Source organism: Rutidosis leptorrhynchoides, chromosome 3 (assembly GCF_046630445.1).
Source record: "Rutidosis leptorrhynchoides isolate AG116_Rl617_1_P2 chromosome 3, CSIRO_AGI_Rlap_v1, whole genome shotgun sequence".
Classification (NCBI taxonomy): Eukaryota; Viridiplantae; Streptophyta; class Magnoliopsida; order Asterales; family Asteraceae; genus Rutidosis; species Rutidosis leptorrhynchoides.
The window spans coordinates 335,640,392-335,712,480 of record NC_092335.1 but is presented as its reverse complement, the minus strand read 5'-3'; positions in this window follow the sequence as shown (position 1 = coordinate 335,712,480).

Here is a 72,089-nt window from a genome sequence, read left to right as displayed (position 1 = left end):
CCGGACGAAGTCCATATCGATTATAAACGAATCACAACAGTTGATTTCATCGCGAGGTACTTGACCTCTATATGATACATTTTACAAACATTGCATTCATTTTTGAAAAGACAATCTTTCATTACATCGAAAGTTGACGGCATGCATACCATTTCATAATATATCTAACTATAATTGAATTAATAATAATCTTGATGAACTCGACGACTCGAATGCAACGTCTTTTGAAATATGTCATGAATGACTCCAAGTAATGTCTCTAAAATGAGCAAATGCACAGCGGAAGATTTCTTTCATACCTGAGAATAAACATGCTTTCAAGTGTCAACTAAAAGGTTGGTGAGTTCATTAGTTTAACATAAATAATCAGTTCCATCATTTTAATAGACCACAAGATTTCATATTTCCATTTCTCATAAACATACGTCCCATGCATAGAGACAAAAATATCATTCATATGGATTGAACACCTGGTAACCGACATTCACAATATACATATAAGAATATCCCCCATCATTCCGAGATCCTCCTTCGGACATGATATAAGTTTCGAAGTACTAAAGCATCCGGTACTTTGGATGGGGCTTGTTGGGCCCGATAGATCTATCTTTCGAGTTCGCGTCAATTAGGGTGTCTGTTCCCCAATTCTTAGATTACCAGACTAAAAAGGGTCATATTCGATTTAATAATCCAGTCATAGAATGTAGTTTTGATTACTTGTGTCTATTTCGTAAAACAGTTATAAAAGCAGCGCATGTATTCTCAGTCCCAAAAATATATATTGCAAAAGCATTTAAAAAGGGAGCAAATGAAACTCACGCATATAAATATTGTAAAACAGTTATTAAAACAGTGCACGTATTCTCAGACCAAAAATGTAATGAGTAAAAGGGAGCAAATGAAACTCACACATATAAATATTGTAAAACATTTAATAAAACATTGCATGTATTCTCAGCCCAAAAATGTAATGAGTAAAAGGGAGCAAATGAAACTCATCCTACAATATTTTGTAGTAAAAATATTCATACGGCGATACGGAACAATGCAGGGTTGGCTTCGGATTCACGAACCTATATTATTCATATATATTAACTCATATCACATTTAATCGACTAAGTTTATTTATATTATATAATGTATTAAGATTAATCTTTATATATATATATATAGGATTATATTAAGATATGTTTTTATATAACTATTACTTTATTTGGTAAAATAATATTTATGATAGAAAGTTGTAATATTTTTATAAAAATAAGGATACTAATAACAATAATAAATAATAGTAGTGTTAGTAAAAATGATGATAATAATATATAAAAATCTTGATAATGATGATAATAATAATAATAATAATAATAATAATAATAATAATAATAATAATAATAATAATAATAATAATAATAATAATAATAATAATAATAATAATAATACTCGGCCCAACTTGGAATCATATAATACTCGGCCCAATTATAGTAATTCCACTTAATTCCTAAACGGCCCAACAGAAAACATATTATCTCGGCCCAAGTAACACATCATGGCCCAACAGGAATTTCTGGTTCTTTTTCTAAAAAGAATAGCTAAGCAGGGATTGAACCTGTGACGTCTCGCTAACCACAAACACCCTGAACCATGGACCTATCTGTGTCTTTTCTGTTATAACTCACGAAAATAATTATAAAACCCATACTGTTCCTTTCTTTTTTTTTTTTTTATTAACAACATCATAATCAAGATCCTAGTATAATCATAATCTTAATTGTAAATCTTAATCATAATCATCACAATATCGTTTCTCTTCCCATTATCATCCTAATCATCATCTATCTCATTATAAACCATTAATATTCATCATCTTCAACATCGATCTTCACTACTATATATCATAATCGTATTAAATCATCATTTCAATTACGTCGTTGTTATCATCACCACTCTTTATTTTAATCATCCTAATAAAATAATTAATAAAGTTACCCACTTCATGACCCATATGGTCTGCCATATAGTCCCACTTTTTTTTCCTAATTACATGATGTAATATAATATATATCCAAGTTTGACAAAACTCAATTAAATAAGTGGTACTGTTTCAATCTACTTTTGTTTTGTAAGTCCCACGACTAAACAAAAAAAAACGCACCCTTTTTTCTTGTTTCTTGGTGTCGAACAACTGAACAGCAACAAGTAGCTACAGCAGCAAAGTAGTAGCATCGTGATGTCTATTTTAACAGAAAACTATAACCGAGTAGCAGGTTGTAAACAGTGGTAATTAAGGTGGTGGTAACCGTGAACCAAATAGAAGATAAGCTGAACCATCGTGCAGGTGCAGTGGGTGTTTGGTTGAAGATGACAACGGTGATCCTAAGTCATAACATCACAATAAACGTGGGAATAGGGTGGTGGATCATGGTGTTTGATGGCTGTACAGGCGATAGGAGACGATGGTTTGTGATGGTGATTCAATGGAGGTGATTCAAGGTGGAAGGTGATGATTGATGATCTCAAGGTGGTGGATGAAGTCGGTTGAGAATAGTTGTTCACGATGGGAGTGACGATTCATTGGTGGTGATTTTATGTCGACAAAGAAAATAATAGAATTATAAACGGTTTCATGTGGGGATGATCTTGAAAACATAACAGTAGCAAATCGTAGTTGTAATATTAATGTTGGGGTCGATGGGTGGTAATGGCTAAGATGAGTTCAAGAAAGAAAGAATAAAATATATATATATATATATATATATATATATATATATATATATATATATATATATATATATATATATATATATATATATATATATATATATAAGAGAAGGAGATATAAAGAAACCGTATGATTTTTAGGGTGGTGATGATAGTTTCTGGAATGAGGATATTAGAAAGAAGGAAGTAGGGTGATGGTGGTGATAGGGGTGGCGATGTAGGTGAAGGAAAAGAGGATCGATGGTAAAGGTTGAAGGTGTCATGGGTTTTGTGCTTCATCCGTAAGATATATATATATATGTATATATATATGTATATATATATATATATATATATATATATATATATATATATATATATATATATATCTATATCTAGAATCTAAGTATCATAATTTCTAATAATTAATAGTAATATTGTAATAATAATTGTTGAAAGTGAATGAAATGAAAAAGTGAGTTGAAAGAAACACTATTATCCAAATTATTCGAGCATTATTTTCAAAAAGGCTACAGTAATATGATTGATTAAAATTTAATTATTCATCTCACATTTGCCCATGTACTGATGGTTAAATTTCGGGTGTTATTTCGTACTTCGCTGTTGATCAGTGGCAGATAAAAAGGTCTTAGAAAAATCCCAAACTTTTAGATTAACTATATTTATTTATTATGGTATAAAATTCGATCATAAATTATTAAATAAAATTTTACATTAATTATTTACTCCCAACCCCAAGTGAAATATAAAAAGTTTTAAAATTTAATAACTAGATCTTAAATACATTTTTAGTAAGCCTAAAGTTTATAGAACTCATTTTTGAATCACCATTTATTTTAAAATCATATAAGTTCAAATTTCACTTCTCTAATTAATAATCGAAACGTCCAACAGGTATTACAATTATTAAATAATTACATTTAATATACAATATATATATTCACTTTAATAATAAATTTTATTATATCTTATATTATTTTATTTTACAAAAATTAATTCCAATAACTAAGTAATATAATATTTCAAATTATATTTCGAATTAATACACATATCTATACTTTTAAATATATATGCATCTATTTACAAATAGTTGTTCGTTAATCGTCGAGAACAGTAGAAGGTCAATTGAATATATGATAATAGTTCAAAAATTTTGAGTCTCAAGATTACAGACTTTGCTCATCGTGTCGGAAACATATAAAGATTAAGTTTAAATTTGGTCGGAAATTCCCGGGTCATCACAGTACCTACCCGTTAAAGAAATTTCGTCCCGAAATTTGAGTGAGGTGGTCATGGTTGGCAATAAAAATGTTTTCATGACGAATATGAATTGATAAATAGAGTTTCATCATCATTGAGTACTATAGTCAAAACGATTCGATTATGCGAAGCGTACGAGTGAAGTTATTACAAAAGAGTGAATTAAAGAAAATAAGATTTTGACTTAACCGGTGACGTAGTCACGATTGAATTCCGAAATTCAAGGGATTTAAAGAAAATCTTGGAAATCTTTAAGATCTGATTCTTCGGGATTTATGGAAATAAAGATCTCTTTAATTAAATACGGTGATCTGCCCCGATTACTACGTTTGATATTTCCTTTATAAATTTACCTTTTCCGTTCCATTTGCTTTCACCACTTCTATTTACAATTCCCAAATTCAAAAGATTTATGAAAATGCTTAACCCTGTTTTGATCCTTGTTCTTATTCTAACTATCGCAATGATCGTTCTTCTTTTCTAACTCCCACATGAAGAATCTGTTTATTTCTATTATGCTTTAGGGATTATTGTATTCATAATCCTCCCGTGTCTTTATATTGCTATACGTACTGATATCCACAGTTTGTAATTTCGGTGTTGTTGTTGGGCTTTATATTTTCCCTTATATATCTGAGCTTCATGTTCTTGTTTTCTCTTCCCGACTTTAAATCAAGCGAATAATGGTCCAAAATTCGTATGTATGGAATTTCGAATGAATTTAATGTTCTAAACAAGAAAGAACGTAATAGCACGATTTGATTTGTCAAATTACCAGAATCACTGAGAATAGAACTATCAAGAATATATTTTCTTGATATGTTCAGAAATTAAGCAGAATGAAAGAGTTATGTAACATGACACATGATGATGTTATATTATGTGAATCATCACGTTCCATTAGAAACTCAGCATGACTTACTATAATATAATCACGTTGATCAAGTGTCATTATATTGTACTAACTCATGCATCAGTTCCCAACACTACTTCAAAAACATTCATATTTTAAGCTCGAAAGTTTGCAGAATATAGAAACTAACAGTTTCTATATGATGTAACATTGATAGCACGAATAGATTATTGATTTCAGATAAGAATAGTTATGAAAATATCTTCAGAAATATGGAAGATATTTATAATAAAAGATACGATGATATCTTGGAATTTCTAATATCGATGGATGATGAAGAAGATTTATTCGTAAAAGTTTAGATTCGGAAGCAAGGTATTCGCTAAAGATCTCATCAGAAACGGAATCATTTGGATTCTTTGAAGTCAAACTTATTCTTTGTGATTTGTTCACTGCTTCCTTCATAGTTTCGCATAATCTGCTTTTCGGTACTAAATTTTCCATTGAATGTTTCCAACATAATGATACACAGGAAGTACGAAGAGGTGTATAATTTCGGACGGGAATACTTATGAAAATATCCTCAGAAATATCGAAGATATTGATGATGATATTTTGGAATTTCTAAGTTCGATGGTTGATGGAGAAAGATTTTTCGCAAGATTTTAACATGACTTCGGAGCAAGATATTCTCAAAAGATTTCAACGGATCCACATTTACCTGAATCCTTTGAATATAGGGTTTGGTCCTTGTATTTATCCTTGGTCTCCTTCATGGGTAGCTCAATCTGTTTTTCAATACCCAATTTTCTATCGAGTGTTCCTATCACTCCTTTCTTTATCATCAAACTTTTGGTCGTTTAGACTATCTACCATTTTTTCTATTTCCTCTGCATTTAATGCTATGATATCTGAATCATCGGTTATTAATCTGAGGTGGTTTCAGGAAAATTGTGTTTTTTAGATGATTAAATGCTGATGGTAATATGGTGGAATATGAAAGGTTCCCTGGTAACAATAAAAGAGCACGCGTATATATCAACGTTATAATAAGGTTGTTTGGTATGAAAAGTCGAAGTTGTCTTGCTGGAGCTGTGACAAAACTGGCTATCTCGAACAGCAGATGCAAAGTTATTTTTGGTAATAATAACGCTAAAGGAATTAGCACAGCTACGTGTTAAACGTTTACTCAGGTTCCGAGTGTTTTCAGGTGCATAACTATATGCATCAATCTTTTCTCTCGTAAATGAATTGCGGTTGGTTCATCCTCTCGATTGGGGTGTTTTCAAGAATCATGAAAGGTTTGAACGCAGAATGTAATCGTGAAGATACAATTGATGTTTAAGACGAAATCAAGTGGCAACTTGAAGAATTGTTTAGTTTCATATGTTATAATCAATATTTTAATTCATTTTAATTGTTCAATGTTATTAGTCCACAGTCGATAGTCCACAGTTGACAGTCCAATAATTCATATATAGTTTAATATATAATATTCGAATTAATTAATATGTGTCGTGACCCGTATACGTCTCAGACTCGATCACAACTCAAAGTATATATATTATTTGAGAATCAACCTCAACCCTGTATAGAGAACTCGATCATTACTGCATATAGAGTGTCTATGGTGATTCCAAATAATATATATAGATGTGTCGATATGATATGTCAAAACTTTGTATACGTGTCCCGATATTTAAAGTGCGTAAAAATAAATAACAGAAAATTAAATAACAATAAATAAAGTGCGTAAAATAACTAACAGAAATTAAATGACGATAAATAAAAGTGCGAGAATGTAAATTGCGATAATTAAATTGCGATAGGTAAAATGTAATAAGGAATTAACAGTTAGCTAGGAACAGTTAGCTAGGATTTTGTTAGCGCGGATTCTTAACCAAATTTCTCATAGTTAATTTGTTTGTTCCTAACAAATTTTATTTTTGTCTAGTGTTTTCTTTATTATGCCACTTGTTTGATTCTGATAAGTCAAAATCCAAATATGAAATTGAATGAAAATGGTTATTCTGTGGTGAACGGATTCGTATATCTGTGGGTGTAAATAGGATAGTAAATGACTGTTGAATCAGATTCAAAGAATGTACAGTGTAACTTATTAATGTGAAATCTAAATATTCCTCGGGTATTACCTACCCGTTAAAATATTTTCACCATTAACAGTTTGTACGAAAGAATTTTTAATTACAATCTTTATGAAAATATATGTACATATATATTTTCTTCGGATATAATCATGGATTTAATGAGTTAATGAGATATTAAACTCATTTAATTTTTCGTTAGAACAGGAATATATATAATCTCTAAAACATTAGTGATTACATAATCGCCATGCCGAACGAAGATAATTGATGTAGAACGATACGTAGCACGATGATTATACTTGAGGTACAGAATGAGATGTTGAGGCATAGATTGTTGATGGTACTGGTACTGTTATTGATGGTACTGTTGGTGCCGATGATGTTGCTGAAGTTGGTACATTTTACACCATATTCTCCGAATTGATTATTCAAGCGCGAAGTTCGTTGACTTATTACTCCAGGATGATTGTCGGTCGGAACGAGCGGGTGAATAAGGTTCAGAATTGTGGATATAATATAATCTTGCCGAGTTACCCTGGAAATGAGATTGAAAATGGTGTCTCGAACAGGTTTACCGGTAAACGCTTCAGGTTCATTGTCAAGAGGTGAATTCGGTTGGTGGAAGGGATTGCCTTCTGCGCGTCTCCATTGATTAAGTCAACTACGAACCCATCAGATGAATTGATAATGGCTGATTGGTTGATTCATGCCGATGACGCTGTTTTCGGAGCTTAGGTGAACATCTATGTCTGAATAGCTGTCGGAATAACTATCGGAATAGCTATCGGAATCTGAGGGACTCGAACTGGTTGAGGGATTCATCTCGTACGTTCAGATGAAGAATTTTCGATAAGAAATAGATTATAGGATGTAGTTTAGTACCCTGCAATACATAATTTACATATGTATATATAATACTAAAATCTCATAAGTTACGGAGGAATCTACGGAATATGTTAGGTAAAGGTTACAGTAATAGATATGCTAAGATATGAATTAGCAGATACGCTAATATATGAATTTTGTCTATACACTATTCATGCAATCGAGGCAGTAAGATATGTCTAGATTAAGAATGATACGCAAGTGATTCCCTAAGAATGATAAGCAGGAAATTTTCGACACGAGATGATAAGCAAAACTTTTGACATGCAGACACGGTCAAAGTCCAGACTCACTAATGAATCCTAACGACTTATCAGTTAGACACACTAATGCAGACCTGGTTCGCTAAGACCACCGCTCTGATGCCAACTGTGATGCCCCGTCCTAATCCATCCGGACGAAGTCCATATCGATTATAAACGAATCACAACAGTTGATTTCATCACGAGGTACTTGACCTCAATATGATACATTTTACAAACATTGCATTCATTTTTGAAAAGACAATCTTTCATTACATCGAAAGTTGATGGCATGCATACCATTTCATAATATATCTAACTATAATTGAATTAATAATAATCTTGATGAACTCGGCGACTCGAATGCAACGTCTTTTGAAATATGTCATAAATGACTCCAAGTAATGTCTCTAAAATGAGCAAATGCACAGCGGAAGATTTCTTTCATACCTGAGAATAAACATGCTTTCAAGTGTCAACCAAAAGGTTGGTGAGTTCATTAGTTTAACATAAATAATCAGTTCCATCATTTTAATAGACCACAAGATTTCATATTTCCATTTCTCATAAACATACGTCCCATGCATAGAGACAAAAATATCATTCATATGGATTGAACACCTGGTGACCACATTCACAATATACATATAAGAATATCCCCATCATTCCGGGATCCTCCTTCGGACATGATATAAGTTTCGAAGTACTAAAGCATCCGGTACTTTGGATGGGGCTTGTTGGGCCCGATAGATCTATCTTTAGAGTTCGCGTCAATTAGGGTGTCTGTTCCCTAATTCTTAGATTACCAGACTAAAAAGGGGCATATTCGATTTAATAATCCAGCCATAGAATGTAGTTTTGATTACTTGTGTCTATTTCGTAAAACAGTTATAAAAGCAGCGCATGTATTCTCAGTCCCAAAAATATATATTGCAAAAGCATTTAAAAAGGGAGCAAATGAAACTCACACATATAAATATTGTAAAGCAGTTATTAAAACAGTGCACGTATTCTCAGCCCAAAAATGTAATGAGTAAAAGGGAGCAAATGAAACTCACACATATAAATATTGTAAAACAGTTAATAAAACATTGCATGTATTCTCAGCCCAAAAATGTAATGAGTAAAAGGGAGCAAATGAAACTCACCCTACAATGCAGGGTTGGCCTCGGATTCACGAACCTATATTATTCATATATATTAACACATATCACATTTAATCGACTAAGTTTATTTATATTATATAATGTATTAAGATTAATCTTTATATATATATAGGATTATATTAAGATATGTTTTTATATAACTATTACTTTATTTGGTAAAATAATATTTATGATAGAAAGTTGTAATATTTTTATAAAAATAAGGATACTAATAACAATAATAAATAATAGTAGTGTTAGTAAAAATGATGATAATAATATATAAAAATCTTGATAATGATAATAATAATAATAATAATAATAATAATAATAATAATAATATTAATAATAATAATAATAATAATAATAATAATAATATTAATAATAATAATATTAATAATAAAAATAATAATTTTACTAATAATGTTAATCTTAATAAGATGACAAATTTTTAATTAATAATAATGATGATAATAATAATAATAATAATAACAAAAATAATAAATGTGCTACCTTAATGAAACAAGCTCCAAAAAGGAAAAACATAACTGCCCATGCCCGGACTCGAACTCGCGACCTCATGCTAAAGCACAAACACCCTTAACCACTCAAACTATCCAATTTTTCTAATTTAACCAGGAAGTATTTATATATATTTCGTATCCTATTTTTTTTCTTCATAATATTATCATCATCAGTTATGAACGGCCCAACTTGGAATCATATAATACTCGGCCCAATTATAGTAATTCCACTTAATTCCTAAACGGCCCAACATAAAACATATTATCTCGGCCCAAGTAACACATCATGGCCCAACAGGAATTTCTGAGTCTTTTTCTAAAAAGAATAGCTAAGCAGGGATTGAACCTATGACGTCTCGCTAACCACAAACACCCTGAACCATGGATCTATCTGTGTCTTTTCTGTTATAACTCGCGAAAATAATTATAAAACCCATAATGTTCCTTTCTTCTTTTTTTTTTTTTTTTTTATTAACAACATCATAATCAAGATCCTAGTATAATCATAATCTTAATTGTAAATCTTGATCATAATCATCACAGTATCGTTTCTCTTCCCATTATCATCCTAATCATCATCTATCTCATTATAAACCATTAATATTCATCATCTTCAACATCAATCTTCACTACTATATATCATAATCGTATTAAATCATCATTTCAATTACGTCGTTGTTATCATCACCACTCTTTATTTTAATCATCCTAATAAAATAATTAATAAAGTTACCCACTTCATGACCCATATGGTCTGCCATATAGTCCCACTTTTTTTCCTAATTACATGATGTAATATAATATATATGCAAGTTTGACAAAACTCAATTAAATAAGTGGTACTGTTTCAATCTACTTTTGTTTTGTAAGTCCCACGACTAAACAAAAAAAAACGCACCCTTTTTTCTTGTTTCTTGGTGTCGAACAACTGAACAGCAACAAGTAGCTACAGTAGCAAAGTAGTAGCATCGTGATGTCTATTTTAACAGAAAACTATAACCGAGTAGCAGGTTGTAAACAGTGGTGATTAAGGTGGTGGTAACCGTGAACCAAATAGAAGATAAGCTGAACCATCGTGCAGGTGCAGTGGGTGTTTGGTTGAAGATGACAACGGTGATCCTAAGTCATAACATCACAATAAACGTGGGAATAGGGTGGTGTATCATGGTGTTTGACGGCTGTACAGGCGATAGGAGATGATGGTTTGTGATGGTGATTCAACGGAGGTGATTCAAGGTGGAAGGTGATGATTGATGATCTCAAGGTGGTGGATGAAGTCGGTTGAGAATAGTTGTTCACGATGGGAGTGACGATTCATTGGTGGTGGTTTTATGTCGACAAAGAAAATAATAGAATTATAAACGGTTTCATGTGGGGATGATCTTGAAAACATAACAGTAGCAAATCGTAGTTGTAATATTAATGTTGGGGTCGATGGGTGATAATGGCTAAGATGAGTTCAAGAAAGAAAGAATAAAAAAATATATATATATATATATATAGAAGAGAAGGAGATATAAAGAAACCGTATGATTTTTAGGGTGGTGATGATAGTTTCTAGAATGAGGATATTAGAAAGAAGGAAGTAGGGTGATGGTGGTGATAGGGGTGGCGATGTAGGTGAAGGAAAAGAGGATCGATGGTGAAGGTTGAAGGTCTCATGGGTTTTGTGCTTCATCCGTAAGATATATATATATATATATATATATATATATATATATATATATATATATATATATATATATATATATATATATATATATATATATATATATATATCTAGAATCTAAGTATCATAATTTCTAATAATTAATAGTAATATTGTAATAATAATTGTTGAAAGTGAATGAAATGAAAAAGTGAGTTGAAAGAAACACTATTATCCAAATTATTCGAGCATTATTTTCAAAAAGGCTACAGTAATATGATTGATTAAAATTCAATTATTCATCTCACATTTGCCCATGTACTGATGGTTAAATTTCGGGTGTTATTTCGTACTTCGCTGTTGATCAGTGGCAGATAAAAAGGTCTTAGAAAAATCCCAAACTTTTAGATTAACTATATTTATTTATTATGGTATAAAATTCGATCATAAATTATTAAATAAAATTTTACATTAATTATTTACTCCCAACCCCAAGTGAAATATAAAAAGTTTTAAAATTTAATAACTAGATCTTAAATACATTTTTAGTAAGCCTAAAGTTTATAGAACTCATTTTCGAATCACCATTTATTTTAAAATCATATAAGTTCAAATTTCACTTCTCTAATTAATAATCGAAACGTCCAACAGGTATTACAATTATTAAATAATTACATTTAATATACAATATATATATTCACTTTAATAATAAATTTTATTATATCTTATATTATTTTATTTTACAAAAATTAATTCCAATAACTAAGTAATATAATATTTCAAATTATATTTCGAATTAATACACATATCTATACTTTTAAATATTTATGCATCTATTTACAAATAGCTGTTCGTGAATCGTCGAGAACAGTCGAAGGTCAATTGAATATATGATAATAGTTCAAAAATTTTGAGTCTCAAGATTACAGACTTTGCTCATCGTGTCAGAAACATATAAAGATTAAGTTTAAATTTGGTCGGAAATTCCCGGGTCATCACACCAACCGCGTTTTTAGCTTTGGCCTATATATATATATATATATATATATATATATATATATATATATATATATATATATATATATATATATATATATATATATATATATATATATATATATATATATATATATATATATATATATATATATTATATCGAATTCAAACCGGTTAACAATCACGAAATACATGAATAATAATAATAATTTTTTATTATTATTAGTCAAGAATATATACAAACAAATCGATACGTACCTCGGCCTGTGTGATGACCCGGGAATTTCCGACCAAATTTAAACTTGAATCTTATATGGTTTCGACACGATAAGCAAAGTCTGTAATGTTAAGTTTCAAAAATTTTGAACTGTTTCATATATTCATTTAACTTCGACCATTCCCGACGATTCACGAACAATTAATTGTAAATAAATGTGTATATATGTATTAATATTAAATTGTTATAGTAATATTATTATTTTATTAATGTAATTATTAACACCATTATTAGTATTAATTATTATTATTATTATTATTATTATTATTATTGTTATTGTTATTAATGTTTATTTTTATTATGATTAATATTAACAATATTGTTATTAATATATTTAATAACTATTAATATAAAAATAAAATAAAATATAAAGTAAACAATTACGCGTACAAGTTGTTATCCATCAAAATCAAATTACTTTCTTTTTCCTGAATTTCCGTGATTTAATGTCAAACAATTAGTGTACTGTGTTTGTTATTTTCTTTCACCGACACTTACTACCTATCTTTTCTATATATTATATACACAAGTATATGTTACATGACAAAAACCCCCCACAATCCATTTTCATGTCAAAACCATATGGCCAACACCCACTTCTTCTTATCTCTCCATTACCATCATCATCACTAAACCTATTTCTTCATCCTCCCTGCAATCTACGATGACCATCACATTCATACTTCTCATTAATCATCAAAACCAACATCATCATCATCTTTGCAACCCGAATTGTTTAAGCTAGTTATTAATTTAGTTTGAACCAAGCGTACACCACCACTTTCACCCATTCACCACCTTCGTTTGATTCATCACTGATCACTCTCGATCACCTCTATCCACAACACGCGGTTACCATCGAACCCAGATTAAATATTGCCACTGCTACACTAATATTTCTGTTTTTGCTTAGCCTCTTCGTGACTCAACAAACAACCACCACGGCCATCCTTCACCACCTTAAACCGCTAACCACCTTCTCCGGTTACAATCTCAATGAAAACCCACTTCACCCTCAAACACTGGCCGCTGCAGCCTACTGTTTTCTGTTTGGTATTCGAACACCACAACCACCATCATCCACAACCACCACCGTAAAATACCATGAACAACCACCACTTCTAATCTCTCTCTTCTCTCTCTCTCTCTCTAGTATATATTTTTATATTACCTGCTGCTATGTCTCGAAAGGCCTGCTAACATGGTGTCTTTTTTGCTTCGTTTCATGTTATAAAGGGAATGATATCATTAATAAGATAATAACACTTAATGATAATGATAAAGTTAGATGATGAGCTGTAAAGATGGAGTGTTTCTGTCTTCCATTATAATTTCTAAAAAGAGATAAATATGAACGTAATCTCCCGCTATTGGCCTGCATTGTTTCGGTTGAGACTTATCAAAATAGTCCATGAAGATTGTTCTTTGGGCTTGTTCGAATTATTTGATGGACCATTGGGATTCGTTTACTTTTGGGCCGTTTTAATCTTTTTGGGCTGTTATGATATTGATTCAGTTGGGCCGAAAAAATACATAGGGTGAGGTTGAAGGCTGCCATGCTCCTGTCTAAATCACGATTAGAATAACACAAGTATGATAATAATCATGATGATGTTATGATATGATTAAGATTATGAAGATTTAGATTATAATAGAATTAACTTGATGATGAGTACAATTAGGATTATGATGATGTTCGAATGTAAGTAACGATGATGATGATTTTGATATAATGATAAAGATGATGAATTATAAAGATGATAATGATGATCGTATATGTTTCTATTTTAATACCTAAACTCGGTAACTGAATCCCAAGTATGATTAGAAGGTATCTGGCCGATTGATTTGATTAAGAAGAAGAAGAAAGAAAGAAACATAAGTACGGGTTATATATATATTTGTTGGGAAATAAAACAGATAAATTGAAGTAGCATAATGGTTAAGGTATGGGTTGTTAAGTGGGAGGTCACAAGTTCGAGCCTAGGCAGCAGCATATTTTTTTTAGAAAAAGGAGAAGAAGAAACAGACAGTCACATATATTAAGTTAAATATATTTGGGCTGATATTTAAAGCAGAATGATAACAGATAGATAGATGGTTAGACGTATTCTGCTAGATCAAGAGGTCTTGGGTTCAAGCCCTGTCTGAGGCATTTTTTTTGGGGAAAAAGCTTTTAAAGGTAGTTTCAAGTATTATTATTTTTTTATTGATGTTATTATTATTAGTGTTAACATGATTTTTATATAATTTTATTTACATTATCATATTATTATCAAATTTAGTATTTTCATTATCACTATTATGATTAATATTATTAATTTACTAAATAAATATTACATATGGAAGAAAAATATATTTATTACATATAACTTAACTATATTGATATTTTTATAATAAATACTAATTAATTATCTAAAGCATATAAGATAAATTCAGATAATTAAGTTATTAATGAAACATATAAGTTACTAAAATAGCAGTTAATAAATAAATTATTGGTTACGATTATATGTGTTAATATGTATATAAATGATATAGGTTCGTGAATTCGAGGCCAACCCTACATTGTGCAATATAGTCATATGTATTTTTACTACAAAATACATTAGGTGAGTTTCATTTGCCTTTTTACCCTTTATATTTTTGGGCTGAGAATACATGCGCAAGTTTTCTAAATGTTTTACGAAATAGACACAAGTAATCGAAACTACATTCTATGGTTGGATTATTAAACTGAATATGCCCCTTTTTAGTCTGGTAATCTAAGAATTAGGGAACAGACACCCTAATTGACGCGAACTCTAAAGATAGATCTATCGGGCCCAACAAGCCCCATCCAAAGTACCGGATGCTTTAGTACTTCGAAATTTATATCATGTCCGAAGGAGGATCACGGAATGATGGGGATATTCTTATATGTATATTGTGAATGTCGGTTACCAGGTGTTCAATCCATATGAATGATATTTTTGTCTCTATGCATGGGACGTATGTTTATGAGAAATGGAAATATGAAATCTTGTGGTCTATTTAGATTATGAAATGATTATTTATGTTAAACTAATGAACTCACCAACCTTTTGGTTGACACTTTAAATCATGTTTATTCTCAGGTATGAAACAAATCTTTCGCTGTGCATTTGCTCATCTTAGAGATGTTACTTGGAGTCATTTATGACATATTTCAAAAGAAGTTGCATTCGATTCGTTGTGTTCATCAAGATTATTATTAAATCAATTATAGTTAGATATATTATGAAATGGTATACCTGCCGTCAACTTTTGATGTAATGAAAGATTGTCTTTTCAAAAACGAATGCAATGTTTGTAAAATGTATCATATAGAGGTCAAGTACCTCGCAATGTAATCAACTGTTGTGAATCGTTTATAATCGATATGGACTTCGTCCGGATGGATTAGGACGGGTCTTTATCGCCTGGCCGTGGGCTTGTCCTGCACTCATGTAGTTTGACATGTTTAGATAAGATTAGGTTAAAAAGGTGCAACAGTATTTTGTTTAATTTAATGTAGTTTTTGTATTTTGTATGTATGTGAAATGAGGAGGATTGTATAAATATTGGTGATTAGATGTAAAAAAATTTACCTGTTATTTCTCCCAATGACTTGGACCATATATGTTCATTCTCCTGCTTCTACTCAAATTCATTGATTTATTTTTAAACCATTTTAAAATATACTATATATTTTTTTTAAACGGTAATTTTGGCATTGAATCCTCTCATTATCCACTCACACAACCGTTAAGAAGAAACTCCTCACATCCATCGCGCAAAGCGTACCCATAATGCTTTAAGTTAACTGCTTAGTCCACACAGAGTAAGGGATACCAGAGGCACAACCTTGGAGAAAACTCCTCCCCTCCCCCTAAGATTTGACCTTGCACCTATTTTTTGAAGGATACAAGCATGTAAGTAACTAGAGGGAGGGGGGGGGGGGGATTGTGTGAATAGTTACTTAATACGATTTTTAAACATTTTTCGATGATCAATAGGATTTGAACAATCCTTGATCACATTAATCAACTCAAATCAATGTGTGGTGTGTTTATGTTTGTAATAATGCGGAATGTAAAGTAAAGAACATAAACACAAGGATTTATAGTGGTTCGGGTGGATGTTAACTAATCCACCTTAATCCACTCCCCGATTCACTAATCGGGATTTTTGCTTCACTAAGCTCCAAATCCGGTGGAGATTCGATTTACAAGCTTTGTACTTCTCCTTACAAAACAAACGTAATCCTTCTATCCCTTTGAAAGATTACCTCCAACTTAGATCAACTTGTATTCACATTGGACAAGTATTAATCTCCAATTAGATTAATCAACTCCCTAATTCTCTTTAAGGAAGATGATAGCTAAGCTAGCATATATGCTTCTAATTACAAAGTACAAAGACTCACCCTTTTCTAGTGATGACAATCCTAAGACAATTGATATGTGTAAAACACAGTATCTTATTGTAATATGATTACGAATTCGTCTACAGAGAGCGAGTGGTTAAGATTTAAAAACTAATAATTATTCTAAAGATTAAGTTGTAAAAATGGAGGTTTTTGATTTAAAACTAATTAACGAAAAGTAAATAAATAAGAATTCAGATGAAACAAGGGTATCCACCTAGAATCAATTCCCTAAGATCTGAATTGCTTCAATTAAAACAAATAAATCATGTGACTCAGTCCAGTTTTATTTTCATAAAACCTAGGCTACTTCGGTGTCCCTATGTAACCTCACGATTAAAAGAATTAAACATAAACCAATCACCAATTACATTCCTACTTCGGTGTCCCTACGTATTCACACAATTGTGTAGATCACACAAGGTGTTGAGCATAATTTATTAATTGTCAATTAACTGTCATTAACTAATAAGCAACCAATGTGACGAGTTCAATTCGAATAATTCAACCAACAATGGATCTTTCAACCAAGCACACAATCAATTAAATAATAATCACTCAAGATGTCAGTTAGTGAAGGATAAATTAGTGTCCCTTTTTAGCTTCACTATTACCTACTCGATTAATGGGTCAATTGTTATCATTTACTTGTAGTTTGGTGTCCCTTATACAATTTAACAAATACTAAATCATGTGTCCATAACCTAAGTCTATCAATCTTAAATGTCATTAATTAATCAATGAAACATACAATTTAGGGATTAATCAATGGGAGTAATAAAAACCAACAATCAAGAGCAATTACAATTATGTAGAAATCATAAAAATAAGCAATCCATCACCTAGGTTCGATCATCTAAGTGAATACAAGAGATTTAGCTACTCATAATAATTGAACAACCACTCAAAATAATTAAGAATACATGATTAATCATTGTACTAAACAAATAATTAAAAATAGATTGTACTGTTATGATACTAAAGTCAAAGAAGGTGGATGCCAATTTCTACATGAATCCAAATTTTATTACTATTTCACCTAACATATATCATTGAAGACACGGATGTATAGTAAAATTTTAGTATTATAAATATCAATCAGTTGTAAGGATATTGAGTACACAATCATTCAATAATAATTCATACTTCCTTCTTTCTTCTCTATTATTACTCCGTAGTAGATTATAATTGAAATAAACCACTAAAGGTAGTTATAAACAACTAAATTATAACACGTTATCAGCACGAAGTGCTCCGTATATGCAAGGTTTATCTAAGGAAGCACAAGTCACTAATCAAGGTAATAAATTCTTTAACGATATCTTCTATTATTTATTAGTAAGGTAAATATTATTATCATCATAAGTAAAATTATATTTCTGTAATATAACTTTTATTAACTTCACTAACATTTATATTTATGTTATTTAAGTTATATATGGTCGGTTATACCGTCTGAATTATATTTATGTAATCTAACTTTTATTAACTTCACTAACATTTATATTTATGTTATTTAAGTTATATATGGTCGGTTATACCGCCTGAATTATATTTATGTAATCTAACTTTTATTAACTTCACTAACATTTATATTTATGTTATTTAAGTTATATATGGTCGGTTATACCGCCTGAATTATATTTATGTAATCTAACTTTTATTAACTTCACTAACATTTATATTTATGTTATTAACTTCACTAACATTTATATTTATGTTATTTAAGTTATATATGGTCGGTTATATCGCCTGAATTATATTTCTGTAACCTAACTCTTATTAACTTCATTAACATTTATATTTATGTTATCTAACATTTATGATTACTTATGCAATTAATCATTATTTATTTCATGCATACTAATGTTTATTCTTAAAATTTATTATTTATGCATAATATGTTTATTCTCTTAATCTTCGTATTTATACTAAACATATTTATACTAAATGTATTTATAGTAATCGTATTTGTACTAATAAAATTCTTTTATTAAAATTATTATTAATACAACGAGTACATAACGGTTGTTAATGTCAACTGACGACGTTACAACGACTATATTTTTCAAATATAAAATAAACATCTCTGTTTTCACATTTTCACAAATCAATCTTCATTTTCTCAGATTACCACTCTCAAAAAGTTTTTTTTTGTAAAGATGATTCACACTAGGATGATTTTCCTATTGTATTGGTCATACTAACTATCATCATTGTTGCTAATATACCACCGAGTGAACCTATATTCTATCCTGCTCTTGTGATTTTATCATTTGTAATCATGCCATTATTCTGTTGTTTGCTACTTATGAATTTAAAATGATTCTAATTTCATTTTATTATTTGTCTATGAATAGAAGTTGATTATGATTATGATTTATGTTGTTCATCTTTTTTATTAGAAAATGTCGAATTTGAATAGGCTTAAATTTGCTCCTTTAGAATCAAGTGGAAACAACTACTTAACATGGGTTATGAATGTAGAAAAACATCTCAAATTAATCGGTAATTTAGAAACCCTGAATGAAAATAACAATTGTTCCGAACAAGAGAAAGCAATAGCAAGTATTTTTCTTAGCAAACATACTGACGAGTCCTTAGAATCTACATATTATATGATCGAAGATCCAAGAGTGTTAAGGAAAATACTCAAAGATAAATACGATATTAATTATTAAAAAATAACGGTGATCCGTGAAAGAATAAAATTGAAGATGTTAGTAGACGCTCTTATAAGAATCCCGGAGATTCTTATTAATGATCTGGTAACGTGGATCATCAGTCTAGTATTTCTTGAATACATGAACATCTTGTTTATCTCTACAAATAAGTCCCAAAAGAAAAGAAAACGAGAGTGAATCTGTTGAAAAATCTTGATTAAATAAACCATGAGCTACCTTGAGACTTGAATGATCTGAATTTTCTAAGATGCCTAGCTTGTTATGTATCACTCATAAATAAATGGTTTTAGACCATAACGCATATGTTTATTAAGTGTTATCTTTTATGTACTTCAGATTGTAACTTGTTTGCAGGTAATATAATTTGATTATCTTGCTGAAATATAACTCATTATTTGCTTATCTTATTTGAAGTTTTAGTATGAATCCTGCTGAAATACAACATCAATTAAATGGTAAAGACTTGTGTATTGCAGATAGTGATAACATACACACTATGATCAAATCTAAGAAATATTTCATTGATTTAAATCAAATGAAGGAATTATAAATACTATATCAGGTATTGCAAACTTGATAAAATGAACGAGAAAGGCAAAATTCATGTTACCAAATGCTACGAATTTTCTGATAAATAAAGTCTTGTTTTCTCTCAAATCAAAAAGAAATTTGTTAAGTTTCTCTGATATATATCATAATGGATATGATTATCAGTCAATGATAACCAGAAATGAGAAATACATATGTAGCACCGAAAAGCACATATGATGAAACGCGCAGCGCATATGATTAAAAGCGCATATGATTAAAAGCGCAGCGCATATGATTAAAAGCGCATATGATTAAAAGCGCATATGATAAAAAGCGCATATGATGAAAAGCGCAGCGCATATGATTAAAAGCGCAGCGCATATGATTAAAAGCGCATGTGTTGAAAAGCGCAGCGTATATGATTAAAAGCGCATATGATGAAAAGCGCATATGATGAAAAGCGCAGCACATATGATTAAAAGCGCAGCGCATATGATTAAAAGCGCATATGGTGAAAAGGATATATGATGAAAAGCGCATATGGTGATTAATGAAAAAGCACATATGGTGATTAATGAAAAGCACATATGGTGATTAATGAAAAGCACATATGGTGATTAATGAAAAAGAATATTGAGAAAGAATCACTAATGTTTCTTGAAAGAATTCAAGGTTATATATATGGACCAATTCATCCATCATGTGGACCATTTTGATATTTCATGTTTCTAATAGACGCATCTAGCGGATGGTCTCATATTTGTGTGTTATCAAGCCGTAATATGGCATTTGCAAAGTTTCTTGCACAAATTATTAAATTGAGAACACATTATTCTGATTACACCATTAAAAGGATGAGACTTGATAATGCTGGTGAGCTAACATCTCAAGCATTTAATGATTATTATATGTCTACAGGGATTGTTGTTGAACATCCAGTTGCTTATGTACATACACAAAATTGGTTTAGCTGAATCAATAGATAAACGCTTGCAGCTAATAACTAGACAATTGGTAATGAGTACAAAACTCTCAATATTTATATGGGGACATGTAAATTTACATGATGCGACATTAATTCGTATTAAACCAAGTGCAAGTCATAAATATTCTCCATTACCAACTTAATTTTGGTCGAGAGCCAAATATTTTCCATCTTAGAACATTTGGTTGTGCAGTGTATTTTTAATTGAACCACCACAACAAATGGTTCCTCAAAGAAGGATTGAAATATATATTGGATATGAAACATCTTCAATCATAAGATATATTGAATCCATGACGGGTGATGTTTTTACAGCACGTTTTTGCTGATTGTCATTTTAATGAAAAATTGTTCCCTAGATTAGGGGGAGAAATGAAAAAATAAATAAAATGATATTTCATGATGTGAACATCAATTAAGGTATCTTGATACTGGCACAAAAGAATGCGAAAAAAAAAAAATAATAATAATGCATATGCAAGAACGTGCGAATAAATTGCCCGATGCATTTACAGATGCAAAAAGAGTGACTAAATCATATATATCAGCAGTAAATGCTCTTGCAAGAATTGAAATTCCAAAAGCTGGCAATAATTTTACTCATAATGCTTTTGTCACGTCTGAAACGTGGAAGACAAATTAGTTCCAAAGATAAAAATCCTCGAAAAAGAAAATCAGCTGATAATGAGGTAAAAGAAAGTGTTCAAGAAGAACCACAAATCAATACTCCTTATGCAGAGGAGATTGATGATGTCAATACGGAATTTTCAATCAATTATGCACATTCAAAAATATTATGGAACCGAAATGAAATGAAAAATCTTGATGAGATATTTTCATATAATGTTGCATATGACATCATGAATGATGATGATGATCTAGAACCAAAATCTGTCATTGCATGTCAAAATAGACATGATTGAACTCAATGGATAGGAGCAATACGAGCTGAATTAGAATGGCTCAATAAAAGAAAAGTTTTCGGATCAATCATTATCACTTTTAAAGATGTGAAACGTATGGGATACAAATGAATTTTTATCCGAAAAAGAAATGTGCAAATGAAGTTACAAAGCAAAACTAAACTTGTAACTCAAGATTTCCCACAAAGACCAGAAATGAATTATGAGGAAAATTTATGCTCATGTAATGGATACAATTACTTATTAGATACTTAATCAACTTGGTAGTTACTTAAATGCATCTCATGGATGTTGTAACTACTTATTTGTATAGATCACTTGATAGTGATATATATATATATATATATATATATATATATATATATATATATATATATATATATATATATATATATATATATATATATATATATATATATATGAATATCCATGAAGGGTTTAAGGTATCAGAAACATCCAATGCAAAACCCAAAGAAATGTACTCAATCAAAATACAAAGGTCTTTATATGGTTTGAAACAATCGGGTCGCATGTGGTATAAATGATTAAGTGATTACTTGATAAGCAAAGGGTATACAAATAATCTTATTTGCCCATGTGTATTCATTAAGAAAACTATATCCGGATATGTGATCATAGCTGTTTATGTCGATAATCTTAACATCATAGGTACAAATAAAGAGATTCATGAAGCCATTCAAATTCTAAAGAAAGAATTTGAAATGAAAGATCTTGGAAAAACCAAGTATTGCCTTGGTTTGCAAATTGAGCATATGCCTAATGTTTTACTTGTACATCAAACAAACTATACCGAAAAGATTTTTAAAACATTTTTAAAGACAAAACCATTGGTTGATATATCACTCAATATTTACACTGATCCATTTCATCCTCGTGAAGATCATGAAGATCTTTGCGGATCAGAAGTTCCATATCTTAGTGCATTTGGGGTTATTATGTATTTTACAAATTGTAAAAGACCTGATATTTCTTTTGCAGTTAATTTGTTGACAAGGTTCAGCTCAACCCCTACAAAAAGACATTGAAATGGGATCAAGCAGATATTTTGATACCCTTGAGGAACTGCTGATTTAAAATTATTTTATTCTAACGCTTCAAAACAAGATTTGGTTGATTATGTATATGCAGGTTATTCATCAAATCCTCATAAAGATAAATCTCAAACTTGATATGTATTCCTAAATGGAGGTACCACAAAATTATGGTTTTCTTAAAACAAACACTTGTTGCAACATCATCAAATCATGACGAAGTGATTGCATTATATGAAACTACTCGAAAATGTGTTTGGTTGAGATCAATGACACAAATCATTATTGATTCTTGTGGACTAGAACGCTATAAAAGACCAACAACTATCTTCACCAACAACTATATATCAAGATAATGCAGGTTCCATAATACAAATGAAAGAAGAGTATCAAAAGTAACAGAACAAAATATAAATGCTGACGAGGCGCCAAAGCCATAGACAGTTTAAACGGTCATAGGTTTGATGGAAAAGAATGGTATGTCGGTAAGGCTCAGAAAAAGACTTAAAGGGAATAGGAATTGAAATAACGGTTTGAGCAAATCATGAAGGAGACTGTAGAGAAATCACAGGGGCTAAACTTGTACACAAAAGATTTAGATGATATAGTTTCAGATGAAAACTTCAGATTCTTCTCATATACTCAAGATCTCATCAAGGACAACCAGATTGAAATGAGAGATGTTCAATCCAGCAAAAACTCTGCCGATATTTTAACCAAAGCTCTTCCAACTGCTATTTTCAGAACGCATGTTCACAATATTGGAATGAGGCATGTTCAAAAGATGTAACAGCTCAGCAATGTCTACTTGAGGGGGAGACAACTCTATACTGCACTCTTTTTCCCTTAGCTAAAGTTTTTTTCCCACTGAATTTTCTTTAGCAAGGTTTTTAACGAGGCAGTACTAGTTGATATCTAATGAAAAATAAATTGACATCCAAGGAGGAGTGTTATGATACTAAAGTCAAAGAAGGTGGATGCCAATTTCCACATGAATCCAAATTTCACCTAACATATATCATTGAAGACACGGATGTATAGTAAAATTCTAGTATTATAAATATCAATCAGTTATAAGGATATTGAGTACACAATCATTCAATAATATTTCATACTTTCTTCTTTCTTCTCTATTATTATTTCGTAGTAGATTATTATTGAAATAAACCACTAAAGGTAGTTATAAACTACTAAATTATAACCTATAACATGTACCAATTATTAGGAGTTGTTGAACAAGATGCAATTAAAAATCAAAATTTCAAACTTGGAAGAATCGAGTCTCCTTAAGTCGTCAATCTCTCGAGAGCCAAAATAAAAGTAAAACTCTAAAACCTCCTCTTGTCTCCACGTGACCAAACTCAGAACAATCAAATGAATTGTTTTTTATGTTTTGCACAAGTTAATCTCAAACACTTTTCTTCTTTTTGATTCTTTTGCTGGACACGTCAACAACTCCAAGTATCAACTTACCTTCTTGTTTCTTTTGTTATTTTTTTTCGACAGAAAACAAACCCCAAAGAGTGGGATTTCGGCTGGGACCACCAGAAAAAAATAAAGATAATAAACCTAATTCTAATCCCCTCTAACCGTAATGTACAAGGAGTATATATAAGAATATCTATCTATATGGGCTCCAAAATAAGAATATAAATAAGAGTAATAAAAATCTCTAGTCCATGACTTTCTTTTCCTTGTTGTCGGATGAATGGTGAAAACATATATGAGTTTTAACAGACCCAAAACAAATCTGGCCCAACTCATGTGTAACGGCCCATATTTTCAACTTTGCATTCACAATTCACAAACCAAATGATCCATACACAAAATTAGGTGTCGAGCTTCCAACATTTAATTCTCGTGTTTCGTGAAGTCATAGGCTGCAACAATGTCTCTACTTTAAATATTGTCTAGTCATCGCACTGATCGTTATCCTTTTATACTTGACATATTTTCAACTTTGCATTCACAAACCAAATGATCCATAAACAAAATTAGGTGTCGAGCTTCCAACATTTAATTCTCGTGTTTCGTGAAGTCATAGGCTGCAACAATGTCTCTATTTTAAATATTGTCTCGTCATCGCACTGATCGTTATCCTTTTATACTTGAATGTATAAATCACCAAATTGAGCCAAAACCACCAAATTTTCACTTAACTAAAATCAACTCCACTCAATTAAGTACCAAAAGTTCACTTATTCCATTAGAATATTAGACCATTCTTTTGGATATCACTCCTTAGACACTTTACTTCATTTATCACCTGCAAAAGATACACAACATCCTATACAAGTATTATATGCATTAAATGTCCATTTACCTTGGATGTATTGCCTTGATAGTGACTTGTCATGTTCAAAGTGGAAAGTCTAACATTCTTGGATACATGTCATGATAATCATTTGAGGCAATCTATGTTTTGTCATAATCCTTTATTTGTAATTAACACATTTGCTAAATCTCTATTGGTTGGTCAACATGTCATTGATGACACAAACCCACTTTAATCACAAAGCATGCTAGTATTCAAATTTGAACTTGTTTGTAATTAATTAAGTGTGTTAATGATGTCTTGACAATTTAAGCAAGTAATAACAATTAAGCATGTTGCAAGACATCAAGTTAAATCAAGTTTAAACTTATTCATAAACTTAATTTAGACTTAAGCAAACCTATGTGTGTTTATTCATTGTCTTTTAAGATTACTAGATTATTACATTTTAAGCATTATCCAAGTAGCACAAGCATACAATGAAGTAGTCCAAACACTAGTTGGTAAAATCCCAACTTGTAACACATAGAAAGACAAGGTTGATACATACACATATTAAGTAACTACCTAGCATTTAGCACTTAGCACATAGTCAAATAATACACATGTATTAATAGAAAGTAGTCAAGTAATATCCATGTAATGACTAGCAAGATTCGGACAGTGAGGTTCTGCGGTCGATCCACGGTCAGCCGTGTAGTCGACCGTGCAACCCTTATTTTGTAAATCTAGATGCAAGTCTTCACGGTCTGACCTGAGGTCGACCGTGGTTCAAACCGTGTAGCTCAGTATTCATTTTAAGTTTTATTTGGTTTTAGTCTTTTGCTAGATTAAATGTGAATTAGTGAACTTGTATATTTATGTCAAGATGTCAACCATCACCTTTAGTTATTTGCATATGTCATCATCAAAACACTTATTGTAATGGATTAAGATTAGTATAGTCATTAAGCATATCCCACATTAACCCACATTCTCCCCCAACAGAGCCCAAAACCAACTAAGGGTTTTTTACCACTTGACCAATAGTTCGGTGGTAAAATATGCTAATATATTAATATGTGTCACGAACCTACTTTTTCCGTTATCTTTTACCGTTTATTATTTAACGTCCATTATTTGTTTTTCGTGCCACGTCATTTCTATGACCTATATTATTATTTTAGTAATAATATATTAATTATTATGTGTTACGTGAATATTTGTATTCATATTTCAAATTGTACGTTTCTACGTGTGGTGGATTTCTATCCGGCGAATCTTTTCGGTTTTCAAACCAACGGTCAAGCTTTTGGGATTTTTAAATCCAAATTATTTTAAATATGATATTTTGATGTCATATGATTTTATATAGTGTTTAGATATTTTATTCGTCGCGTAATTGTTATCTCTCCAAATAATTAATCGCGTAGTGGCGTTTTCACGTTTCGGGCTTCGATCGGGCGTTCGTGCCACAAGTAAACTACTATGTAACAATTTTGGCCCACTATGGGGCCCACCACACTCCCAATCGGCCGAACCCTTGCTAAGGGGGAGTGCCTTTCTTTTTTTGTCATTTTTACACTACACTTCAAAAATACATTACATTCACTTAAACCTAAACCTAACTTCTAAATTTTTTTCTCTTCTCCTTCTTCCTCCCTCTCTTGGCCGTCGCCAACATCAACTATCATCATCATCATCTCACAAAATTTTAAATCATTTCAAGAAGCTTTCATCACAATCAGATTCTACACAACGATCTCTACGCGTTCATATTACTCAATTGTTGATTAGGGTATAAACCCTAACCCTAACTTTTTGATCTTTTCATTATTTTACTAATTTTATATGTTATTATGATAGTATAGTGCTTGTATATTGTTGGATTATTAATTGTATACATAGAATCACTCGTTAATTCATGATTTCGGTTTGATTGATTTTGGACAGCGGATTATTTGATCATTTCTGTAAACTAAAATAAAGTATTTGTTAAATTAAAGTGTTTAGATGTGTTCCTCTCATCAAGACATTAATTTAAGACTCCGGATTCATGTTATTTCGATTCCCGGAACTAAAGATATGATTAAAATGGTGTTTTCATGAAATCAAAATATAAAAACGAATGTGTTCAAGTTTGGTCCGACTTTGTGACCACTTGTGGAGTTTCTAGGGTGTGTGTTAGGATTAATGAATGGATGAACTTTCATGTTCGGGTCATCGAAATCCGAGCCACGGATCACCCGGTATGACTAAAACATGTTTTTAATTGGATTAAAGTCCCAAGTTGAATTATGGCTGTTGGTTACGACTTGGGGGCTGTTCTTTGGATGTTCTTGAGTGTATTAATGTGTCAGGTGGTTTAGCTAGGCGAAGATATATATATATATATATATATATATATATATATATATATATATATATATATATATATATATATATATATATATTTATTTATATATATATATATAAGACTCGCTGAAAACCAACACCGGGGGCTCAAGTTATGACCCGATGAACTTTTAATTAAAACTTATGATTATAAAATGGAACTTATGATATAAATAATGATTTTCATTATCATTAAATTACTTATGATATAATAGTAATTATTTTAAATTAAGATTTATGATATATATATTTATTATATCATTTATTAATTACATTATGATTTAATTAAACATTTAATCAAACTTATGATTAATAATACTTTTATTATTAATGAAAAAATACTTATGGTAAGTATTAAACTTATGTTATGAGATTATTATAAAAAACTTATAATAAGGATTAATTAATTATTTAATTATTATAAGACTTAGTTATTATTTAATTATAATTTAATTATTAAATACTTATGGTTTAATAATTATAATTAAATACTTATGATATGATTAATAATTCATTATTAATTAATAATACTTATGATATGATTAAAAATTTATTATTAATTAAAAATACTTATATTATGATTAATATTTAATTAATTAATTAAATACTTATGTTATATTAATTATATTATTTAAACTTATGTTAACTTTAATAATTCAATTTAATTTAATTAAACTTATGTTATGATATAATTATACATATATGACTTTAAATAACATTATAACTTATATTATTATTATAACTTATACTTTAAAAATTAATGTTGACTATGTTTGACCAAGGTTGACTTTTGAGTTGACTTTCAGTTGACTTTAACTTTCAATTGACTTTTGTTGACTTTCTAATTAAGGAAACTTTCCTAAGTTATAAACTTTCCAAAAATAGCAACTTTCTAAATATGGAAACTTTCTAAAAATAGAAACTTTCCTAAAATAGAAACTTTCCTAAAATAGAAACATTCCTAAAATGGAAACTTTCCTAAAATAGAAACTTTCCAAAAATGGAAACCTGCTAAAAATAGAAACTTCCTAAAAATAGAAAGTACGTGTCCTTACACTGTTCTGATCAAACCGAAACATATTGAGTGTTGTAATATGTTTACTTGCAACAAGTACTATAGCTTTCAATATAAGACTTGACCTAAGTTAGTTATTTATATCGACCTGCTTTATTTATAGGTCGGCGTTGTGATCATTCTTGATCACTTTACTTTATTTGCTGTTCGCTTTTTGTGTGGTTACCTCATTTACTTTAAGGTGAGTTATAGTCCCGTTTTTCATACTTTTTAAAGTATTTTTGGGATGTGATTACATGCGTTTTGTTTTACGTTTAGACACAAGTGGCGATTAAATTTAAATTATTCATTATGAGTTGAACGAAAATATTCCCTAGTCTGGTAACTGTAATCACTGGTTTCTACTGGTGAACGCGAATCCTATGGATAGATCTATCGGACTTGACAACCCCATTTCAAGCTAGTTGCGCTAGCAATTTATAATCGAAATGTATTAGTACTTCGTATTTATTTGAAGATATACTTGTTCAGTGTATATATTGTGTTTGGTAAGGGTATGGAAATGGTTAAGTGGTTACCAGGTAACTCATGGATAATGGAATAATGTTTTAATGTTTTCTAACATTTTAAATCTTGTGGTCTAATGTTTATACGATTATTTAAACCTATAATTCACTTAACATTTTTGTTGACAGTATACTCGCATGTTTTCACAGGTACTTGAATTGTTTGGTGCTTCCGCTGTGTTAGAAGTGTCTGCATGCATTTGGGCAGATTTTGTTAAACGTTTTACGAAACATTGAACTTGCATTCTCTTTCGGATTATTAATTTATGGGTATTTGGTTAACAACGTTTTATGTCAACTTTGATTATTTAATATGTTGGGTTGTTTAAACTACATATTTTGGTAAATTTTCCTTTTTGGGAAACTTTTTGATTAAAAGAATGCAATGTTGTTTATTAAATTCATTTAAAGTTCGATCAAGCTGTGGGACCAAGTGACATAGCCGTTAAGTGTACTTGACGGGGCCATCACAGTTGGTATCAGAGCTCTGGTTGTAGGGAATTAGGCTGCATTCATGTGGTTAACCCTTGGTCTTTAGGGTGCATTAGAGTCTAGTCTACAGCCCGACCTTTCTTGATATAGAATTATTATGAATTTCATTTCGTATGAGAAATAACATAAGCATTTATTTCTATTTTTTGTGGTTTGTGGTTTTACTGTTTGCAGATGTCGGCTTCCAGCAACAATTCCGTTCCTGCTCCCGTTTCCCCGTCTGCCGCCCGTCGTCGTGCACAGAAACCTCGCCTCAGGGACCCTGTTAACTACTACATGGCTACCATCACTCATATGACTAGGGCATATACGAACGAGATTCTCATTGATGCTCTTAGCGACTGTATGCGTGTCTTACCGCATATGGAGGTGATGGATGAGATTAGAGCTTATATGGATACGTTCGTTAGCTTCAACCATAGGATCGAGTTCGAGACTAGGAAGCGTAACCGAGAGGTGGACGCTAAGTTCGAGGCTCTTGAGAGCGTGGCTCGTGGTCTCAAGACGGAGTTGGAAGAGGTGAAAGGAAAGTTGAGGAAGTATGAGACTCCTGACGAGCCTCATACCGGCCCAGCTTATCACACCCGCTCCAAGCAGATGTAATATGATGATTTATGAGTGATTACTTTATTTCATAGACTATATGTCCTTTTTATGCATTCATTTTTGGGTGATGTACTGTAACATCCCGCCTTTTTCCGTTTACTTTTCCGTTTAATTATTTAAAGTCCGTATATGACTATAACATCTCCCGTTAATACGCGTTTTAAATTATCTCGTTTAGGTAATTCACGCACCCGAACGAAAGTTGAGGGACTAAACTTGACAAGGGATCAAACCCTTGACTAGGTCAAAGGGTCAAACCCCTTTCATCCATTCATTTTCATCCTCATCTTTTACTACTTCCAAATCCTCTCAACATTCAATCCTTAATTCATCATCTAAATCCGATTTTGGAGGCTAACATCAAAATAAATTACATATTCGGAATCCTCTCTTCATTCTCTACGTTTTGATACTAATTTCATCTCGATTGGGTAACTTTCTAAAAACTCTAAATTTCATAATCTTAGTGTTCTTGACTTAAAGGTGTGTTAATTAGTGTCTATGGCTCATTGTGATGTCGTATATGTAATTTGTATGCTCGATCTTGTGAATTGACATAACTAGCATGAACTTGAAAAATAGCTTGTTAAATCTTTGATTTTGGATGATGAAATGTGTTTAGATGTTAATGGTTGCGTGTTCAAAGTGTTAGTTACTTCATTAGCTTCGTTTTGGTGTGTTGATTGACATGAAAACCTTACATTAACATGATTATTGGTTTTGAGATTTTGGTTAGGGTTTGATAGGCTTTATATGAACTTTTGATGTATCAAATGCTATGAAATATTGTTGATAAGTGTTTTGTTGCAATATGTGTTTGATTACCTTCGAAACGGCATATCATACATGTAAATTGGTTGCCCGAATCAAGAAATGCGTTTTTAGAACGTGAACCTTTGATTATGAATGTTTAATGCAGTTTTGGGTTGTTATAAGTGTTGAATTACTCTTTGAAATGTGTCTATTCATTTTCCTCATCAAAATACCTTTCCGATGATATAAGATACATGTTTTGGTTGTTTGCGGATCATAAAATGTGTTAGTTTGGTTTTTGGTTCGTGCACTTAGGAGTTTTCTGCATCAGACTTGAATACGGACCTGGACGCCGTCCAGATCCTTGGACGTCGTCCCAGTTTTCAAAGCTGGACGCCGTCCAGATCTTTGGACGCCGTCTCAGCCTTCAAAGCTGGACGCCGTCCAGACAATCTGGACGCCGTCCAGATACGCTGGCAGGCTTCTGTCTTCGCTGGTCATTTTACAGAAAATGTTTGCTGTACTATGGACCTCCGATTCACATGTAACTTGTTCTAACATGCTCATATATGATTAAAAACCTCAGAAAAATAGTTCGGGACCCGACCCGAACGTGTTGACTTTTTCATTGACTTTGACCGACCAAAGTTGACTTTTTGCCAAACTTAACCAAATGATTTTGCAAACTTTCTAACATGATTCTATACTTGCATCTTGCATGAAACTTAACAATTTGATTCACATGCTACATAATCGAGTCGTATTGAGCCATAGGACTAATTGAACATCTTTGACCAATCATGACTATCGTTATTGATACAACCTATTTGTTTAGGTCAAGACTAGCATTGTTCTTTGCACACGTTACTTGTCGAAGTACTTATTTGCTCTTGCGCTCAAGGTGAGATCATAGTCCCATTTTTACTCTTTTGCACTTACATTTGGGATGAGAAAACATAAACGTTTCTTTTTACTAAGTGAACACAAGTACAGGAAAACAAACATTCTACATACGAGTTTGAAAAAAAATCCTCAATTCGATTATCATTAGTTACACTTGCCGGGTGTAAGCGAGAACTTATGTTATATGGCCATATGGGTTTGACAAACCCTCATTCAAACGGTTCGCTACCATTTACGAATGAAATATATTTTCGAGAAACAGTGTATGTTCTAACACTATTGTGATGGGGTTCTATGGAAGGAATGTTAAGCATTGATAATTGGGTGCTCGTGAAACAAACTTTTGGAATGTATTACTATTATATCATTGTTGCAAATCTTGTGGTTCACTTGTACTTACTCAAACCTATGATTTCACCAACGTTTTCGTTGACAGATTTCTATGTTTTTCTCAGGTCCTTGAACATTTGTGTGATACATGCTTCCGCTCATTACTTTTGATACTTGCTTGGATGTCGAGTAAACATGCATACGTGGAGCGTCTTTTGGCTACTTTCATTTGTGTCGCATATGTTTAAATTGTACTTTAAACTTTGTTATGTAACTAGTTGTCGAACTACCTTGTAAACCTTGAAACATCTTTACTTTTGAAGTGAATACGACATACTTTTGGTCAAATGTTGTTTTAAAGACTTATGACCACATAACGTGACCTAAGTAGACGGCGCCGTCAAATGACAATTTTGTCGGGTCGCTACAGATGGTATCAGAGCGTTGGTTGTAGGGATTTAGAGTTCATTGGTGTCAACCCCGAGTCATAGGGTACATTAGTGAGTCTAGACTACAACCGGCATATAGACTTGAAGTAGGAATTACTTGACTACTTGTGCATTATACTCGAACGTTTATACTTATATCTACTCTTGTTTCATCTTAACCTCACGTTGTTTAATTTTATCCACCTTGACTATATGAAATGATGTCGAATGCACATATGAATCAGGGTAATATAATTTCCGGGATTATATTACGGTGACTCATATGAACGTTCCGATATTGTGGCATAAAGAATTTAAGGCTAGTCAAGGAAAATTTTTCTCTCTATCCTTATTCCATATCATGATTAGTATTATTGAAAATACTAATCAACGGTATTCTTGTGTTTTAAAGGAACAATGCCTCCTCGTCGTGTGCCACGCCATGAGACTCCCGAACAAGCTCTACAACGAATGATAGCCACCGCCGTGGAAGCGGCCATGGCCGATCACTCCTCCAACAATAACACCAACCACAACAACAACAATCAAGGAGCCGGTAACTCAAGCGAGGGATGCTCCTATAAAGCCTTCATGGGGTGCAAACCTCACACTTTTGATGGAACCGGGGGACCGGTTGTACTCACTCGATGGTTCGAACAAACGGAAGCCGTTTTTAGCATAAGCGGTTGTCGAGACCAAGATAAAGTCAAATATTCCACCCACACCTTTGCCGGTATCGCCCTCACGTGGTGGAACACCTATGTACAATCGGTGGGTACCGATGAAGCTCACGCCCTCTCTTGGGCCGACTTGAGGGAAAAGATGATTGTCGAATATTTCCCTCGTGAAGAAACCCGGAGGCTCGAACAAGAGCTAAGAACTTTAAAGGCGGTCGAAAATGATCTCAAGGCTTATAATCAACGATTTTCTGAACTAGCCTTGATGTGCCCAAATCTTGTGAACCCCGAAGCTTTAAGGGTTGAACTTTACATGGATGGTCTTCCAAAGAGCATCAAACACGGAGTAATGTCATCCAAACCCACTAATCATCAAGAAGCTTTGAACATGGCCCGCAAATTGATAGAAACGGTGGACGAAATTGTAGTGCCGGCACCTAAAGCCGAGGATAAGTCGGGTAACAACAAAAGAAAGTGGGAAGCCCCCCAAACAAGCAACAACAACTTTTATAAGAAGCCTTACACCTCCGATGGCAAGAAGGGTTATGCCGGGAACCTACCTCTTTGCAACAAATGCAACAAACATCACTTTGGTGAATGTGGCAAGTTAATTTGCCACCGGTGCCAAGGAATTGGTCATAAGGCCAATGAGTGTAAAATTGTTGCCCCCATCGCTCGAAAGGGGCCCAATGCACCAAAAATGGGCACTTGTTATGAATGTGGCCAAACGGGCCATTATAGAAATGCATGCCCGAAGAGGAAAGATAACCCCAATACGCACGGCCGAGCTTTCAACATCAACACCGAGGAAGCCCGAGATGACAATGAATTAGTCACGGGTATGTTTCTTCTCAACAACACTTATGTTACTTGTTTATTCAATTCGGGTGCCGATAAATGCTTTGTATCCGAGACTTTGATTCATTCTTTTAGCACTCTACCACTCCCACTAGATACCACTTATACCATTGAAGTGGCCAACGGGAAACTATTGAGTCCCGACACATATTACCGGGGGTGCATATTAAACATTTTGGGTAATGAATTTGAAATTGACTTGATACCCATGGAACTAGGAAGCTTCGATGTAATAATCTGTATGAATTGGCTAGCCAAAACGAAATCTCACATCCTTTGTGATCTTAATGCAATCCGAATTCCTATCGAGAATGGTGAACCTTTGATTGTTTATGGTGATAAGAGTTGCACCGGACTCAACCTCATTTCGTGCCTTAAAGTTAGAAAACTACTCCGTAAGGGTTGTTTTGCGATCCTTGCTCATGTTAAGAAAGTCGAGTCCGATGAGAAGCACATCGATGATGTGCCAATTGTTAGTGACTATTCCGATGTATTTCCCGATGAATTGCCTGGTCTTCCACCTCATCGACCGGTAAAATTCCAAATCGATTTTATTCCGGGAGCTGCACCCATAGCTCGTGCACCATATAGACTTGCTCCATCCGAAATGCAAGAATTGCAAAGTCAAATCCAAGAACTACTTGACCGTGGTTTTATTCAACCTAGCCATTCACCATGGGGCGCTCCGATTTTGTTTGTTAAAAAGAAAGACGGATCCCTACGAATGTGCATTGATTATCGTGAACTAAACAAATTGACGGTTAAGAACCGATATCCTCTTCCTCGCATCGATGACCTCTTTGATCAACTACAAGGGTCTTGTGTATATTCAAAAATCGATCTCCGCTCGGGCTATCATCAATTAAGGGTTAAGGGGGAAGATGTCTCCAAAACCGCTTTCCGAACTCGTTATGGTAGCTATGAATTTCTTGTAATGCCATTTGGTCTCACTAACGCACCGGCGGTGTTGATGGATCTTATGAACCGCGTGTGCAAACCGTATCTTGACAAATTCGTTATCGTGTTCATCGATGATATTTTGGTTTATTCTAAAAGCGAAGAAGAACACGAGGAACACCTCCGACTTGTGCTTGAACTTTTAATATAGGAACGACTCTATGCCAAATTCTCCAAGTGTGAATTTTGGTTAAAGGAAGTTCAATTTCTTGGTCATGTTGTAAGTGACCAAGGTATTAAAGTCGATCCAACGAAAATCGAAGCCATTAGTAAATGGGAGACTCCTACTACTCCTACTCACATTCGTCAATTCTTGGGTCTCGCAGGATACTACTGTAGATTCATCAAGGATTTCTCCTTGGTTGCTCGTCCTCTAACCGCTTTAACTCACAAGGGAAAGAAATTCAATTGGGCGACCGAACAAGAATCCGCATTTCAAATCTTGAAAACAAAGATAACCACCGCTCCTATCTTGTCACTTCCCGAAGGCAATGACGATTTTGTTGTGTATTGCGATGCCTCGAAACATGGTTTTGGGTGTGTGTTGATGCAATGAACAAAAGTCATTTCTTATGCTTCTCGACAACTCAAAATTCATGAACGAAACTACACGACACATGATCTCGAACTCGAAGCCGTTGTCTTTGCACTTAAAATGTGGAGACACTATCTTTATGGAACCAAGAGTACTATCTTTACCGATCACAAAAGTCTTCAACACATCTTCGACCAAAAGCAACTAAATATGAGACAACAAAGGTGGATTGAAACCTTAAACGATTACGATTGCGAGCCTCGTTACCATCCCGGGAAGGCAAATGTAGTAGCCGATGCCTTAAGTCGAAAAGAAAGAGCGGTGCCTCTTCGTGTCCGAGCCTTAAACATCACCATCTACACCAACCTTAATAGCCAAATTCGGGTAGCCCAAGATGAGGCTCTCAAGGATGAAAACGTTTCACACGAGCTCTTGAACATTCTCGTCTCTCGATTCGAAATTAGGGAGACCGGACTCCGATATTACGTCGGAAGGATTTGGGTGCCTAGCTATGGGGACCTACGAAGCCTTATTTTAGATGAAGCCACAAATCACGATACTCGATTCATCCCGGTGCCAATAAGATGTACCACGACCTTAAAGAACAATATTGGTGGCCGAACATCAAAAGGGACGTATCTACTTATGTTTCCAAGTGTTTGACATGTTCCAAAGTCAAAGCCGAACAGCAAAGACCGTCCGGACTACTTCAACAACCCGAGATCCCGCAATGGAAGTGGGAAAGGATAACGATGGATTTTATCACTAAGCTACCAAAAACGACGGGCGGTTATGTTACCATTTGGGTTATTGTTGACCGTCTCACCAAATCCGCACACTTCCTTGCCATGAAAGAAACAGATAAAATGGAGAAACTTGCACAACTTTACATTAAGGAGATCGTAGCCCGACACGATGTACCTTTATCGATTATCTCCGACCGAGATGGTCGTTTTGTTTCTAGATTTTGGCGTACTTTACAAGAAGCGTTGGGAACGCGTTTAGACATGAGCACCGCATATCATCCTCAAACCGATGGACAAAGCGAACGTACAATTCAAACCTTAGAGGACATGTTACGAGTTTGCGTGGTTGATTTCAAAAAAGCTTGGGACAAGCACTTACCTCTCGCCGAGTTCTCTTATAACAATAGTTATCACGCGAGTATTAAAGCCGCACCTTTTGAAGCGCTATATGGCCGAAAATGTCATTCACCTCTTTGTTGGACCGAGGTAGGCGACGTGCAAATCACCGGACCCAAACTCATTCACGAAACCACCGAGAAGATCGTACAAATCCGAGATAGGCTTCAGACGGCCCGGAGTCGTCAAAAGAGCTATACCGACAAACGACGCAACGACCTCGAATTTCAAGTCGGCGACCGAGTAATGTTAAAATTCGCACCTTGGAAAGGTGTAATTCGTTTTGGAAAACGGGGGAAATTAAATCCGTCGTATATTGGTCCTTTCGAAATCTTGGAGCGTATTGGAACCGTTGCTTATCGTTTAGATCTTCCGCCTCAATTGAACTCCGTTCATCCTACTTTCCATGTATCTAACTTGAAAAAGTGCCTTGCCGAACCCGATATCGTCATTCCTCTCGAGGAACTTACTATTGATGACAAACTTCATTTTGTGGAGGAACCGGTTGAAATTGTGGACACCTCCGTCAAGACTTTGAAACAAAGCCGAATTCCGATTGTTAAATTAAATTGGAACGCCAAAAGGGGACCCGAGTTTACTTGGGAAAGGCAAGATCAAATGCAAAGGAAATACCCTCACTTATTCCCGGTTCCGGAAACGCAAGATTTCGAGGAAGAAACAACGACTACTACGCCTACTTAAATTTCGGGACGAAATTTCTTTTAAGGAGTAGGTAATGTAACATCCCGCCTTTTTCCGTTTACTTTTCCATTTAATTATTTAAAGTCCGTATATGACTATAACATCTCCCATTAATACGCGTTTTAAATTATCTCGTTTAGGTAATTCACGCACCCGAACGAAAGTTGAGGGACTAAACTTGACAAGGGATCAAACCCTTGACTAGGTCAAAGGGTCAAACCCCTTTCATCCATTCATTTTCATCCTCATCTTTTACTACTTCCAAATCCTCTCAACATTCAATCCTTAATTCATCATCTAAATCCGATTTTGGAGGCTAACATCAAAACAAATTACATATTTGGAATCCTCTCTTCATTCTCTACGTTTTGATACTAATTTCATCTTGATTGGGTAACTTTCTAAAAACTCTAAATTTCATAATCTTAGTGTTCTTGACTTAAAGGTGTGTTAATTAGTGTCTATGGCTCATTGTGATGTCGTATATGTAATTTATATGCTCGATCTTCTGAATTGACATAACTAGCATGAACTTGAAAAAGATCTTCTTAAATCTTTGATTTTGGATGATGAAATGTGTTTAGATGTTAATGGTTGTGTGTTAAAAGTGTTAGTTACTTCATTAGCTTCGTTTTGGTGTGTTGATTGACATGAAAACCTTACATTAACATGATTATTGGTTTTGAGATTTTGGTTAGGGTTTGATAGGCTTTATATGAATTTTTGATGTATCAAATGCTATGAAATATTGTTGATAAGTGTTTTGTAGCAATGTGTCTTTGATTACCTTCGAAACGGCATATCATACATGTAAATTGGTTGCCCGAATCATGAAATGCGTTTTTAGAACTTGAACCTTTGATTATGAATGTTTAATGCGGTTTTGGGTTGTTGTAAGTGTTGAATTACTCGTTGAAATGTGTCTATTCGTTTTCCTCATCAAAATACCTTTCCGATGATATAAGATACATGTTTTGTTTGTTTGCGGATCATAAAATGTGTTAGTTTGGTTTTTGGTTCGTGCACTTAGGAGTTTTCTGCATCAGACTTGAATACGGACCTGGACGCCGTCCAGGTCCTTGGACGCCGTCCCAGTTTTCAAAGCTGGACGCCATCCAGATCTTTGGACGCCGTCTCAGCCTTCAAAGCTGGACGCCGTCCAGATACACTGGAGGCTTCTGTCTTCGCAGGTCATTTTACGAAAAATGTTTGCTATACTATGGACCTCCGATTCACATGTAACTTGTTCTAACATGCTCATATATGATTAAAAACTTCAGAAAAATAGTTCGGGACCCGACTCGAATGTGTTGACTTTTTCGTTGACTTTGACCGACCAAAGTTGACTTTTTGCCAAACTTAACCAAATGATTTTGCTATCTTTCTAACATGATTCTATACTTGCATCTTGCATGAAACTTGACATTTGATTCACATGCTACATAATCGAGTCGTATTGAGCCATAGGACTAATTGAACATCTTTGACCAATCGTGACTATCGTTATTGATACAACCTATTTGTTTAGGTCAAGACTAGCATTGTTCTTTGCACACGTTACTTGTCGAAGTACTTATTTGCTCTTGCGCTCAAGGTGAGATCATAGTCCCACTTTTACTCTTTTGCACTTACATTTGGGATGAGAAAACATAAACGTTTCTTTTTACTAAGTGAACACAAGTACAGGAAAACAAACATTCTACATACGAGTTTGAACAAAAATCCTCAATTCGATTATCATTAGTTACACTTGCCGGGTGTAAGCGAGAACTTATGTTATATGGTCATATGGGTTTGACAAACCCTCATTCAAACGGTTCGCTACCGTTTACGAATGAAATATATTTTCGAGAAACAGTGTATGTTCTAACACTATTGTGATGGGGTTCTATGGAAGGAATGTTAAGCATTGATAATTAGGTGCTCGTGAAACAAACTTTTGGAATGTATTACTATTATATCATTGTTGCAAATCTTGTGGTTCACTTGTACTTACTTACTCAAACCTATGATTTCACCAACGTTTTCGTTGACAGATTTCTATGTTTTTCTCAGCTCCTTGAACATTTGTGTGATACATGCTTCCACTCATTACTTTTGATACTTGCTTGGATGTCGAGTAAACATGAATACATGGAGCATCTTTTGGCTACTTTCATTTGTGTCGCATATGTTTAAATTGTACTTTAAACTTTGTTATGTAACTAGTTGTCGAACTACCATGTAAACCTTGAAACATCTTTACTTTTGAAATGAATACGACATACTTTTGGTCAAACGTTGTTTTAAAGACTTATGACCACGTAACGAGACCTAAGTAGACGACACCGTCAAATGACAATTTTGTCGGGTCGCTACATGTACGACGTTTTGCCGAGGATTTTGTTATGGGATGTTTTCATTTATGTATGGATGGTTATTTCTTTTATAACATCTGGTTATCATTATCATATTTTTATTCTGGTGTTGTGACTCTTGGCATGTTATATTATATGCGTAATATAGTTCATGTATGTTAGATGCTATGTATGTTGTATGATTTTATCATAAAGTATGTATGCATGTGGTGGCTATTTCTATAACTATCATGTTGTTACTCATAGTGTTCATTGACTATTATTTTAATGGTTAATCGTTTTGTGTTTGATCTATTCCTTTATAACACTGGTATTATTCTTAGTACTAACGGTTATGTTATTCTGTTTTGAAGATCATGCCTCCCCGTGAGTCTAACGAAGCTCGTATGCAACGCCTAATTTCTGAAGGGATTGCAGCTGCTATTGCAGCTAATGCTAATGCCAATGCCAACAACCAGGTGGGATGCTCTCATAAAACTTTTATGGCTAGTCGTCCACAAGAATTTAATGGCACCGAAGGATCCATTGGACTTACTCGTTGGTTTGAGAAAGTTGAGTCTATTTTTCGGGTTAGCAGAGTCCGAGATGAGGACAAAGTTAGTTTCGCCAGCTACACTCTTAAAGACAGTGCTTTAACTTGGTGGAATAGCAGTTTGGGTAATGATGTTGCTAAGGGTTTGTCGTGGAATGATTTTAAAGAGAGGATGATCACCCGTTATCGTCCCAGGGGTGAACTTAAGAAGTTGGAGACTGAGCTTAAGAACCTAAAGATGAAGGGCACCAATTTAGATGCCTATGAGCAAAGGTTCTTTGAACTGACGTTGTTGTGTCCAAATGCTTATGCTGATGAGGACCGTAAGATTGAAGGTTATATTGATGGGTTATCTGAGCAGATTGAGCATGGGATTGAGTCTAGTGAGCCCCAGACTATTGAAGCTGCCATGTCTATGGCGCATAAGCTTAATGATAAGATTTTGAGAAGAAGTAAGAAAGCTGCGAATGATGCCAGTGAGGAAGTTGTTAAAAAGGCTGATGATGGGAAGAGAAAGTGGGATAACACCCTCAACTAGAATCAAAATCAGCAGAAGAAACAAAATACTTCTGGTTCTAATAACCGTAATCAGCGTGTTTGTCCGACGTGTTATAAGGCTCATGATGGTTATTGCATGGTTACTTGTAAATGGTGTTCCACGCAGGGACACATTGCTAAAAATTGTACGGTGATCATGCCGGATACTGCTACTCCTACTGTAAGTGGTGGTAATAATGGTGGTAACAATAGTGGTAATGGTAATGGGAAGCTGAGAAATGGTGGAAATCAGAAAGTTTGTTATGAATGTGGTAAGACGAGGCATTTCCATGATGCCTGCCCTAACAAGAAGACTACTGAGAATGCACGTGGAAGGGCGTTCAACATTAATGCCAGGATGCTGAGGAAGATCCAAAACTTGTTACGGGTACGTTCTCGGTCAACGGTTTATCAGTTTATGTACTATTTGATTCAGGGGCTGATTTGAGTTTTGTGTCGAGTAAATTTAGTCCAAAAATCAAAACTCCGTTAACTCCTTTAGACAGAACTTATGTTGTAGAGGTAGCTAATGGTAAAGTGCTTACTGCTAAGAGTGTGTATCATAAGTGTAACATTAATCTGGCTGGTAGAGATTTTGAGGTAGATTTAATACAGACTGATCTAGGCAGTTTTGACGTTGTTATTGGTATGGATTGGTTGTCTGCGAATCATGCTGAAATCGTGTGTTATGAGAAAGCTGTTCGTATTACTAATGTGATTGGAGAGCTGCTGATGATTTTTGGGGATAAGAAATGCAGATAGTTAAACCTTATTAGCTGTTTGAAAGTTCATAAACATCTTCGCAAAGGCTGTCATGCTATTCTAGCCCTTGTTGTTGATTCTGATAGAGAAGAGAAGAGCATTAGTGATGTTCGTACTGTTAGAGATTTTCCCGAAGTATTTCCCGAAGATTTACCTGGCCTTCTGCCGCAACGCGCGGTAGAATTTCAAATCGATCTTATTCCCGGTGCTGCTCCTGTAGCATGTGCTCCTTATCGACTCGTACCTTTCGAACTTCAAGAATTGTCGAATCAACTTCGTGAGTTGTTAGACAAAGGTTTTATTCCTCCCATTTCGTCCCCTTGGGGAGCTCCTGTTCTATTTGTTAAGAAGAAAGATGGTTCGTTTTGTTTGTGTATTGATTATCGTGAATTGAACAAGCTTACAGTTAAAAACCGTTACCCTCTTCCAAGAATTGATGATATGTTCGATCAGATTCAGGGTTCGTTCGTTTATTCTAAGATCGATCTTCGTTCCAGTTATCATCAACTGCGTGTTAAAGAATCTGATGTTCCAAAAACCGCATTTCGCACCCATTATGGTCATTACGAATTCCTTGTTATGCCGTTCGGATTGACAAATGCACCTGCTGTGTTCATGGACCTCATGAACCGTGTGTGTAGACCCTATCTGGACAAATTCATTATCGTTTTCATCGACGACATTCTTATTTATTCTAAGAGTGATGAAGAACATGAAGAACATTTGAAGTTGGTGCTCGATTTGTTGAGAAGAGAAGAGCTATACACTAAGTTCTCTAAGTGTGCTTTCTGGTTAAGAGAAGTTCAATTCCTTGGACACGTTGTGTGATGACCCGTCCTAATCCATCCGGACGAAGTCCATATCGATTATAAACGATTCACAATAGTTGATTACATCGCGAGGTACTTGACCTCTATATGATACATTTTACAAACATTGCATTCGTTTTTGAAAAGACAATCTTTCATTACATCAAAAGTTAACGGTGTGCATACCATTTTATAATATATCTAACTATAATTGACTTATTAATAATCTTGTTGAACTCAACGACTCGAATGCAACGTCTTTTGAAATATGTCATGAATGACTCCAAGTAATATCTTTAAAATGAGCAATTGCACAGCGGAAGACTTCTTTTATACCTGAGAATAAACATACTTTCAAGTGTCAACCAAAAGGTTGGTGAGTTCATTAGTTTAACATAAATAAACATTTCAATATTTTAATAGACCACAAGATTTCATATTTCCAATTCTCATAAACATACGTCCCATGCATAGAGACAAAAATATCATTCATATGGATTGAACACCTGGTAACCGACATTCACAATATGCATATAAGAATATCCCCATCATTCCGGGATCCTCCTTCGGACATGATATAAATTTCGAAGTACTAAAGCATCCGGTACTTTAGATGGGGCTTGTTGGGCCCGATAGATCTATCTTTAGAGTTCGCGTCAATTAGGGTGTCTGTTCCCTAATTCTTAGATTACCAGACTAAAAAGGGGCATAATCGGTTTAATAATTCAACCATAAAATGTAGTTTTAAGTACTTGTGTCTATTTCGTAAAACAGATATAAAACAGCGCATGTATTCTCAGTCCCAAAAATATATATTTCAAAAGCATTTAAAAAGGGAGCAAATGAAACTCACCGTATTGTATTTTGTAGTAAAAATACATATAACGACATTGAACAACTAAACAATGCAAGGTTGGCCTCGGATTCACAAACCTATTATTCAATCATGTATATTAATACATCTAATGGTAATCGAACAAATATATATTTTATTAGTGTTTTATTTATTTATTATATTATATCATGTGTTTTATTAATAACTTATTTAGATATATTTATCTTTATATAAATAATTAACATTTATAAAAAAAATATTTATATGACTAGGTTTTATGTCATAAATATATTTTTACATGGAAAATCTTCATTTGGTATATTAATATAATAATAATAATGATAAAAAAAATAACACTAATTATGATAAAAATTATGATAATCCTAATAATAATAATAATGATAATTTTAATATTAATGATAAAGATAGTACTAATAATAAAAATTGTTTGTAATGATAATACTTATAATAATAAAAATAATAATTTTTATAAAAATACTTTTATTAATAATAATAATAATAACTTAAATATGATAATTTTTAAAGATAATTCTAATAATAATATCAATAATGATGATAATAATAATAATAATAATAATAATAATAATAATAATAATAATAATAATAATAATAATAATAATAATAATAATAATGATAATGATACTTTTAATAATAATAATAGTTTTAATCGTGACCTAATCATATTTATATTCCTCTTACTCATAAACGTACTTATAATTATACTTGTCAGTTATAATTAACTTAGTTATTCATGAACATAATTGTCATCATTTTTATCTTAATATATCTTAACATAATTTATATCTATTTTTATTTTATCATAAGCATAATGTTTGTTATTAATAATAATAATAATAATAATAATAATAATAATAATAATAATAATAATAATAATAATAATAATAATAATAATAATAATAATAATAATAATAATAATAATAATCGTAATCATAATAATGATAATAATACTAAAAGGATAGCATTTATAATAATAATAATCATAACTACCTCAAGAAAAGCTTCAAAAAAAAAAAGAACATAAAGTGCCTCCGCATGGACTCGAACCCATGGCCTCTCGCTAACCCGACACCACACCAAACCACTTCTCTGACTTTGCCTTTCTGATTATATTCCGTTACTAATTATTTATAAACCGTATTCTGCTGTTTCCCTATTTCTTTTCTATCTCCCTCGTATACCTTCATCAACTTTCTTAATCTCATCATCATTATTTTCATTAATTTCAAGTATTATAACATCCTGAACTTATTATTATTTCATGTATCATTATTATAATCATTCGTTCATTATCGATTAATCAATGTTATTGAACATCGATACTTTTTATAACGACATCATAGTTATCATCACGGTATCTTCTTCAACTCATCATCATGATTCATCCGGTTGTAATCATCACTAATTAACATCATCTTTATCATCATTTAGTGGACACCATCTTCCACCGTGTACCATCGTTTCCATCATCGTGACAGACAAATATCATCAACTCGATTTGCAGCGGTGTTTGGAAATCATGAAGGCCCAAAACTGAGGGGAAAATATTTCACGGTCCATCACATAACTTAAGCCCGTTAATTTACAAAGCCCAAGTAACAAATAGGAGTCTAACATGTAATTATCAAAAGCCCGTCACATATCAATAATTATACAGCTTAAACCTGATGAATCGCTGACTTGTTGAACCTTCATCTTATGGTTCGTTTTCATCCAATGTCCCACCATTAACATTATCATCCCACTATCAAATACTTTATTGCATGTGAGGTGTTGGTTCCATAAGTAAATGTCGGCCATAAAGGGAAAAGAGAACAAGAAAAGTTACGCAACATCAATAATGGCATAACAAGGATGTGTAGTGGTTGGTTTACAAACAAAAAGATAGAAACACAACAATAGCTGCAACAAAAAAATTCCACAAGTCGTCATCTTCCTCACCTTTTATTCTTCACCATCATTATCGTTTTCTTTAATAGCAATCGGAACAGAAAATGATCTGCAGCAGTAACAGGAGCATGGTGTGAAGGTTTTATGGCGAATTGAAACAAGTAGCAGTAAGAAACAAGAAAGAAATTGGCAACCGTAATTTTATTCAAGTTACTTGTTTGGTTGTTGTGATTATTTCGAACCAGAAAGACAGAAAGTACATCAGCAAAAAAAAAAATGTAAATCATGGGTTGCATGGTTTTTGGTTTTGGCTTGGTTACAAGGAAACGAAGTGGGTTGCAAGGTGGGTGTGGTGTGAGCCGTAAGGTGATGATCAAGGAGAGAAAGCAAGGACAGATGTGTTGTGTTGGCGTTTGAATCAAGAAATAGAAAAATTGTAGTAGCAGTGGTGGTGGCGAGTTCACAAGAGGGTGTTTTGATCTAATGGTTTTACAAATAGAAGTTAAAAGTGGTGATGAGTTGGGGTTGAATAATTGGAACACACGACAATCAATTTATGGTGGTTTATGTTAATTATAATCGATCCTTAATTATTGTGTAATTATTTAAGATGTAGACATATAACAAAACTTTGACAATAATCTTGACAGATGAATAAGTTGAGGAAGAGAACAAATAAAGTTTCATAATGATTTGTACTACCTTTACTTTTAATCGTAATTGAATTGATGTTGTAATCAGTTTTAGAGACACAAAACAAAATCTTACCTAGCTTGATAATGATATGTAACAGAATACGTATGTATGTGTATGTATTCGTATATATATATATATATATATATATATATATATATATATATATATATATATATATATATATATATATATATATATATATATATATATATATATTATCTGTATATGTATATGAGATTTTGTATATAACTCTGTATTTTATGTATGTATAAGTATTTATATATATCTATGATTAAATTTCTTATTTATATATCTTTATATATATATATATATATATATATATATATATATATATATATATATATATGTATATCAAATTCTTAATTTTTAAAACTAACAATTATGAATATATTAATAATATTAATAATATTATTAATAATAATGATGGTGTGATAATATTAATATTAATACTAACAATAATAAGAATTTAATTATATTTTTACCCGGTAATCAAACTTAATATTACATATTATTAATTATGTCATATATATAATAATATATATATAACACCTAATATTTATATATATTACAATATACATATAACATTAACTATGTATAGAAATCATATATATAATTTCATGTAGATTTATATATTATTTTACATATTCAATTTAAATGATTAAATTGTTTTCTATTATTTCAAATTATTATATATATACTTATATTTATATATTTTATATATGTATATATCTATTTACAAACAGTTGTTCGTGAATCGTCGAGCACGGTTAAATGAATACATAAACACAGTTCTCAGTTTTTGGAGACTTCAACGTTACAGACGTTGCTTATGGTGCCGAAATCATAATAAGATTAAGTTTAAATTTGGTCGAAAATTCCCGGGTCATCACAGTACCTACCCGTTAAAGAAATTTCGTCCCGAAATTTGAGTGTGGTCATCATGGCTAACAATAAAAATGTTTTCATGACGAGTATGAGTCAATAATTAAAGTTTTATCACCATCAGGTAATTTGAATAAAAACAACTCAATTCTTCGAAGCGTACGAGTGAAATTATCACAAAAGATTGAAATAGGATAAGTAAAGATTCATCGTAACCTTTGACAGAGTTAGGGTTGAATTTTGAAAGTAAGATGCATCTTAACTTTTTAACGTAGTCACGATTGAATTTAGAATACAGGGTGCGTTTTAACTTTTGACGTTGTTTTGGTTGAATTCCGGAATTTAAGGGATTTGAAGAAAATCTTCGAAATCTAAAAGATTTGATTCTTCGGCGGGTAAGGAAATTAAGATCTCTATAATTAATGGGGAAATCTGCCTTGATTTCTTTGTCTGGTATTTTCACTATAAATGAACTTCTTCCGTTCCATTACTTTCACCATTCCTATACTTTCTTCCTCTATTCCTACTTCTAAAATATTGTGGAAATGCCCCTTCCAGTTCTGATTCTTGATATTTTCCTATCTATGTATCTGTCATCCTTCTTTTCAATCTTCCACCGGAAAATCTGTTTACTTCTACTATTGCCTTGGGGGGATACTATTCTTAATTATACCATGTCTTTATATAGCTATTCGTATTAATATCCACGGTTTGTAACTTCTGTGTTGTTATTGGGTTTTATATCTTCCTTTATATTTCAATGTCCCTGCTTCTGTCTCCTATAATTATTGACATCTACAGTTAATGCGCTCTCTTATTTGCTGCGATTTATACCCCCTTTCTATTTCGGAGCTTCATGCTTTTGTTTACTTTTCGCAAGTAACGGTCCAGAATTCATAGGTATGGAGTTTCGAATTATCATAATATACAAGGTAGAAAGGAAAGGTAGTAGCATGATTTGTTTTGTCAAATTACCTGAATCACTGAGAATAGAACTATCAAGAATATATTTTCTTGATATGTTCAGAAGTTAAGCAGAATGAAAGAGTTATGTAACATGGCACATGATGACGTTATAATCTGTGAATCATCCTGTTCCATTTAGAAACTCAGCATGACTTACTGTAATATAATCACGTTGATCAAGTGTCATTATATTATACTAACTCATGCATCAGTTCCCAACATTACTTCAATAACATTCCTATTTTAAGCTCGAAATTTTACAGAATATGGAAACTAATAGTTTCTATATGATGTAATACTGATAGCACGAAGAGATTAATGATTTCAGATAAGAATAGTTATAAAAACATCTCCAGAAATATGGAGGATATTTATAATGAAAGATATGATAATAACTCGGAATATCTAAGATCAGCGGATGATAGAAACTATTGTCTGCAAGGGTTTAGAGTAAGGAGCAAGATATTCACTAAAGACTTTAGCAAACATTGAATCATTTGGATTCTTTGAAGTCAAAATTCTTTGTGATTTGTCCACGGCTTTCTTCATAGTTTCGCATAATCTGTTCTTCGGTACTAAATTTTCTCTTGAATGTTTCCAATATAATGATACACAGGAAGCACGAGGAGGTATATAATTTCAGACGGGAATATTTATGGAAATATCTTCAAAAATATCGAAGATATTGATGATGATATTTTGGAATTTCTAAGTTTGATGGTTGATAGAGAAAGATTTTCCTCAAGATTTTAACATGACTTCGGAGCAAGATATTCTCTAAGATTTCAACGGACCCAGAATTACCTGAATTCTTTGAATATAGGGTATGATCCTTGTATTTGTCCTTGGTCTCCTTTGTGGTTAGCTCAATCCGTTTTCCAATTCCAATTTTTCTGAGCTTTTCCAACATATCATTCTTTATCATCAAACTTTCGATGATTAAGGTCGTTTACGGTAGTCTACGATTTCTGCTACTTCATTCAGCTTTTTCAACATTCAAAATATTGATTTGTAGACTGAGTGCTTTTCAGTTTCATAATGAAAGATCATAACTCTAAGAGATAAACGTTATACATATAACTGTTGATGTAGATATGCTGTGAGTTTTCAAAGTACTGATTGCTGATTCCCGGTAATTGGTATGACAGTTCTAGTTACAAGATGTGGATGAGTATATGATAGGGTTTCAATGAATAAATATAATGATTTATCAGAATGATTTAAGCCAAGAAGCAACGAGGTTGCTGGTACGTCTGCTGGTAATGTGATGGAATAAAAAAATTCTACGGTATCAAAAGGGTAATTGTATATATATCAGGATTATAGTAAGACTACTTCGAATGAAAAGTCGAAGTTGACTTGCTGGAGCTGTGACAAAATTGACTACTTTGAAAAGGAATTGCAAAGTTATTTTTTTTTTTTTTTTGCTAATAAATGTCAAAGGATCTGACGCGGTTACGTGTTAAACTTTTACTCAGTTGCCGAGAGTTTCTCAGGTGCATAACTATATGCATAACTCTTTCCTTCCGTAGATGAAGTGCGGTTGATTCATCCTATCGATTGAGGTGTTTTCAAGAATCATGAAAGGTTTGAACGCACATTGTAATCATCAAGATACAAACGAGGTTTAAGATGAAATCAAGTGGCAAACTTGAAGAATTATTTAGTTTCATATGTTATAGTCAATATTTTAATTCATTTTAATTATCCAATGTTGATAGTCCATAATTGATAGTCCAAAGTTAGCAATTCAATAATTCATATATAGTTTATAATATTTGAATTAATTAATACGTATCGTGACCCGTGTACATGTCTCAGACTCGATCACAACTCAAAGTATATATATTATTATAGAATCAACCTCAACCCTGTATAGAGAACTTGATCATTACTGCATATAGAGTGTCTATGGTGATTCCAAATAATATATATAGATGCGTCGATATGATATGTCAAAACCTTGTATACGTGTCCCGATGTTTAAAGTGCGTAAAATAAATAACAGAAATTAAATGACAATAAAGAAAGTGCGTAAAGTAAATAATAGAATGTAAATGACAATAAATAAAATTGCGAGAATTAAATTGCGATAAAAATAAATTGCGATAATTAAATGTACAATAAGGAATTAACAGTTAGCTAGGAACAGTTAGCTAGAATTTTGTTAGCGTGGATTCTTAACAAAGTTTCTCATAGTAAATCTGTTTGTTTCTAACAAATTTTATTTTGTCACATGTTTTCTTCATTATGCCACTTGTTGGATTCTGATAGGTCAAAATCCAAATATAAAATTGAATGAAAATGGTTATTCTGCGGTGAACAGATTTGTATATCGGTGGATGTAAGTAGGATAGTAAATGGATGTTGAATCAGATTCGAAGAATGTACAGTATAACCTATTAAAGTGAAATCTAAATATTCCTCGGGTATTACATACCCGTTAAAATATTTTCACCATTAACAGTTTATACGAAAGAATTTTTAATTACAATCTTTATGAAAATATACTTACATATATATTTTCTTCAGATGTACTCATAGATTTAATGAGTTAATATAATATTAATCTCATTTGATTTACCGTTAGAACTAGAATATATAATCTCTAAAACATTGAAGATTACATAATCGTTATGTCGAACAAAGATAAATGATGTAGAACGATTCGCAGATTGATGATTAAGCTCGAGGTACATAATTAGATGTTGAGGTGTATGATGTGAACTTGAGTTGTTGGTGGTACTGGTATTGATGTTGGTGCTGGTAATGTTGTTGAAGCTGGTACATTTTGCACCATATTCTCCAAATTGATTACTAGCGCGCGAAGTTCGTTGACTTCTTATATTACTCCGGGATGATTGTCAATCGGAACGAGCGGATGAATAAGGTTCAAAATTGTGGATAGAATATAATCTTGTCAAGTTACCCTAGAAATGAGACTGAAAATGATGTCTCGAACAGGTTCACCGGTAAATGCTTCAGGTTCATTGTCAAGAGGTGAATTCGATTGGTGGAAGGGATTGCCTTCTGCGCGTTTCCATTAATTAAGTCAACTACGAACCCATCAGATGAATTGATAATGGCTGATTGGTTGATTCATGCCGATGATGCTGTTTTCGGAGCTTAGGTGAACATCTATGTCGGAATAACTATCAGAATAGCTATCGAAATCTGAGGGACTCGAACTGGTTGCAGGATTCATCTCGTACGATCAGATAAATGATTTTCGATAAGAAATAGATTATAAGATGTAGATTAGTACTCTGCAATACATAATTTATATATGCATATATAATACTAAAATCCCATAAGTTACGGAGGAATCTACAGAAGTTGTCAGGCAAAATTACAGTAACAGATACGTTAAGATATGAAGTAGAAGATACGCTAAGATATGAATTTTTGTCTACACACTATTCATGCAGTCAATGCAGTAAAACGTGTCTAGACTAAGAATGATAAGCAAGTGATTCTCTAAGAATGATAAGCAGGTAATTTTTGACACAAAATGATAAGCAAAACTTTTGACATGCAGACATGGTCGAAGTCCAGACTCACTAATGCATCCTAACGACTTATCAGTTAGACACACTAATGCAGACATGGTTCGCTAAGACCACCGCTCTGATACCAACTGTGATGACCCGTCCTAATCCATCCGGACGAAGTCCATATCGATTATAAACGATTCACAACAGTTGATTACATCGCGAGGTACTTGACCTCTATATGGTACATTTTACAAACATTGCATTCGTTTTTGAAAAGACAATCTTTCATTACATCAAAAGTTAACTGCGTGCATACCATTTTATAATATATCTAACTATAATTGACTTATTAATAATCTTGTGGAACTCAACGACTCGAATGCAACGTCTTTTGAAATATGTCATGAATGACTCCAAGTAATATCTTTAAAATGAGCAATTGCACAGCGGAAGACTTCTTTCATACTTGAGAATAAACATACTTTCAAGTGTCAACCAAAAGGTTGGTGAGTTCATTAGTTTAACATAAATAAACATTTCAATATTTTAATAGACCACAAGATTTCATATTTCCAATTCTCATAAACATACGTCCCATGCATAGAGACAAAAATATCATTCATATGGATTGAACACCTGGTAACCGACATTCACAATATGTATATAAGAATATCCCCATCATTCCGGGATCCTCCTTCGGACATGATATAAATTTCAAAGTACTAAAGCATCCGGTACTTTGGATGGGGCTTGTTGGGCTCGATAGATCTATCTTTAGAGTTCGCGTCAATTAGGGTGTCTGTTCCCTAATTCTTAGATTACCAGACTAAAAAGGGGCATATTCGGTTTAATAATTCAACCATAGAATGTAGTTTCAAGTACTTGTGTCTATTTCGTAAAACAGATATAAAACAGCGCATGTATTCTCAGTCCCAAAAATATATATTTCAAAAGCATTTAAAAAGGGAGCAAATGAAACTCACCGTATTATATTTTGTAGTAAAAATACATATAACGACATTGAACAACTAAACAATGCAAGGTTGGCCTCGGATTCACGAACCTATTATTCAATCATGTATATTAATACATCTGTTTATATATTTTATTAGTGTTTTATTTATTTATTATATTATATCATGTGTTTTATTAATAACTTATTTAGATATATTTATCTTTATATAAATAATTAACATTTATAAAAAAAATATTTATATGACTAGGTTTTATGTCATAAATATATTTGTACATGGAAAATCTTCATTTGGTATATTAATAGTAATAATAATAATGATAAAAAAATAACACTAATTATGATAAAAATTATGATAATCCTAATAATAATAATAATGATAATTTTAATATTAATGATAAAGATAGTACTAATAATAAAAATTGTTTGTAATGATAATACTTATAAAATAAAAATAATAATTTTTATAAAAATACTTTTATTAATAATAATAATAATAACTTAAATATGATAATTTTTAAAGATAATTCTAATAATAATATCAATAATGATGATGATGATAATAATAATAATAATAATAATAATAATAATAATAATAATAATAATAATGATAATGATACTTTTAATAATAATAATAGTTTTAATCGTGACCTAATCATATTTATATTCCTCTTACTCATAAACGTACTTATAATTATACTTGTTAGTTATAATTAACTTAGTTATTCATGAACATAATCGTCATCATTTTTATCTTAATATATCTTAACATAATTTATATCTATTTTTATTTTATCATAAGCATAGTGTTTGTTATTATTATTAATAATAATAATAATAATAATAATAATAATAATAATAATAATAATAATAATAATAATAATAATAATAATAATAATAATAATCGTAATCATAATAATGATAATAATACTAAAAGGATAGCATTTATAATAATAATAATCATAACTACCTCAAGAAAAGCTTAAAAAAAAAAGAACATAAAGTGCCTCCGCATGGACTCGAACCCATGGCCTCTCGCTAACCCGAAACCACACCAAACCACTTCTCTGACTTTGCCTTTCTGATTATATTCCGTTACTAATTATTTATAAACCGTATTCTGCTGTTTCCCTATTTCTTCTCTATCTCCCTCGTATACCTTCATCAACTTTCTTAATCTCATCGTCATTATTTTCATTAATTTCAAGTATTATAACATCCTGAACTTATTATTATTTCATGTATCATTATTATAATCATTCGTTCATTATCGATTAATCAATATTATTGAACATCGATACTTTTTATAACGACATCATAGTTATCATCACGGTATCTTCTTCAACTCATCATCATGATTCATCCGGTTGTAATCATCACTAATTAACATCATCTTTATCATCATTTAGTGGACACCATATTCCACCGTGTACCATCGTTTCCATCATCGTGACAGACAAATATCATCAACTCGATTTGCAGCGGTGTTTGGAAATCATGAAGGCCCAAAACTGAGGGGAAAAGATTTCACGGTCCATCACATAACTTAAGCCCGTTAATTTACTAAGCCCAAGTAACAAATAGGAGTCCAACATGTAATTATCGAAAGCCCGTCACATATCAATAATTATACAGCTCAAACCTGATGAATCACTGACTTGTTGAACCTTCATCTTATGGTTCGTTTTCATCCAATGTCCCACCATTAACATTATCATCCCACTATCAAATACTTTATTGCAAGTGAGGTGTTGGTTCCATAAGTAAATGTCGGCCATAAAGGGAAAAGAGAACAAGAAAAGTTACGCAACATCAATAATGGCATAACAAGGATGTGTAGTGGTTGGTTTACAAACAAAAAGATAGAAACACAACAATAGCTGCAACAAAAAAATTCCACAAGTCGTCATCTTCCTCACCTTTTATTCTTCACCATCATTATCGTTTTCTTTAATAGCAATCGGAACAGAAAACGATTTGCAGCAGTAACAGGAGCATGGTGTGAAGGTTTTATGGCGAATTGAAACAAGTAGCAGTAAGAAACAAGAAAGAAATTGGCAACCGTAATTTTATTCAAGTTACTTGTTTGGTTGTTGTGATTATTTCGAACCAGAAAGACAGAAAGTACATCAGCAAAAAAAAAAAAAAATGTAAATCCTGGGTTGCATGGTTTTTGGTTTTAGCTTGGTTACAAGGAAACGAAGTGGGTTGCAAGGTGGGTGTGGTGTGAGCCGTAAGGTGATGATCAAGGAGAGAAAGCAAGGACAGATGTGTTGTGTTGGCATTTGAATCAAGAAATAGAAAAATTGTAGTAGCAGTGGTGGTGGCGAGTTCACAAGAGGGTGTTTTGATCTAATGGTTTTACAAATAGAAGTTAAAAGTGGTGATGAGTTGGGGTTGAATAATAGGAACACACGACAATCAATTTATGGTGGTTTATGTTAATTATAATCGATCCTTAATTATTGTGTAATTATTTAAGATGTAGACATATAACAAAACTTTGACAATAATCTTGACAGATGAACAAGTTGAGGAAGAGAACAAATAAAGTTTCATAATGATTTGTACTACCTTTACTTTTAATCGTAATTGAATTGATGTTGTAATCAGTTTTAGAGACACAAAACAAAATCTTACCTAGCTTGATAATGATATGTAACAGAATACGTATGTATGTGTATGTATTCGTATATATATATATATATATATATATATATATATATATATATATATATATATATATATATATATATATATATATATATATATATATTATCTGTATATGTATATGAGATTTTGTATATAACTCTGTATTTTATGTATGTATAAGTATTTATATATATCTATGATTAAATTTCTTGTTTATATATCTTTATATATATATATATATATATATATATATATATATATATATATATGTATGTATATCAAATTCTTAATTTTTAAAACTAATAATTATGAATATATTAATAATATTAATAATATTATTAATAATAATGATAGTGTGATAATATTAATATTAATACTAACAATAATAAGAATTTAATTATATTTTTACCCGGTAATCAAACTTAATATTACATATTATTAATTATGTCATATATATAATAATATATATATAACACCTAATATTTATATATATTACAATATACATATAACATTAACTATGTATAGAAATCATATATATAATTTCATATAGATTTATATATTATTTTACATATTCAATTTAAATGATTAAATTGTTTTCTATTATTTCAAATTATTATATATATACTTATATTTATATATTTTATATATGTATATATCTATTTACAAACAGTTGTTCGTGAATCGTCGAGCACGGTTAAATGAATACATAAACACAGTTCTCAGTTTTTGGAGACTTCAACGTTACAAACTTTGCTTATCGTGCCGAAATCATAATAAGATTAAGTTTAAATTTGGTCGAAAATTCCTGGGTCATCACACGTTGTTAGTAAACCGGGAATACAAGTTGATCCTGCCAAGATTGAGGCAATTGAGAAGTGGGAAATTCTGAAGACTCTTACTCAGATCCGTCAGTTTCTAGGGTTAGCAGGTTACTATAGAAGGTTCATTCAAGATTTCTCTTGTATAGCGAAACCTCTGACTTCTTTAACGCACAAGGGGAAAAAGTATGAGTGGAAGGATGAACAAGAGACTACTTTTCAAACTCTGAAGAAGAAGTTGACTACCACTCTGATATTGTCACTGCCTGAGGGTAATGACGATTTTGTTGTCTATTGCGATGCATCGCGTCAGGGCTTTGGTTGTGTTTTGATGCAACAAAAGAAAGTCATTGCGTACGCGTCACGCTAATTGAAAATCCATGAACAAAATTATACAACCCATAATTTAGATTTGGGAGCTGTTGTGTTTGCACTTAAGATTTGGAGACATTATCTTTATGGGGTCAAAAGTACAGTGTACACTGATCACAAAAGTCTTCAACATATCCTTGATCAGAAACAGTTGAATATGAGGTAGCGTAGATGGGTTGAGACGTTGAATGATTACGATTGTGAACTTTTATATCATCCGGGAAAGGCCAATGTTGTGGCCGATGTGTTGAGTCGAAAAGCGAGGGTTGAACCTCGCAGATTTAGAGCCTTGAATATGACAATTCGAACTAACCTCGCTAGACAGGTTCTTGAGGCATAACAAGAAGCCTTGAAGGAGGAGAATTTTGTGAACGAAAAAGTCAGAGGCATGGCTAAGAAGTTTGAGGTACGAGCAGATGGTACTAAATACTTTACGGGACGTCTTTGGGTTTCAAAATTTGGTGATCTGCGACAACTTGTTTTAGATGAAGCTCATAAGTCGAGGTACTCTGGTTCAGGAAAGATGTATCATGATCCCAAGGAGCTATATTGGTGGCCTAATTTGAAAACTGATGTGACTACGTTTGTGGCTAAGTGTTTGACCTGTGCTAAGGTTAAAGCTGAACATCAAAAACTGTCTGGACTATTGGTGCAACCTGAGATTCCCGAGTGGAAGTGGGAAGGTATTATGATGGACTTTATTATGAAGTTACCGAGAGTTGTGGGTGGTTATGATACCATTTGGGTGATTGTTGACTGACTCACAAAGTCAGGTCATTTCTTGCTGATTAAGGAAACACATTCTATGGAGAAGATTACTCGTTTGTACTTGAAGGAAATTATTTCCAGACATGGTATTCCTGTATCTATTATTTCTGACCGAGACAGTCGATTTATATCAAGGTTTTGACAATCCTTACAGGAAGATTTGGGAACTAAGTTAGATATGAGCACCGCTTATCATCCGCTGATGGATGGTCAGAGTGAAAGGACCATTCAAACATTGGAAGACATGTTACGAGCGTGCGTTATTGATTTTGGTAATCGGTGAGATAGATATTTGCCGCTGGCTATGTTTTCTTATAATAACAGATATCACGCAAGTATTAAAGCCGCACCGTTTGAAGCTCTGTATGGAAGGAAGTGTAGGTCTCCTATCTGTTGGAATGAGGTTGGGGATGCTCAACTCACAGGCCCAGAAATTATTCATGAGACTACCGAGAAGATCGTACAGATTAAAGAAAGATTGAGAACAGCCAGAAATCAGCAAAAGAGTTATGCCGATAAGAGAAGAAAAATATAGAATTTCAAGTTGGTGACCGTGTCATGTTGAAGGTATCACCTTGGAAAGGTGTGGTACGATTTGGTAAAAGGGGAAAGTCAAATCCTCGTTTTGTTGGACCGTTTGAGATTACTGAGAGAGTTGGACCCGTGGCTTGTCGTTTGAAATTGCCACAAGAACTTAGTGCCGTTCATGACATTTTTCATGTATCGAATTTAGAAGTGTTTGGCCGAGGCCGATGAAACCATCCTCTTGATGAACTTCATGTTGATAAACAACTCCATTTTATTGAGGAACCTATCGAGATTATGGATCGAGAGGTTAAGACACTCAAGCAGAGTAGAATTCCTATCGTCCGAGTGAGATGGAATGCCAGATGTGGTCCCGAGTTCACTTGGGGAACGTGAAGATCAGATTAGGCAGAAGTACCTTCATTTGTTCCCAGATGTCGAGTCAACCCCTACACCTGCTTAAATTTCGGGACGAAAGTTACGTAACGGGAAGGTACTGTCACGACCCTACTTTTTTCGTTATATTTTACCGTTTATTATTTAACGTCCGATATTTGTTTTTCGTGCCACTTCATTTCTATGACCTATATTATTATTTTAGTAATAATATATTAATTATTATGTGTTATGTGAATATTTGTATTCATATTTTAAATTGTACGTTTCTACGTGTCGTGGATTTCTATCCGGCGAATCTTTTCGGTTTCCAAACCAACGGTCAAGCTTTTGGGATTTTTAAATTCAAATTATTTTAAATATGATATTTTGATGTCATATGATTTTATATAGTGTTTATATATTTTATTCGTCGCGTATTTGTTATCTCTCCGAATAATTAATCGCGTAGTGGCGTTTTCGCGTTCGGGGTTCGATCGGGCGTTCGGGCCACAAGTAAACTAATATGTAAAAATTTTGGCCCACTATGGGGCCCACCCCACTCCCAATCGGCCGAACCCTTGCTAGGGGGGGGGAGTGTCTTTTTTTTTCTCATTTTTACACTACACTTCAAAAATACATTCCATTCACTTAAACCTAAACCTAACTTCTAAATTTTTTTATCTTCTCCTTCTTCCTCCCTCTCTTGGTCGTTGCCAACATCAACCATCATCATTATCTCACAAAATTTTTAATCATTTCAAGAAGCTTTCAACACAATCAGATTCTACACAACGATCTCTACGCGTTCATATTGCTCGATTGTTGATTAGGGTATTAAACCTAACCCTAACTTTTTAATCTTTTCATTATTTTACTGATTTTATATGTTATTATGATAGTATAGTGCTTGTATGTTGTTGGATTATTGATTGTATGCATAGAATCACTCGTTAATTCATGATTTCGGTTTGATTGATTTTGGACAGAGAAGTATTTGATCATTTCTGTAAACTAAACTGAAGTATTTGTTAAATTAAAGTGTTTATATGTGTTCCTCTCATTGAGACATTAATTTTAGACTCCGAATTCATGTTGTTACGATTCCCGGAACTTAAGATATGATTAAAATGGTGTTTTCATGAAATTAAAATATAAAAACGAATGTGTTCAGGTTTGGTCCAACTTTGTGACCACTTTTGGAGTTTCTAGGGTGTACTAGTGTGTTAGGATTGATTATTGGATGAACTTTCATGTTCGGGTCATCGAAATCCGAGCCACGGATCACCCGGTATGACTAAAACATGTTTTTAATCGGATTAAAGTCCCAAGTTGAATTATGGCTGTTGATCACGACTTAGGGGCAGTTCTTGGGATGTTCTTGAGTGTATTAATGTGTCGGGTGGTTTAGCTAGGCGAAGATATATAAGACTCGCCGAAAACCGACACCCGGGGCTCAAGTTATGACCCGATGAACATTTAATTAAAACTTATGGTTATAAAATGGAACTTATGATATAAATAATGATTTTCAATATCATTAAATTACTTATGATATAAAAGTAATTATTTTAAATTAAGACTTATGATAAATATATTTATTATATCATTTATTAATTACATTATGATTTAATTAAACATTTAATTAAACTTATGATTAATAATACTTTTATTATTAATGAAAAAATACTTATGTTAAGTATTAAACTTATGTTATGAGATTATTATAAAAAGACTTATAATAAGGATTAATTAATTATTTAATTATTATAAGAATTAGTTATTATTTAAATATAATTTAATTATTAAATACTTATGGTTTAATAATTATAATTAAATACTTATGATATGATTAATAATTCATTATTAATTAATAATACTTATGATATGATTAAAAATTTATTATTAATTAGCAATACTTATATTATAATTAATTTTTAATTAATTCATTAAATACTTATGTTATATTAATTATATCATTTAAACTTATGTTAACTTTAATAATTCAATTTAATTTAATTAAACTTATGTTATGACATAATTAAACATATATGACTTTAAATAATATAATAACTTATATTATTATTATAACTTATACTTTAAAAATTAATGTTGACTATGATTGACCAAGGTTGACTTTTGAGTTGACTTTCATTTGACTTTGACTTTTAGTTGACTTTTGTTGACTTTCTAATTAAGGAAACTTTCCTAAGTTATAAACTTTCCAAAAATAGCAACTTTCTAAATATGGAAACTTTCTAAAAATAGAAACTTTCCTAAAATAGAAACTTTCCTAAAATAGAAACTTTCCTAAAATGGAAACTTTCCTAAAATAGAAACTTTCCGAAAATGGAAACCGGCTAAAAATAGAAACTTTATAAAAATAGAAAGTACGTGTCCTTACGCTGTTCTGATCAAATCGTAGCATATTGAGTGTTGTTCTATGTTTCTTTGCAACAAGTACTATAGCTATCATACTAAGACTTGACCTAAGTTAGTTATTTATATCGACCTGCTTTATTTATAGGTCGGCGTTGTAATCATTCTTGACAACCCCATTTCGAGCTAGTCGCACTAGCAATATATAATCGGAATGTATTAGTACTTCGTATTTATTTGAAGATACACCTGTTCAGTGTATATATAGTGTTTGGTAAGGGTATGGAAATGGTTAAGTGGTTACCAGGTGACTCATGGATAATGAAATAATATTTTAATGTTTTCTAACATTTTAAATCTTATGGTCTAAATTTTATACGATTATTTAAACCTATAATTCACTCAACATTTTTGTTGACAGTTTACTCGCATGTTTTAACAGGTACTTGATTTGTTTGGTGCTTCCGCCATGTTAGAAGTGTCTGCATGCATTTGGGCGAATTTTGTTAAACGTTTTACGAAACATTGAACTTGCATTCTCTTTCAGTTTATTAATTTGTAGGTATTTGGTTGATAATGTTTTATGTCAACTTTGATTATTTAATATGTTGGGTTGTTTAAACTACATATTTTGGTAAATTTTCCTTTTTCGGAAACTTTTTGAATAAAAGAATGCATTGTTGTTTATTAAATTCATTTAAAGTTCAATCAAGCTGTGGGACCAAATGACGGAGGCGTTAAGTGTACTTGACGGGGCCATCACAATATGTATACAATACAAATACATAATATATATATATATATATATATATATATATATATATATATATATATATATATATATATATATATATATATATATATATATATATATATATATATATATATATATATATATATAGTCAAAAGTTCAAACTAGAACTACAAAAAGGGCGGGAACTGCGAGAACTTTTAATTTACAAAGATTTTTATATGTGATTAGACTGAATCACCCATAAATGTTGATGGAGAGTAAAAAAGAAACATAAAATAGTTTGAAAAAACTTATATTTTTACTTAAATAATCAAATATATAGTTTTTCGTTCACATGTGCATTGAACAAGTAAACATTTATTATAATTAACAATTTAACATGTAATTTGTGGTAAAGAACATATGTTTGTTTATAATATGAGCATTAATTAATATTTGCATGTAATTTGTTAAATTTACATGTATAAAAACTATTAAATTAAAAAGTTCTTGTCATTTTTGTGGTTTTTGTTTGAACCTGCCCCTACATATATATATATATATATATATATATATATATATATATATATATATATATATATATATATATGTATATGTATATATATATATGTATATATATATGTGTATATGTATATATATGTATATATACATATATATGTATATATGTATATATACATATATATATATATACATATATACATATATATATATATACATATATATATATATATATATATACATATATATGTATATATACATATATGTATATATATATATATATATATATATATATATATATATATGTAAGATGGTTCGTGCTGAACGTTAACTTCTCCTGCTGTCAGGATTAAGTTCAAACAAGATATACAAGGATTAAGTTTAAACGAGATATAAAAAAATACAAAACTTAGAGAATGTAACACCCGTCTTCCCAAGGAACAAAGTTGGGTACGAATCGGGTGCGAGATTTGGGCCCGAACGAATAAATGGATGAGAGAAAACAAAATGTTGAGTGGCAGCCGAAGGGCACACCGCACTACAATTGGCGCGCCGCGCTGAATGCTATGATCAAGTACCTGGTAGTTTGTTTTCCCCGGCCCTAATTTTATTTGATACTGCCCGCCTTGCAGTATAATGGCGCACCACGCCAACTTACCAGTCAGGACGTTTTTCAGCTTATTTTGAGGGGATTTTGAGGGGTAATATGGTCATTTTGTGGGTGACCAGATCTTATACACCACATATGCTCCCCACCTCACATTATCCTCATCCTTATTTCACCTCTTTTACATATTTTCGGGAGCGCGAGGACTAGCCTTGTTATTTTTGGACCTTCAGGTAGCGTTAAAAGTGCAAAATGGTGCATTTTGCACTTAGTGTTCATTTGGGCGGGTTGTGAGTCTAATATAGTTATGTGATTGTTTGTTATGATAATGTAATAGGTGAACTACATTAACGGTTGAAGCGTTCTTTCTTACACTCGCCTTCTTCGGCTAAAAGGTAAGTGAAATAATTATGCGTGTACGTATATAATTTATTCCCTTGTGTGGGTGGTGTAATGTGGGTATAAAGTTTGCATGTACGATACCTCATTGTCATGAGTCTTGTGTGGGATATGGGTTAAAGTTCGCGTGTTCGATACCATGCCATCATGTGCGTGTGGCGTGAAATATGGGTTTTAAGTTCGGACGATCGATACCACATTGAGCGTGACGGGTGGTCATAAGTTCGGCGATCGATACCACTCAAGGGGCTATTATAACAACCCTCATATTTCTATACCTGAATTGACTAATTTGACTATAGGGTTGTTATCCATACGTAATATATAATTAAATTCGACGTTGATCAAATATTTATTTTTGGTTAACACGTTCTGTTAACTAAAGTTTACACTAATTACATAAAATAACTTTAGTTAATATTAATGCGTATTATATTTAAAACTATATGTAACATAATTATTAATTAAATGATAAGTTATTTTAATCATTATATATATTTTTAGCTTATAAAAAAATAAAAATAAAAAGAAATAAGATTTTTTTTTAATAAATTAAATAATGAGCCCATGAATTTTGACTAAATATTTTCAAAAACAAAAACTTATTAAAAACATTTTTAACATGTTTTTATTATTTTGTCAAAATTGGCACCTTTATTTTATTATTCTTTTCACCAACCATTTTTTACCTATAAATACATGGCTCCTCATTCATTTTTTCTTTCCAAACACAAAAACTTAAGTTATTCTCTCAAAACTTTGAAGAAAATTTGAGGTACTTTCCATTTTTATTAATTTTTTTTCAATATTGTCATTTATATTTATATTTATTGTATATTCTTTGTAAAATTCGAAATTAATTATGTTTATATATTATAATTAGTATTATAAGTGTTATAATGCATAAAAATAATTTTGATAATTTATGGAATATTATTTATAATTAAATACGAATTATGTAGTGTTTAAACGTAAAAATAATGTAAAATTCGTAATAAATACTTTTAACCAAAAATAAAATATATATAATTTTTTTATGAGTTTTTAAAACTTATATAGATCTGAAAAAATTATAAAAATAATTACTTGGGTCAAATTGGTATTTATTATATAATTAAACTCTATTATTATGTAATTCGAAGGTAAATTAAGAATAAATATAAAATAATAAAAACATATTTTTTAAATATTTTTCTATAGGTTATTAGACTGATAGAAACTTATAAAAATTATAAAAATAATTATTTGGGTTTATTTAGTAATTATGTAGAATTAAAATTGTTTTGTGAATACATTAAGGGTAAAAACAAAAATAAATACATAAATATAATAAAAATGTTTTCTTAAATTTTTCTACTAATCTATATGATTAACTAAGACTATAAAAATTATGTATGTAATTTTTAGATATTTAATTTATTATTTAGACATTTTTGAATAATATTCGATTAATAAAACACTATTATTTTTGAAGTAATTTAGGTATTTATTTAAAGGTAATTATATTTAATATATATAAGACATACTAAGGTATAATAACTAAATATTAAATAAAACTTAGGTTATATTATCACATATATAATTATTAAGTACATTAATAATTCGTTGTGTGTATACACCTAAAGTGAAGGTTAATCAAATATAATGTATAATTCATGTGAACTTCATCGCTACTCACGCTCGTAAGTGAATGATATCTAGGTTGCCATTTATGGGTAAGCTTGTGGATCTCGAATGCCATGACTTAGATTCTGGTCAAGAATCCTGGGCCCCCGGTTACATCTGGTCATTCCTGACTTATTTGATAGCAACGAAGTTTGAGTAAAGTTATACAACGTCTTGCTAAAGATTAACCCGAACTTTCTAAAATTGGAAAATTACTATAAGTGGAAACTTTCTATAAATAGTAACCTTCTGAAAATGGAAATTCTTTAGTGAACCATTACTATCAATATAGTACTATATACTATTGTCTGTTAGGCAATGTCTGATCATACGTTTTATCTCTAGGTTGAGATCTCGGTCACGTCCTTCCGTTCAATTCTTTCGTGTGCTACTAAGGTGAACTTCATAGCCCCACTTTTTACTATTTCATAACTGTTTTATAACTTTTGGGGTGAGACACATGCTTGCTTTATAACTGTTTTACGCTTAGACACAAGTACTAAATTGTTAACTATGCTGTCATGCTTTGATTCATGCTAAATCCCTACCGTAATATCGTTAATTGCTACGTTTAAATGCAAACTTAATTATTGTGAGTAGGCCTATTGAGAGTAACGTCTCTAACCATTCGACCGTTGGTCTTTGGTTACATAATAATGATTCCACGACACTGACAGTACAAGGTGTCATAGGGTAAACTTGTTTAGTAGCGATATTACAAAATGCAGCAACACATTTAGATTGATATTTCTATATCAATCAACTTTAAACTAAATCTTGTGGTCTAAAACTTTGGATATTATTTATAAACCTATGAATTTCACTCAACCTTTTTGGTTGACACTTTAAGCGTGTTTTGTCTCATGTGATGATTGAGCTAGCTGCTACTTGCTACTAGATGATTGATGTATGCTTTGCTGCTTGCATGGAGTCCATCATTCACATTTATCATTTTGTTTAAGACATTTTCCATTTACTGTACTCTTATGATGTAAAACTTTGAATAATGCTTCCGCTGTTTATTTAATAAATAAAACGTCTCATTTAGAGTCGTTCTCGCTTATACAACTGTGTTATGATATGATTGGTCACAATTACCCCTGGTCCATTTTGGGGGTGTGACAGCTAGCGATGCATACTAGCGGCGTCTGTGTGCTAACGGTTCATTCCCGAGAATCATTCCCTTTGGATTTTGGTTAACCATGGTTTGTGTGTTATATTTTAGCTTATTTAAAATCCAAGATTATTTAGCTAACATTGATGTATGTTTCGTTTATGTGATAGCATAATTATTATCATTGTGGATTTATGCTATTGGTGATGATAGCTTGTATACATTGTGATTAATTAGCATTATACATGGTGATTGTACGCTATTCGAATTGCTTGTACGTATGAGGTATTTGTGTATGTGTATGTGGGTAAATACTTTATATATGTATATGTATAATTATTTTTACTCACTAAGCAATTAGCTTACCCTCTCGTTGATATAATTTTTATAGGTTCGCAAGGTGGCAGCTCGGGTGAGCGTGTGATTTATTGATTCGTAGGTTGCTTTAGAAGACGTGCTTTTGGAACAATTAGAATTGGGTAGTGTGTCCCCAATCGCCATGCTCTAGTGTCTTTTGGGTTGAAATGGGTAAATTTGTTGGTAAAACGGGTCGATGTGGGCCTGAGGTCGTAAAACTCATTTTATTGTGAAAACTTGTTTAATATACTTGTCATGAAGTGTTGTGATGATTCGTTCCATTTAAAAGTGCCGGGAAGCGGGATTTCCGCTTGCTCATTTTTAATATTTAGATCAGAATTCGACCAGGCATGTTTTGTGCACCGCGTGAAGGCTGGGCGCACCGCGCCATTGTACACGATTTGGTGGCCGAGCTCACTGACCTGGTAACAGGTCCAAACTGGTGTTACTACGCGTCGCACAAGTGGGGTGCGATCCACGCCACAAGGGGTGGCAGAAGCTGTTTAAAAAAAACGCTATGGAATCGGGCGGATAACGGGTTAGGTCGTTACATTTAGGTTGCTTTAGAAGACGTGCTTTTGGAATGATTAGGATTGGGTAGTGTGTCCCCAATCGTCATGCTCTAGTATCTTTTGGGTCGAAATGTGTAAACTTGTTGGTAAAACGGGTCGATGTGGGCCTGGGGTCCTAAAACTCCTTTTATTGTGAAAACTTGTTTAATATACTTGTCATGAAATGTTGTGATGATTCGTTCCATTTAAAAGTGCCGAGAAGCAGGATTTCCGCTTGCTCATTTTTAATATTTAGATCAGAATTTGATCAGGCCTTTTTGCGCGTCGTGCGAAGGCTGGCCGCACCGCGCCATTATACACGATTTGGTAGCCGAGCTCACTGACCTGGTAATAGGTCCAAACTGGTGTTACTGCGTGCCGCGCGAGTGGGATGCACGCCGCGCCACAAGGCGTGGCAGAAGCTGTTAAAAAAAATGCTATGGAATTGGGTGGATAACGGGTTGGGTCATTACAAGTGGTATCAGAGCATGGTCTAAGGGAATTAGGCGACTTGAGATAGGTGCTTAGACTTAGACTTTTGTGTATGCATGTTTGTTGAGGGACTTGTAGGGGTACGTGTCGGAACGGGGTTTAGTTAGTGCCTTAGCGTGTAGGTTAACTAACTAGGATGGTGGTTGAATTACGAATGTATTCGTATGCATTTTATGTCGTGTTGTGTTATGTATGCGTGTATTCCTATATCGCGTATTATGTTTGTGTTTATCATTGAGCAAGACGGTCGTTGTACTAATGAGTTGGTATGAAGTGCGCGCGTAATAATGACTTGCAAACCTTATTACGGGTGCAGATCATGCCTATAAATAATGTACGACGAGTGTCAGGCAAGATAGGGTGGTTTGGTGCGTATGATTAATTTACGTTTCGTGTTTAACCGAATTGCATTCCTTAGAATGAAGACAGAAGATGGTATTGGAACGGACGGGTCTACTCACGACAGGAAGGATGAGTTAACGTTGAAAGTCGAGGCCGCGTTCGAGCGATATGTCTCGGTTTTTACCGACGAAGTCAAACAAAACGTCTAAGAGTCGATCGAGGGATAGGTAACCGAGATTGTCCGAGACCAAGTGGCTAAAGTATTAAAGGAAGAGTTTAAAAAGAGGTTTATCAAACCTAAGGGGAGTGGTGATGATCAGAAGTGCTTGCGGGGGTTTGAATCACAATCTTCGAAGACGGTTGATCACTTTTCTAGTAAGAGAAAGTTTGAGTCAATTGGTAGTCCTAGTAAGAGGGTGGGAAGTACGCCCGAAGGTGTCGGGAACATGAAGAGGAGGAATAAGGGAGGTCATGGACCTACGTGCTACAATTGCGTACAAAAGGGTCATTTGTCACCTGATTGCACGAATGCACCTAATAACAATAACATTTGTTTTAAGTGTCGAAAGGATAGGCACCGAAGGTCGGAGTATCCCGAATTGTGTAATAATCAAGCTAAAGGTGCAATTGAGAGCTCAGGAAGCAAAGGGAAAGGAGTGTCGGACTCTAGCGCGTCTAAATGTTATAATTGTGGGCAAAGAGGGCATATTGCTCGTGAATGTCCGTTGGATGAGATTAGGTGTTATTATTGCCATGATGAAGGGCACTGCAAGTTGGAGTGTCCCAATCTAGGGATGACGGGAGTCGCGGGAGAACGTTTAGGTACATTGTGATGCTTTGTATGATGTACTTTTGTATTATTATGTGGTATGTGTGTGTGTAGGACTTAGCTAAATTTTATTCTCTGTTGGAGATAATAGTAGCGGGTGGTTGGTGTACGATTGTCATTTTGATTGACACTCGGTAGAGTGCGTTGTTTTGGTTTGTGCCTTGACTTCTGCGTGAGTCCTTGTTGTTTAAGATTTTTATGATGCGGCATTCGGGTCGTTAAACTTGTTTAAGTGAAACCCGTAAGTTGGCTGTTGTATTGAGAATTGTTGTTCGTGTGTGAATTTAACAATTAAACGCGTAGGTGTACATTGTACTTGCTTTTGTGTGCACGTGCAATGCGGGCTTGAAGTTTGGGTGTTCGATACCACATTGTACTTGTCATATAATGAGGGTTTAAAGTTCGCGCGTTCGATACCTCATTGTTATGTGTGATGTTAGGTGATATGGGTTTTAAGTTCGCGAGTTCGATACCATATCAATATGTGTGTGTTGGCGTTCGATGTAGGTTAAAGTTCGCAAGATCGATACCACATCGTTTTGTGTGACGTAAGGTGCGAGTTCGAAGCTCGAGTGGACGACCCTATTTTGTTGCGTGCGGATTAACGGATAGACATGAAGACTTATCCATGCGGTGGAGTGACTAGCTAGCGAGGGTTAGTTCAGTTGACGATCGACGAGCCTTGTAGGTGTAGTCTGGGGATGCGTTTTGTTTCGAGTTGACCGTGTATAGTTAACCTAGTGTATGGTATCGAGACCATATGGAGCGTAGTTCCGGCGTTGAGCATTATGGTGGAACCATTTGGGGCATAACCAAAGTGAAGTTATATGCTTGAAGATACTAACATGCTATGTCGTATATACATGTTAAATTGTGACCCGATGTTCATTGGCTATCGGATGTGATGTGGCGAGTGATGCCATCAGATCTCACTCTTTGTTAACCACTATGGCGGTTTTGTTATTGTGTGACGAGTGTGGTACACTCTTTCGGCCACTTTCCTTTTTCTTGTGTGTAAGCGTGGTATGCCGTTCGAGAGGCGTATTCATTGACCACGCGTGTGTGCAGGTAGAGTCACGGGTGTCGACTAGCTTGGAAGTGTGATGATAACCGTGCCAACGGTTGAGTTAAGGGCGAGGTAAGGTATAAGACTTGGTGTTCCCCAACATCTCCTTGATGACAAGTGGGAGGATATTAGGCTCTTTATGTGGCCTAAATAGTTGAGACTAGCGATCGAGACTAGTGAGTTGTGGGCATTGAGCCATGAAGTTCGTTTGATTTCGAGGCGTCGGGTGATGTGTAACATCAAGTGTGGACCTCATAAAGGTCAAGTGTTGAGTCTCGGTGGTAGTAGTCGGAGAATTACATAACACTGCGTCAGGTGCCTCCTTATACCTGCTAGTGTAATGTTTAACTCCGATGGTGTGATTATTTTGTATTTGGGTACCAATGTGAAACTTGAAGGTACAACCGCGGTTTATTGTGGTGTTTAACAGGCGTTAACGTTTGACTAAATTGGAATGTCGAGGTTCGAGTACCTTGTAGTAAGCCCGCAGAGGATTAGTGTGTATGACCAACTTGGAGATCGGTCATGTGTAGTGTGGAATGTTGAAATTCCGCGAGATGTTATCATCTTGGCGATGATTGTGTGGGGTTAGAACCCCAATTGGGGGAGTATGTACCTGGAAGGTACTGTGTTTCCTCGGTTTAGTAGGCGTGCTTGAGCGATTTACCGAAAGTTGTCCCGTTTAGTGAGCGATCGTGGGACGTAGAGTGTTGATTTTGACTGTGTCCTGTAGAGATATGTTAGTGAAGAACGCGTTCGAGAGTAAGTTCTCTAGTGTATTGAGGACTTGTACATGCGAGAAGTGACAAGATCAACCTTAATGGACGATCGAGGCAATGTTCACAATGAAATGTCCCGTTCTTATTGATTAAAAACGTTCCATATTAATTGATTTCGTTGCGAGGTTTTGACCTCTATATGAGACGTTTTTCAAAGACTGCATTCATTTTTAAAACAAACCATAACCTTTATTTCATAAATAAAGGTTCAAAAAGCTTTACGTAGATTATCAAATAATGATAATCTAAAATATCCTGTTTACACACGACCATTACATAATGGTTTACAATACAAATATGTTACATCGGAATCAGTTTCTTGAATGCAGTTTTTACACAATATCATACAAACATGGACTCCAAATCTTGTCCTTATTTTAGTATGCAACAGCGGAAGCTCTTAGTATTCACCTGAGAATAAACATGCTTTAAACGTCAACAAAAATGTTGGTGAGTTATAGGTTTAACCTATATATATCAAATCGTAACAATAGACCACAAGATTTCATATTTCAATATACATCCCATACATAGAGATAAAAATCATTCATATGGTGAACACCTGGTAACCGACATTAACAAGATGCATATATAAGAATATCCCCATCATTCCGGGACATCCATCATAAATGATAAAAAAACATCGAAGTACTAAAGCATCCGGTACTTTGGATGGGGTTTGTTAGGCCCAATAGATCTATCTTTAGGATTCGCGTCAATTAGGGTGTCTGTTCCCTAATTCTTAGATTACCAGACTTAATAAAAAGGGGCATATTCGATTTCGATAATTCAACCATAGAATGTAGTTTCACGTACTTGTGTCTATTTTGTAAATCATTTATAAAACCTGCATGTATTCTCATCCCAAAAATATTAGATTTTAAAAGTGGGACTATAACTCACTTTCACAGATTTTTACTTTGTCGGGAAGTAAGACTTGGCCACTGGTTGATTCACGAACCTATAACAATATATACATATATATCAAAGTATGTTCAAAATATATTTACAACACTTTTAATATATTTTGATGTTTTAAGTTTATTAAGTCAGCTGTCCTCGTTAGTAACCTACAACTAATTTTCCACAGTTAGATGTACAGAAATAAATCGATAAATATTATCTTGAATCAATCCACGACCCAGTGTATACGTATCTCAGTATTGATCACAACTCAAACTATATATATTTTGGAATCAACCTCAACCCTGTATAGCTAACTCCAACATTCACATATAGAGTGTCTATGGTTGTTCCGAAATATATATAGATGTGTCGACATGATAGGTCAAAAAATTGTATATGTGTCTATGGTATCTCAAGATTACATAATATACAATACAAGTTGATTAAGTTATGGTTGGAATAGATTTGTTACCAATTTTCACGTAGCTAAAATGAGAAAAATTATCCAATCTTGTTTTACCCATAACTTCTTCATTTTAAATCCGTTTTGAGTGAATCAAATTGCTATGGTTTCATATTGAACTCTATTTTAAGAATCTAAACAGAAAAAGTATAGGTTTATAGCCAGAAAAATAAGTTACAAGTCATTTTTGTAAAGGTAGTCATTTCAGTCGAAAGAACGACGTCTAGATGACCATTTTAGAAAACATACTTTCACTTTGAGTTTAACCATAATTTTTTGATATAGTTTCATGTTCATAATAAAAATCAATTTTCCAGAATAAAAACTTTTAAATCAAAGTTTATCATAGTTTTTAATTAACTAACCCAAAACAGCCCGCGGTGTTACTACGACGGCGTACATCCGGTTTTACGGTGTTTTTCGTGTTTCCAGGTTTTAAATCATTAAGTTAGCATATCATATAGATATAGAACATGTGTTTAGTTGATTTTAAAAGTCAAGTTAGAAGGATTAACTTTTATTTGCGAATAAGTTTAGAATTAACTAAACTATGTTCTAGTGATTACAAGTTTAAACCTTCGAATAAGATAGCTTTATATGTATGAATTGAATGATGTTATGAACATCATTACTACCTCAAGTTCCTTGGATAAACCTACTGGAAATGAGAAAAATAGATCTAGCTTCAAAGGATCCTTGGATGGCTTGAAAGTTCT